This window comes from Carassius gibelio, chromosome A19 (assembly GCF_023724105.1).
Source record: "Carassius gibelio isolate Cgi1373 ecotype wild population from Czech Republic chromosome A19, carGib1.2-hapl.c, whole genome shotgun sequence".
Lineage (NCBI taxonomy): Eukaryota > Metazoa > Chordata > Actinopteri > Cypriniformes > Cyprinidae > Carassius > Carassius gibelio.
The window spans coordinates 5,080,462-5,152,550 of NC_068389.1; the positions used below are offsets into that span (position 1 = coordinate 5,080,462).

General features: G+C 39.9%; 1 protein-coding gene and 1 pseudogene across 1 annotated transcript; one reads left to right on the plus strand and one right to left on the minus strand.

Annotated features, from left to right (window-relative positions):
• Positions 1-26,642: 26,642 nt before the first annotated feature.
• LOC127935808 (gastrula zinc finger protein XlCGF7.1-like) lies at positions 26,643-46,792 on the plus strand. Its single transcript, XM_052533997.1, has 2 exons — positions 26,643-27,258; positions 45,295-46,792. The coding sequence occupies exons 1-2, from the start codon at positions 26,901-26,903 to the stop codon at positions 45,921-45,923; spliced, it is 987 nt and encodes a 328-aa protein (XP_052389957.1). The 5' UTR covers positions 26,643-26,900; the 3' UTR covers positions 45,924-46,792.
• Positions 46,793-52,062: 5,270 nt separating this feature from the next.
• LOC127935821 (uncharacterized) lies at positions 52,063-53,874 on the minus strand (annotated as a pseudogene).
• Between the last annotated feature and the right edge of the window lie 18,215 nt (positions 53,875-72,089).

Genomic DNA, 72,089 nt, shown 5'->3' on the forward strand with positions numbered 1-72,089 from the left:
TTGTGTCCAAACAACGCAAAACTGCAGCAAAGAGACCGCAAACATCAATATCCTTTGGTTTCCATAAAATCCAAACGCAGAGTGCTTCACAAAGTTAACATCCATGAAGGTGCTACAAAAATAGTTAATCTGTCTACATGCTCTGGAAAAGTTGCATTTACTCTCAATTTAGATATGGGAATAAATAGGAATATGGGAATAATGGGGAACAAAAATGGGGAATAATAATAAAATCTCCAGATTGGTGATGAAATGCCATCATGGTTAATTAAACAGAAGGGTTGATTGTCATGTATATTTCAGTGCTAATTAGAATCACATCTCTAAAGACAAAAGTGATTAGATTGCTAAAATGTCCCTGATGGAAACCGTTAAGTTGGTAAAGAACTGTTCAAGGGCTTTCCTTGATATTTTCAGCACCAGAAATACCAGACACATACTTTTCTTCTGAATGACATAGCATTTTTCAGAGCTTCACAACCAGATGCTTGAAAATCCCTTTGAAAGGAGGACTCTCTTACATTTATGACAGCTAATATTAAGCTAATAAGTATTTAAAGATCTATATAGAGTATTGCATGGATTGTATTGACTGAGATAAACCATATCAACATTTAATTCTAGAAAATTAAAATTCTGTCATCATTTACAAACCATCCTGTTTTTCCAAAGCCATATGACTTTATTTTGTTACCCTATAAAGCCAACTCTATCAACACAATCAGCACTTTGCTGAAAAAAAAACTTTACACAATCCACTAAATCCCTTCTGTCTTCTAAATGATTTTTATAAGTTTTTTTATTTTTTTTATTTTAACAAGTAAAAGGCATTTTAGCATAAATGTTAAAACGTCTTTTTGCTGTGAAACCTTAACTGATCTTTACTGAAGAAAATGTAAGTTTATTAGTTTAATCATTAAACTAATAAAAAAGTAAAATATTTCTAAATTAATAAAAATAAAATAAAACATTTCTAACATTTCTCTATAATTGGGAGATATAGAGTGACAACTGATATTTAAATGTAATGTATACACATATATGTTACATTATATGTAAGTAGCCTGCTGTACAATTATAGAGATCTCATAGACTTACTTTACAAGCTCTCAGAATGTCATCTTACTTTTTGTTCATATACTGTAAATATGAAAAACTCAATCAACCAGCCAATGAATGGCACCAGATTAAAATCACCACCCATTTTATGTGAATGGAAAACAGTCATTTGCACATACTTGGAAATGTCTTATTTAGAGTTCAATGAAAGACATTAACACAGGTTTGAATTTGCTGGCGAGTAAATTATTCCTCCAAACATCCAAACATGCCTGATGAACATCTTATGCTCTAAATACTGAAGATGTGAACATTGCAAATCCTTTTTACAGGTATCCACATGCAATTGTTATTAATATATTGTAAATGTATTTATTTATTTATTTATTTATTGAATCATTAAATCCTTTTAATTACTAGGTTAAGCTCACTGCAGCTGCGGTTAAGGCAAAGTCCATGGCAACCGTATCTCAGAGGGTCTGGGGAAGACAGAATAGCCTTTTGTGCTGGGTGCTCAAACAGACTGTATTGCACCGGCTCTTTATTCTTTATCTCTTTTGTAAATGATTTGGAGAAAAATGTAATAGTGCAACTAATAAGCTGAATTCAGAAGAGGTGCAGGGGGAAATATAGCCCGCAATCACTCAGAGGCTTAGTTAAACAACACTAATAATGTGTGTTTGTGACTGCCTTTGATTTGCACACGGTACACATCCAACTAAAGAGTCCATTTTGCATTAGTGTGTAAAATGTTTCTGCCAATACTCTGGACGTGCTGAGGGTTGTCAGGGGGACATGTTCACTGGTAAACACAAGTACAATGGTTTAAAATAGATCATTAGTGCAATAGAAAGGAAACCACACTAAAACAGTTCAGTATCCAAACAATCTTGAGAGTAAGATTCACACTTTTAAATGATTTGTCTGTAAACATAGTGTGGATATAATAAAATGATGCATGGAAATGAAACTGCCAGAGTCTCAATAAGTTTGATTCATACATTGAATCTTTTAAAATTAATTAATTAATTTATTTTTTATGATCAGTTGTTGTAATGAGTTAAGCAGTTATGCATTCACAGCTTCTGTATGCAATTTTCTGGCCTGTACTATGTTTAAGAAACAGCACATTACAGACATGGAATCCAGCAAATGAACTGGATCAGAGATTGCAGATTTTACCCAACCTAAAAAGCCTTGGCATCCATTTAAAAAGGGGCATATAAAAAAGAAAACATTACCTTCTGCTATCAGTTTAACACATTGCTAAAATCCTCGAGCTGGCAACCCGTATGTGCCTCGAGTCTGTGGAGGAGGAGGGGCAGGAGAAACAACTCTCACTATTTTTATTTCAACTGCTAGCTGTCAATATTTCATATTAAAGAGTGGGTAATATGGTCATATTTTAAAGTTTTCTAATATTGTGTTGGAGTCCTCTACAACTGGTTTAAATGCATCTAAAATCAGAAGACAGTGTAATTTTATCAGAATATACATATGTTAGATTCATTTGCCAATGATTTCCAAATGATTTATTCCATGCAAGTTCGGAGCAACCCCTCCCTTCCACAAGCCTACTCTGCTCTGATTGGTCAGCTGGCCAAGCCTGTTGTGCATATAGGTTTCATTTCTGTATATGTGCATATATCCTCATATAGGTTCTTTCCATGTCGGAAAATATGATGACGTTGACTCTCTCTTTTGAGAGACAAAATATTTATTTATCATGCACTATCAAGGATAGATACACCATAAACTGTAAAATAAATATCTTTTTTTTCAAAAACCCATATGACCTGCTCTTTAAAACAGTTTGCTCTGCATGATGTTTATTTGTGAGAAGTAACTTTCTGCAAACGCAGACTAGACAAATTATTATGATATCTTAGTTTTAATATCAATATAGCAAACACATTTTCTAATGATATGTTGAGATGAGCAGTCTACCAATTATATTAGGGTGGCAGCACCAGGAACACCAAGAGAGACTTGATGTTCACAAACAAGCAACATGCAGTGACAAAGTCGCTGGCGGTGTGAATGCAGCTTAAGGCAAAATCAAAACCAAAGTTGAAGCTCAAAAATCAATAATATGAAACACTGACTATAGGGATCAATCCTGCATGACACAAAACCCTGCTGACAGGTTAGTCTCCAAACCAGGCTAAGCTGATTAGGCTCCTCTGTTTATTGGGTTTAGAAGGGTTTTGGGCACACATCAGCCACAGACTGGGAGACCAGCTGAATCCAGTTAAACCAACTAAGATCAGCAAACCACCTGTCACAGTGTCTGGGTTGTTGTTCCCTGGGGTTCCACTAGATGTCCTCCTTTCTCACGGTGTCTGTCACCAGATCACTTCCTGTTCCCTTATTTGGTCAACTTCCTCCGTGTTGTGTAATTGATTGTCCCCCACCTGTCTCCTGTTCCCTCATTATCCTTCTGTCTATTTATACCCAGTCTTTCTTGCCTTGCCTTGCCTTGCCTTGCCTTGCCTTGCCTTGGAGGAGGAGGTCGAGAGGAGATTCAGCATTGATCTCAACCATGGCCTCCCTGTGACCCGGGGCTCCTGTGGAATGGGTCAGAGCCACCGTCTCACCATGGCGAGCGGAGAGGTGAGAGGAAGCGCACGCCCGCCATGGTGGCGCCACTGCCCATGATGGCCACTAGATCATCGCCAAGAGGCAGAATGGAAGCCAACCCAGCACCGCTGCGGTCCATGGCCACCAACCCAGCACCACGAAGCAAAATGGCCGCCAGCCCAGCGTCACAGCACAAGATGGCCGCCAGACCAGCGCCACAGCACCAAGTGGTCGCCAGCCCAGTACCACAACACAAGATGGCCGCCCGCCCCGTGCCGCAGCACAGGATGACCGCCAACCCAGCGCCGCTGCGGTGCATGGCCACCAACCCCGCACCACGGGGCAAGATGGAGGCCAGCCTCACACCTCAGTACCAGATGGCCACCAGCTCAGAGCCTACACCCAAGATGGCCGATGACTCATTCTTGGAGTATTTCTCCAGGCTGTCACAGATCCTGGAGGTTCCCAAACCGTGCACGTCAAAGCTGCTGAGCCAGCGCCACAACCCAAGATGGTCGCCAGCTTAGAGTCACAGCACAAGATGGCCGACTCAACGTCTGAGTCGCCAGTCAAGGTGCCACTGACTCGCCACCGTAGAGGGCGGAGGACGAGGAGACAGGCTTCTACCGTTCCTCAAAGCCTGGAGAACGTTGAGCCTGGGCCACTGCCGCTGCCGTCCAGGGGGAAGTTCCCGAGTGGGCCAATGCTGTGGCCGAGGTGGTGCCCGAGGTCGTTCCCGATGCGGTGCCCGAGGCTGTTCCGGAGGCCGAGGCGATGGCCGAGGCAGTGCCCGAGGCTGATCCAGAAGCCGAAGCGGTGCCCGAGGCCGTTCCCGATGCAGTGCCCGAGGCCGTTCCCGATGCAGTGCCCGAGGCCGGTCCAGAGGCAGTGTCCGAAGCCGAGGCGCCTCAGATTTCCACAGACAGTTCTGAGTCAAGTCATGTTCCCGTGAACTCTCCAGAGTCGAGTCAGATTCCCGTGGACTCTCCGGAGTCGAGTCAGATTCCCGTGGACTCTCCGGAGTCGAGTCAGGTTCCGGTGGACTCTCCGGAGTCGAGTCAGTAAAGACACCAGGGGATTACCGGAGTTTCGTAGTCCCGTTGGTCCGGCTGCACAGAGGTCAGCTCCACCTTGGGGGGCTCTCGTCCTGACCACATGGCTGTGGTAGTCTTCTGCTTTGATCTGGGGGGCCCTCGTCTTGACGACACAGTGTCTGGGTTGTTGTTCCCTGGGGTTCCACTAGATGTCCTCCTTTCTCACGGTGTCTGTCACCAGTTAACTTCCTGTTCCCTTATTTGGTCACCTTCCTCCTTGTTGTGTAATTGATTGTCCCCCACCTGTCTCCTGTTCCCTCATTATCCTTCTGTCTATTTATACCCAGTCTGTCTTAGTCTGTGTTACGGAGTCCTTGTTTAATGTTGAGTATTATTCATGTCCGTCAACTCTTGCCTTGCCTTGCCTTGCCTTGCCTTGTTTTGTAATCGTGTCATATTTATGTTGTTTGGATTATGTTTGGTTTTGACCTCTGCCTGGACTGTTTACCCCTTTGGATTATCCCTAAATAAACGACTTACCTGCAATTGGTTCTATCTCCGTGCCTCATTGGATCCTTGCCGTGACACCACCATGGGCTGATTTAACTACTACAAGACCAAATCAGAAGCTGACAGTTATTGCACTGAATGAGATTTTTCTGTTTTAGGTTATTTGCTATAAAGCAGCATAGCTCGACAATACAACTGTAAGCTTTTATATTTGAAGAATTGAATGTAATTACAAATCTGATGAAATGCTAAAACTTTCCTTCCGCAAAAATGTTTGAAATGTGAAAAGAAAGTGATTTGGTGGGACTTATAATCCAATCTCAAAGCACCTGGAAAGTTTTACTATAAACCGAGTCAGCAAACGGTTACCTGTCTACAGTTGTGGAGCTGTGGAAGCTGTGGAAGTCTACAGCTTTACTATAGATTATTACTGTGAATCATGACTCACTTATACTAAAAAAAAAAAAAAAAAACCACTAGCGAGGTAATGAAACACCTATTTCAGCTCTGACATATGATTTTTTACTCTGACATGCTTTTTACCAACTGTTATTTATATATTTATTTATTTTTAAGTGCTTTTGGTGTTTTACAGTTCAAATTAGATTACATCCACCAAACTCCAAAGTGGCATCTACCATGAGATATTCATGTGCATATGTCAACAGCATGATGAGCAGTGCTTTAGGGGATTGTGAAGATACTAGTCACTCGGTTTCCAGCTCTTATATATCATTTGTATTTTTGCTAATCACTTTCACTTACAGCAGCACTGTGTAAGGCTGTGCTTATCCATTTGGCTTCATTACAGCAACTGTAAACAGATTGACAAACCAAAGTGAGGGGTCTATTTTGTGTGACTAAAGATAAAAGCTTGTTTTTTTGCAGAGGAGCTGGGGGGTGTTGGATGTATCGTATGTATGTAGGATATGTTGACATTGTGATTGTTATGCTCATCATGATCTCATTTCTGACAGCACAACCTAGTAACCTTTTAATGCCTGGTGTCCACTTGCAGTGAACAGATCTTTAAAAGCTGTGTTTACCATTATGTATGTGGTGTTACATCAAAACCACCATGGGAAATAAGCTTTGACTCTTACCCTTAATTCTCTGTAACTTCCATTGACTGTCTATGACTTTGTTCAGCATCAAATACTAACACTGCTAGCTAACTGTCAGAACAAAAATGAGAGTCTTCCAGCAGGGTCTGAAATTTTCCAGACAGGCTGAAATGTATTATAAGTCATCAACCATTAGCCAAACTAGTGATATGAATCGGTAGTATTTTACTGACTTTGAGATACTGTTGTAGTATTTATAATGGTATGAATGAGTTTTTTTCCCTCTGTATATTTTACTTTTTAGTTTAGTATTTGTTATTTTTATTACTTTTAGATATGCTTTCATTAATTTTATTCAGGTTTAGTTTTCATTAATAAAATGCAGAGGGAGCTGTAGCATATCTGACCCGAACCAGACAAATTAAAGAGTCGATCAGGACTGTGTTTGAAACACGAGCTGAATTCCTCAGTAAGGCAACAGGAAGTCATAAATCAATCCGTGCCACAAGTCCCAAGCAAGATAACCAACCAACCAACTCTTTCACAGGACAGCTTTCAACATTAACACCATTAGAACAATTATTGACAATTTCAATTCGGAGAAGAGATTGTCAAATTTGGGGCAATTAATTGAGATGCAACACCGGACATCACATGTAAACCCATGAGAGTTATACACAATATCCTTAAACACTTCCCCCACCTACCAGAACCAGACTGAAATTCCTAAGGGGGGCATTTTAACCTCTGGTCTCCACAGAAGATCATGTCAGAGAATGGCAAAGAAACTTTTCTAGATATAAATGGACCAAAATGAACTCAAAATGACTTCTAAATGAATATCAGTCCATCGCTTCACTCCATATTCATTTATATGTAACCCACACATTTGACTCATGTTATAATCACTTATTGTGTTTGTCTTTTAATAACTATGGGATAGCATAAGGATACATATTCATGTTTCGTATGTATGTGTTTGAACCTGTTCGCTTGAAACAGTTCTGACCATCAGTTATTTGTCAAATGTATCATATTCTTGTTATAGGAATCATGTCCAAAATTAGACCAAAATTGCAAGAGCGGGAAAATATGGACCACATACTTGATAAGATATTGCTGTTACTGTATTTGGGTGCATTGTTGCAAAACTTAACTGTTAACTTTTCATGATTATGAATGATTATTATTATGTTTTTAACTGACTAAACATATGATTAATGACTTTATATATTTGAATGTTTGATAGAACACCCGCCCCTGCAGCTGAACTGGAAGTTTTGATTGGTTTTGAACCCGTGTCAGACCTGTCTGTTATTGGCCGTAGCTATATATATATATATATATATATATATATATATATATATATATATATATATATATATATATAATTAAAAAAGAAACAAAATGCTTAACAAAATTATTTGTAATTAGTTACTTTCCATATGTAATTGTAATAAATAAATTATGCATTACACTTACAGCTTATTCTATGCAGTTCTATTCTATCCATTTATTCCTAAATCCTAATCCCATTAATGCTTCAGATCATCTGTGACTTTTAGGGATTTAGAAGTACTCAGAAGGTTTATGAGCTTCTTTTATCGTTAAAATGCTTTGTGAATTACTCTTTCATAATTTTCATAATTTATATAATAAATTCATACATTTCATAATTTATATCATCATCATATATAAACATATTAATCAGCCCTAAAATCGTGCAATGTTATAAACATAACGGTAACATTTTACAATACGATTCCATTTGTTAACATTAATTAACAACATCAGCTAATATATATATATGTATATATATGTATATATATATATATATATATATATATATATATATATATATATATATATATAATTTAAGAATGTGTATTATATATAATATAATACATATTATATATAATTATAATACAAATTAATATTTGTATTATAATTTGTATTGCATATTATAATTGATATTATTTCATATTAATTGCAACTTGTAATAATACATTACTAAAATGCAATGTTTATATGCTAATATTAATTAATGGACCTGAGCTAACGAAGTATCAATGAACAATTGTAATTTTATTAATTAATATTAACAAATATTAATACATAAAAATGAATTACTCATTGTTAGTTAATATTAGATAATACATTAAACCAATTAACCTTATTGTAGAATGCTACTGAGATAACAGAATAGAATAGAATAAGCTGAATATTTTTAATTAATTTATAGTTCAGAATCAGAATCAGAATGAGCTTTATTGCCAGGTATGTTTACACATACGAGGAATTTGTTTTCGTGACAGAAGCTCCACAGTACAACAGAATGACAGCGACATAACATAAAACACATAATAAAAGAATAAAAAAAAACAAATAAGTAGATAGTGAATGACAATATACAAATTGACAATTGTAGGCAGGTATATTACAAAATGCAGTTATGTATGTACATGTGTATTATGTGCAAAATCTAAGTGTATACTAAGTATGTGTGTTAGATAAATAAGTGTATGTGTATATAAATATAGTGTGTTTGCCGTTATTATCAGCTGTTCATAAGATGGATTGCCTGAGGGAAGAAACTGGTCCTGTGTCTGGTCGTTCTAGTGCTCAGTGCTCTGTAGCGTCGACCAGATGGCAACAGTTCAAAGAGGGAGTGTGCTGGATGTGAGGGGTCCAGAGTGATTTTGACAGCCCTTTTTCTCACTCTGGATAAGTACAGTTCTTGAATAGATGGGAGAGTTGAACCGATGATTCGCTCAGCAGTCCGGACTACCTTCTGTAGTCTTCTGAGGTCAGATTTAGAAGCTGAGCTGAACCAGACAGTTACTGAAGTGCAGAGGATGTATTTTATATTAATATATTTTATCACAAGAGAGGCCATGTGTTGTACTTTAATGTGAAATGAGAGATGATTTGCATGGGAGTGTCAAACTGAGGTAAAAAACAAACAAAAAAAAACATCTTTGAAATTTGACTTTAGCTTTCAAAAGCCGTCAAAAACCATTAACAAACAACAATAAAAAAACACTAGAGAAGATTACATTGTAATCAGTTGCAAAAAAAAAAATTATAGTCTTATAACTCATCTATTGTTTTCCATCACTGAATAAAATGATCAAAATATATTAAAAAAGTCAATTCAGAATTTATTTTTCAGAATTGTATGATATAAAGTCACAACTGCATGTTATAAAATCTGATTTGCGAGATATAAACTTGCAATTCTTAGAGAAAAGTAGGTTTATATTTAACAAATCTGACTTTGCTGCAGCCTGGAATAGAACTGCTGGTTTCGTCTGGTCAGAGGAGAACTGGTCCCCCAACTGAGCCTGGTTTCTCCCAAGGTTTTTTTCTCCATTCTGTCACCGATGGATTTTCGGTTCCTTGCCGCTGTCGCCTCTGGCTTGCTTAGTTGGGATCACTTCATCTACAGCGATATCATTGACTTGATTACAAATAAATGCACAGACACTATTTAACTGAACAGAGATGACATCACTGAATTCAATGATGAACTGCCTTTACTATCATTTTGCATTGTTGAGACACTGTTTTCCAAATGAATGTTGTTCAGTGCTTTGACGCAATGTATTTTGTTTAAAGTGCTATATAAATAAAGGCGACTTGACTTGACTTGACAATTGTAAGAAAAAAGTCAGAATTCAGATAAATTTCAGAATTATACGTTTATAACCCGCAATTCTGACTTTATAATTCACAATTATAAATATAGTATAAATAAATAAATATTATAATATTTATTATAGATTTATGTGCTTTTTTACCTTGCAAAATGTAATTACTTTTTTATTTTTATTCTGTGGTGGAAACCGGCTTCCATATATACATATACATACATACACACACACACACACGCACACACTGGTCTAATATCACCTGTCATGATGAGAATCTTCTAGCACTTTATATCACATGAGAACGTGTTGACAGAGGTATAACAACCAAGCTGCACTGCATCCAAATGAAGGGCTTTTATATGGCTTGTTTTTCAGCACAGGTGATAAGGTCAGGTGATTGCAGAGCAAAAACTTTAAAGTACCCCTGATACTTGAGGGGGATCAATCACAGAAATATAAGTGCGGAGAGCTGTGATAATTTTTTGATGAAACCTTTATGAGTGAAAGATTAAAGTAGTACCCAGATATAAATGTCATAAACATAAACATAAACATAAATGTGAATATTTAGCATCAGACATTAGAATCAGTGTAGCTCTATTTTAAACTGAAATTCAATTTTTTTTTATATGACACCTTAAGAAACCAATTTAGTGGTTATGTCCATTAATGGTATAGATAGCATTGTTGAGTAGCACTAGATGGTCTCAACCTCAATAGTGATGCATCTGCTTCATTTAAAATTGTTGCCAGCACACTGTGACTCATAGACTGGTGTTTTGTGTATCAGGCTTGGCAGGTGGCTTATGTTTAATAAGCTTTTGCTATTCGAATACAAATGGGCAGATTTAAGGGGCCAGGGAAGTTGATCTTGGACTGTGACTGTGAAACTCTTGATGCATTTGGCCCATGATTTATTGATTCATTTTTATAGAGACCCTCCGTCACAATTTGCTGGTATGTGCGTGAACTTGAATGCAACAAAGTGAAAATGCATGACTTATTTCCCAAACTGTGTTCTGCTATTCATAAACATGTGTTTCCACTACACTTAGTTCCATATTTTCAGTTGGGTCTACACTGTTGAGCACAAATCAGAGGGTAATATTTATAATTAAATTTTTTGGTCTTTATTTACTCATCCACAAATCAGAGGGTAATGTTTATAATATAAATTTTTGGTCTTTATTTACTCATCCACACATTGTGGGTTCTCGCTTAGAGAGACCAATCCACTTTGAGTGTAAACTAAATGAGCCAATGCACATTGGTAACTGTTCTGCTTTGGACAGGAGCATTGCGGAAGCTTCATCCTTCCCGAAGGGGGTTTCGGATGCATTTACACATTTGAACATCCGTTTAGGTGCATATGGAAGATTGGAGGTGATTGTAAACCTCTTGGAAATGGCAGAAGTAACACGGGTTCTAAGGCTATACCATGGACTTTACGCATATTGGATCCACTTAGGTCTCTACATCTGGAACCCAGCCTTCTACCGGTTTCTAATAGATTCATCAGTTGAGGGCCTGGCGCCGGACACTCTGCCACGTCTAGCTGCCATGGGGATGGAGGAGCCCAACAGGTTCTACTGTAAGTTATAGCAAGCCAACCTGAAGCCGGGGCCCTTCAGTGCTTCTACCCGTTTAAGGTGACAAAACAGGTGGATACCGGCTCCACAAGAACGCTATAGAATCTAATGAGTGTGTTAGGGGTCGCCCAGCCCGCAGCTCTACAGATAACTGCCAGTGAGACACCATGAGCCAGTGCCCAGGAGAATGCAACAACTCTAGTAGAGTGGACTCTCAACCTGAGCGGGCAGGGCGGGTCAGGGTGATGGCATCCACTATCCAGTGGGTCATCCTCTGCTTGTAGACGGCATTCCCCTTCTGCAGGCATCTGTGAAAGACAAGGAGCTGGTCTGAGGTCCTGAAAAGCTTTGAAATGTTTGGGGCAACACAAGCACAGGGATACAAATCTGTCAGAGTTTACTAGTTACTTGAAAAGGTAATCTGATTATGTTACTTACATTACTTGAAATTTGTTACTGCTGGTAGCCATGGATTTCCATAGAAATACTAAAAAAAAAAAAAAAAAAAAATATAGAATTCAATGGCTACCTGGAACTGTTTATTAACCAACCCTCTTTCTTTAAGTATTACACTCCTCAAACTCTCCTGAGGAATATACACACACACACACACACACACACACACAGTCTGAAGAAAAAACTACCGTATTTTCTGCATTATAAGTCACACTTTTTTTCATAGTTTGGCTGGTCCTGCGACTTAAAATCAGGTGCGACTTATTTATCAAAATTAATTTGACATGAACCAAGTGTAATGATTCATCACCAGACGGAGAATCCATCTTGCAAGCTTTATTGAACAACTCGTGGTCATACAGGCAAGGATCAGTATCAGCAAACACTACAGTAGAGGTAATCTTTGACTTTGCTCTCATCCATGGCGACCCCCTCTGGACTGATGACGTACCCCAGAAAGGTGGTGGAGGTGGTATGGAACTCACACTTATCCGCCTTGGCATAGAGTTGGTGTTCAATAAGTAGCTGCAGCACGGCTCTCACATGTTGGATATGTTCCTCCAGGGTATCTGAATAGATCAAGATATCGTCAATGTATATGATAACAGTCTTATTTAGCATGTCTCTGAAGATGTCATTGACAAAGGATTGAAAAACCGAAGGACTATTGACCAGTCCGAACGGCATCACCCGGTATTCGTAGTGCCCATTGGTGGTTGAGAAAGCTGTTTTCCACTCGTCCCCCTCCCTAATGTGGATGAGGTTGTATGCGCAGCACAAATCCAATTTGGTGTAGTGTTGTGCAGTTCGTAGCTGTTCTAATGCAGAGGGCACCAGTGGAAGTGGATAGCGAAACTTCACTGTTATCTCGTTAAGTCCACGATAATCGATGCAAGGGCGCAAACCTCCATCCTTCTTACGGACAAAGAAGAAGCCAGCTGAAGCAGGAGAGGTGGACGGACGTATGAACCCCTTCTCCAACTCCTCCTCGATGTACTTGGCCATGGCTTCTGACTCGGGTAATGATAATGGAAATACTCGACCCCGGGGTGGTGATGAGCCTGAAATTAGATCAATGGCACAATCGTGACTGCAGTGTGGTGGTAATGTGTTTGCTTGTACCTTGCTGAAGGCGGTGGCGAGATCGTGATACTCCTTGGGCAGATTGGGAATGTTGGTGGACTCCGAGCCTAACGTGACTACTTGCACAGTCATGGGAGAGATGGTCGAAAGGCATGATTTCTGACACTGGGTGCTCCATCTAAGAATTTGTCCCTCTCTCCACGACACTTGAGGGTCATGCAGTCGGAGCCAGGGCAAGCCCAAAATAACAGAAGTGTTAGATACAGGGGGCACGTAGAATTGAATGGTTTCTAGATGTAGCAGACCAGTTAACATTTGCAGTTCTTGAGTGCGGTGAGTAATCAATCCAAACCCCAAAGGGCGTCCATCTATTGTGGCTACAGACAGAGAGTTCGTACATGGAATTAGATAAATGTTATTCCTTTTGGCAAATTCTTCAGAGATGAAATTCCCAGCTGCTCCGGAGTCAAGTAGAGCAGTGGTAGCTACACGAACGTTGCTAGTCTTGATTACCAGAGGAACTGAGACACAGTTAAAAGATGCACTCACCGACTTAGGAGTACAAGAAGAGCGGCGTGACGGGCAAGTAATTCTTTGATGTCCCGGAGCGCCACAGTAGAGACAGAGTCGATTAGACATGCGGCGGTGACGTTCCTCAGCCGTCAGATGATAGGAGTTGATCTGCATGGGCTCTGTAGTTTCTGCGGATCGTGTTGTCGTAACAGGGAAGAGGCGTTGAGCACTGACACGGCGAGAGCGTTGTAGGTTATCAATGGTGATGGTAAGCGAAATGAGATCACTCAGAGTTCTCCCCTCATCACGGCAAGCGAGTTCGGTTTGCAGTTCGTGATTAAGCCCCTTGCGGAACAATACTTTCAGCGTGTCACTCACCCATGATGTTTGAGCAGCCAGTGTATGAAAGTTCATAGCGTATTCCGCTGCTGTTAATCCTCCCTGCGATAATTCAAGTAGACGCTCACCCGCTCCTTTCTCCTCTCGGGGGTGATCAAACACCTCACGGAATCGCACCAGAAAGTCAGTGAAAGTGGTGAACGCTGTTCCATCCTCGCGCCATACAGCCGTTATCCATTCCAAAGCTCTTCCCGTTAATAATGAGCAAACGAAGGCGATCTTACCAGCATCAGTGGTGTAAAGGGTGGGTTGTTGCTCGACGAACAACGAGCATTGCAGTAGGAAGCCCTTACACTTGGTAGAGTCCCCGTCAAATTTCTCCGGGTAAGCCAGTCGTGGATTAACTTGCGCTGGCGTTCCTGCCGCGTGAGCAATGGCGGCCGCTGCCGGTGGTGGTGACGTCACGGCAGAGCTGTGGAGGTTTTGAACAGCCTTTACCAGTTCCTCAGTGATTCAAGTCAAACGATTCAATTGATGCTGGTTAGCAGCGATTTGACTTGCCTGGGCTGCCATTGTAGCACACAGATGATCGTAAGCCGCTGGATTCGGTTGTGGCGAAGTCTTCTGTAATGATTCATCACCAGACAGGGAATCCATCTTGCAAGCTTTATTGAACAACTCGTGGTCGTACAGGCAAGGATCAGTATCAGCAAACACTACAGTAGAGGTAATCAGAATCGTCGTCAAACACAGGCAATAGATCGGGGTAGCAAGCAATATTCAGAGTCCAATAAACAATCCAAGGTCAAGAGGCGGGCAGCAATGGTTCAAGAGACGGTAAACAAACAGAACTGGTAAACAGGAAAACAAACACGGGAAATAACGCTTGGAAATGTCAGCCGGAGCAAAACAAGACTTCGCGTTAGGCTGATGGAGTGGTACAGCTTATATAGCATATCAAATAAGCTGCACCTGTGTGATGATCAGAGTCCGAAGCACGGGATGATGGGTAATGTAGTGTGAATCAGTTTAAGTGATAGTGTGGATGCGTGAGAGTCAATATTCGGGAGACTGAGCCCTCTGCTGGTCAGTAGCGGGAATCACGGGGTTCGTCTACGTGACACCAAGAGAAATGAACAGAACAGAAAACATTACCATAGCGCGAGAGGGTGCTCTATACTGCTCAGTGCTCCTGTAGTCTACACTGAAAGCATAGAGCGCCCTCTCGTGGCTGTAGACGTTAATGTTTTCTCTTGGTTCTTGGTTCTAAATAAATGTGACTTATAGTCCGGTGCGACTTATTTATGTTTTTTTCCTGATCATGACGTGTTTTTGGACTGATGCGACTTATACACAGGTGCGACTTATAGTCCGAAAAAATACGGTACTTTCCCCTAGTTTCACAAGGATATCTCAAAAGATATCAAAGCCTGCAATCAAACCTAATAGCTTTCATTATAAACTCAAAATTCTCATCAAGCTCTTCCGTGAACAAATGATATGAGCTATGATTTCCAATTTATTTTTATAGCTCTTTAAAATATTAATTGAAGTCACATTCATTTGGTTGACATTCAAGTATGCTTGCAGATCATTTCTGAGGTTTAACTATGACAGATATTATATTTACTTGTGTTCTTAATAATAAATAATACTCTAGCAAAAACACAATCTAAACGCAATTAAGATAGCAAACCATCTTCTATTGACCATAGGGCTGTAGTACTCGAGTCCGGTCTTGGACTCGAGTCCGGACTCGAGACATTTTTCTGTCGTCTCGGACTTGTCTCGGACTCGTTGAATTTGCACTCGGACTTGTCTCGGACTTGGCCATTGGACTCGCCAAGTCTTCTAGTTGGTCTCGACCGAGTCCAGCAAAAAAATAAAATAAAAAATTTCTCCTTCAAAACAAAACCACCTTTGCATGATGTCGCGACTGAAAACGTGTGGAAAACGCTAGGAGCGCCGCTCTCCTTATTTCCAAAGCACTCTGTAATCTACGCTCGCGCTCCAGTGGCGTCTGCTGTTGCTGGGCAACCATGACCCGCTCTCCATGATGACGCAGAAGTTTCAGCAAAGAATAAATGGAATTCCAGCACTTAAAATCACTTGCAGTAGCTCTGCTAATAGATTCATTTAAAAAATGGCTATCCTTGTACAACTATGATAATCTGTTTCTCCATCTTGCCTTAGCTTTCAGTATTGTTCCGGGAAAGGATGTGCATAACCAGTGGTGCACTTACTGCAACCTGAAAAGTTTAGATGTTTCTAATTTAATTTTCTACCTGTTAGATTGTGTTTTATTTACGTCTACACCTAGATAGCCTTTTTTTTTAATCAATAAACGCGTATTAATGTATAGCCTTATGCAACAATTACATATGTAAATTTAAAAAACTTTATATATGACATTACATATTTACATTTTCATGTAACAGCCAGTATTTGTATCTGTAACAATCACAAAATTTTTCCTATCTGCATTCGGATACAACATCGTACAGTTACTTGATAAGACTGTTATGACTTTTTATAAATTTTTTCGTAGTTATCACTGAACAAGTATGTCGTGTTAAACTGAAATAATTATTAATTTCTAAAATAATATTTATCATGCAAGCAGAGAGATGTCATGACAAACGTTTAGTGATCATTTGAACACGACTGAATCCATTCAATGCACACATTCTCATTACGCAGAACACTTTGAGCGAGTCTTAATGTTAATGAACTTCACTAAACAGATGTGTGTGTTCCTCGCAAACCAGCAAAAGGTAAATATGCAAACATGTAGGACAAGTAGACAATGTATCCGTATCGAAGCTGATTATTAGCCTACTCTTGAGAGAGAACTGATTTGGTTTTTGAGAGACTGAGACGCGCAGCGTGGCTGTTTGATTGGTAAACGCGCTGTGCTTATTCCATTCATTCGTATCATATCGTAGCCTAAGCTTTCAATATTTGCCTTTTAAATATAAACAAATAATATAACGTGTAGCTATGATGTATTATTATAGGTAAAATTACTCTTGCAACGCTCTGATTTCTGAGAGATGCACAGAGATGTGACAACAATGCGGTGTTTGATTTGCTCTCTTTTCACTCATAAAGTTTACATTCATTCACTTCTGGCGCTGATGCCCTGGCTCACCTGTTATCTAGCAAACACCAGACTCTGTCAGCTTTAGCCGAGTATTCAGGCAGAATTATTCCTGGAGCGTTATTCGTTTTTTTAAGCCATTATCCGTGCCATTCCGAATAAGGCATTCGGCTTCAGGCACAACCCTAATTATTACATATTTTATTTTTACATGCAACATAGATGAGGTCATATAGTAACAGCTCCACGCAATATTGTAATTCTAAAATTCACGTCGTACTTGCAAACACTGTATGCATTATGGTTAATGCATGCTGGAGTAGTCGATTTTTTCCGAAAGCGCTCGACTAGTCTATGCAAGTCCTAGTACAGTATGACAAAAATTTCGCTGTTTTTATGTGCGCATGTCCAGTAGAGCCAAACGTATCCATTCTAGCCTTGCTGCGCGCATTTGTCATATCCCTAGCTTTGCGTGTGTCTGTGCACTGTGCCAATTAGGCATAGTCATATACATTTTTGACCACAGATATAATGTCAACAAAAAATAAAGTACATAAAAATTATTTGACCTTACAGTTCCAAACTTTGTTTGTTTATCCAAGTTTAGCTCCCAGGGTCGGACTGGGGGTAAAACCAGTACTGATTACCAGGGCCCCAAAGGAAGAGAGGGCCCTTGAAAAGTATGAATCTGAAATATATATTTTAACCTGGATATTTTCATGGGTGGGGGCCATGTGGGCCCATCAGGACTGCCTATGCATAGGGCCCGGGATCTTGTTTAACGCCCCTGTTAGCTTTAACCCTAATTTTACACACTTGAACCAGCTAATCAAGCTCTTACTAGACACACTAATCTTACAGGTGTTTTAAGGCCAGTTGGAGCTAAACTTTTCAGGACATTGGCCATCCAGGATGTAGTTTGGAGACCCATGTCCTACAGAGTTGTTACTTTGCACATGCTTTTTGATCATTACAAATAATAATGTAAAATGATTTTCTTAGAATAGGAGATATGCTTTCTCTCGCATCACAAACATTATCAGTAGTTAAGTATATGGTCTTGAAGAGGACCCTTTTTTCTTTCATTTGGACTCGGTCTTGGACTTGGACTCGAAACTTTTGGACTTGGACTTGACTTGGACTCGAACCTCTTTGGACTCGGTCTTGACTCGGTCTCGACTAGTCCTGGACTTGGACTTGGACTTGACTTGGACTCGACAAAGCCGGACTTTACTACAGCTCTAATTGACCAATTAATATACAATGGCAGAAAGTAACTTATAGATAGTAAAAACATGCTACATTGCTGTCTCTTCTCAGAACGCAGTTAAATGTTAACAAGTAATTTGCCTGTTAATGTCAGGTTTCATATAAATACTGCAGGTATCAGTTCATGCTGGACTTCATGTCAGAATCCATTTTTCCTAAAACTGTTTCAGTCAGTGTTTCATTTGCCTGAGAAATTGAAAACAAGAAAGAAAGAAATATGTATTTTTTAACTATTTTAAAAGCTTAATCTGATTATAAATATAACTGATTCAGAACAGAAAAAAAAGGTAACACAAGCATTGTCACAGTTTCTCTTAGTGTGGACTTTGTGTTTGCCCTGTTGTCACTGTCTTGTTAGTTGTCATGGTTTTTAATTTTATTTCGTCATTCTGTTCACCTGTGTCTCATTTATCATCTTCATTTGCCTGTGTATTTAGTTGCTGTCTGTTCAGTCTAAGTATATTGGTTATTAGGAACATCAATTTGTAGCCAGCCTTCCCTTCCTTGTGTGGATTACGAAAGACTGATAAACCTTCATGCATTTTCCTTCTACACAAGCATGATGGGGATTCTTACTATTACCGAGTTGCATGTATATTATTACCATATTGGCTGCTTATTACTTATAAAGCAGTGTGGCAGGTGGAGCAATCAACAGACACGGTTAGTTGTTAGCCTCAGAGAAGCTTTTAACAACAACAACAAAAAACGAAACAGGAAACAAAAATTGTCCAAGGGGGAAGAGTGCATGCATACAATGCATGCTCTACTACCTCTAGACCAGGACACGCTGATTCCGATCAGAAGCGCATTTACACCAGTCTTTTCAATGTGTATGTGGACATCATCCAGACACAGGTCGCATATTAATGACAAGTGTAAACAAGCCTCTGTTGTTAAATTCAGATATGGGGTGGATTAAGAGATCTATACGGTCATGCAGAATAAGGCATTATATGCTGATGCAATTGGATCCTCATCACTGCTGCTGTTTAAATGCAGAGCGTGCCTCTCCTCTGGAGACCAGTCTCTTTCCGGTGCATGCACGTTGGTGTCCTCGTGGGTCCAGGAAGGGTGCGTAGAGGGACTCCCATGCCGCCAGATACTTGAGCTGTTGGACATGCTGTCCAGACGTGAACTGCGCCCGTTACAATGCCTTCAGGCCGGAATGCCGTGCCGTGAGATTGATTCAGCCATTGGTAGAAGCCACCGGCCCTCGCACCCCGGACAGAAGAGGGGAGCGCGTGTGGCTGCCGGACTCCACCCCTTACCTGGACCCTTTCTACCTGAACACTGACCTATTTACACAAACCCCACAGCATGACGAGGACATCAGATTACCTGTATATTTTAGACACTCTTCCCCCTTGGACAATTTTTGTTTCCTGTTTCGTTTTTTGTTGTTGTTGTTAAAAGCTTCTCTGAGGCTAACAACTAACCGTGTCTGTTGATTGCTCCACCTGCCACACTGCTTTATAAGTAATAAGCAGCCAATATGGTAATAATATACATGCAACTCGGTAATAGTAAGAATCCCCATCATGCTTGTGTAGAAGGAAAATGCATGAAGGTTTATCAGTCTTTCGTAATCCACACAAGGAAGGGAAGGCTGGCTACAAATTGATGTTCCTAATAACCAATATACTTAGACTGAACAGACAGCAACTAAATACACAGGCAAATGAAGATGATAAATGAGACACAGGTGAACAGAATGACGAAATAAAATTAAAAACCATGACAACTAACAAGACAGTGACAACAGGGCAAACACAAAGTCCACACTAAGAGAAACTGTGACAATGCTTGTGTTACCTTTTTTTTCTGTTCTGAATCAGTTATATTTATAATCAGATTAAGCTTTTAAAATAGTTAAAAAATACATATTTCTTTCTTTCTTGTTTTCAATTTCTCAGGCAAATGAAACACTGACTGAAACAGTTTTAGGAAAAATGGATTCTGACATGAAGTCCAGCATGAACTGATACCTGCAGTATTTATATGAAACCTGACATTAACAGGCAAATTACTTGTTAACATTTAACTGCGTTCTGAGAAGAGACAGCAATGTAGCATGTTTTTACTATCTATAAGTTACTTTCTGCCATTGTATATTAATTGGTCAATTAGAGCTGTAGTAAAGTCCGGCTTTGTCGAGTCCAAGTCAAGTCCAAGTCCAAGTCCAGGACTAGTCGAGACCGAGTCAAGACCGAGTCCAAAGAGGTTCGAGTCCAAGTCAAGTCCAAGTCCAAAAGTTTCGAGTCCAAGTCCAAGACCGAGTCCAAATGAAAGAAAAAAGGGTCCTCTTCAAGACCATATACTTAACTACTGATAATGTTTGTGATGCGAGAGAAAGCATATCTCCTATTCTAAGAAAATCATTTTACATTATTATTTGTAATGATCAAAAAGCATGTGCAAAGTAACAACTCTGTAGGACATGGGTCTCCAAACTACATCCTGGATGGCCAATGTCCTGAAAAGTTTAGCTCCAACTGGCCTTAAAACACCTGTAAGATTAGTGTGTCTAGTAAGAGCTTGATTAGCTGGTTCAAGTGTGTAAAATTAGGGTTAAAGCTAACAGGGGCGTTAAACAAGATCCCGGGCCCTATGCATAGGCAGTCCTGATGGGCCCACATGGCCCCCACCCATGAAAATATCCAGGTTAAAATATATATTTCAGATTCATACTTTTCAAGGGCCCTCTCTTCCTTTGGGGCCCTGGTAATCAGTACTGGTTTTACCCCCAGTCCGACCCTGGGAGCTAAACTTGGATAAACAAACAAAGTTTGGAACTGTAAGGTCAAATAATTTTTATGTACTTTATTTTTTGTTGACATTATATCTGTGGTCAAAAATGTATATGACTATGCCTAATTGGCACAGTGCACAGACACACGCAAAGCTAGGGATATGACAAATGCGCGCAGCAAGGCTAGAATGGATACGTTTGGCTCTACTGGACATGCGCACATAAAAACAGCGAAATTTTTGTCATACTGTACTAGGACTTGCATAGACTAGTCGAGCGCTTTCGGAAAAAATCGACTACTCCAGCATGCATTAACCATAATGCATACAGTGTTTGCAAGTACGACGTGAATTTTAGAATTACAATATTGCGTGGAGCTGTTACTATATGACCTCATCTATGTTGCATGTAAAAATAAAATATGTAATAATTAGGGTTGTGCCTGAAGCCGAATGCCTTATTCGGAATGGCACGGATAATGGCTTAAAAAAACGAATAACGCTCCAGGAATAATTCTGCCTGAATACTCGGCTAAAGCTGACAGAGTCTGGTGTTTGCTAGATAACAGGTGAGCCAGGGCATCAGCGCCAGAAGTGAATGAATGTAAACTTTATGAGTGAAAAGAGAGCAAATCAAACACCGCATTGTTGTCACATCTCTGTGCATCTCTCAGAAATCAGAGCGTTGCAAGAGTAATTTTACCTATAATAATACATCATAGCTACACGTTATATTATTTGTTTATATTTAAAAGGCAAATATTGAAAGCTTAGGCTACGATATGATACGAATGAATGGAATAAGCACAGCGCGTTTACCAATCAAACAGCCACGCTGCGCGTCTCAGTCTCTCAAAAACCAAATCAGTTCTCTCTCAAGAGTAGGCTAATAATCAGCTTCGATACGGATACATTGTCTACTTGTCCTACATGTTTGCATATTTACCTTTTGCTGGTTTGCGAGGAACACACACATCTGTTTAGTGAAGTTCATTAACATTAAGACTCGCTCAAAGTGTTCTGCGTAATGAGAATGTGTGCATTGAATGGATTCAGTCGTGTTCAAATGATCACTAAACGTTTGTCATGACATCTCTCTGCTTGCATGATAAATATTATTTTAGAAATTAATAATTATTTCAGTTTAACACGACATACTTGTTCAGTGATAACTACGAAAAAATTTATAAAAAGTCATAACAGTCTTATCAAGTAACTGTACGATGTTGTATCCGAATGCAGATAGGAAAAATTTTGTGATTGTTACAGATACAAATACTGGCTGTTACATGAAAATGTAAATATGTAATGTCATATATAAAGTTTTTTAAATTTACATATGTAATTGTTGCATAAGGCTATACATTAATACGCGTTTATTGATTAAAAAAAAAGGCTATCTAGGTGTAGACGTAAATAAAACACAATCTAACAGGTAGAAAATTAAATTAGAAACATCTAAACTTTTCAGGTTGCAGTAAGTGCACCACTGGTTATGCACATCCTTTCCCGGAACAATACTGAAAGCTAAGGCAAGATGGAGAAACAGATTATCATAGTTGTACAAGGATAGCCATTTTTTAAATGAATCTATTAGCAGAGCTACTGCAAGTGATTTTAAGTGCTGGAATTCCATTTATTCTTTGCTGAAACTTCTGCGTCATCATGGAGAGCGGGTCATGGTTGCCCAGCAACAGCAGACGCCACTGGAGCGCGAGCGTAGATTACAGAGTGCTTTGGAAATAAGGAGAGCGGCGCTCCTAGCGTTTTCCACACGTTTTCAGTCGCGACATCATGCAAAGGTGGTTTTGTTTTGAAGGAGAAATTTTTTATTTTATTTTTTTGCTGGACTCGGTCGAGACCAACTAGAAGACTTGGCGAGTCCAATGGCCAAGTCCGAGACAAGTCCGAGTGCAAATTCAACGAGTCCGAGACAAGTCCGAGACGACAGAAAAATGTCTCGAGTCCGGACTCGAGTCCAAGACCGGACTCGAGTACTACAGCCCTATGGTCAATAGAAGATGGTTTGCTATCTTAATTGCGTTTAGATTGTGTTTTTGCTAGAGTATTATTTATTATTAAGAACACAAGTAAATATAATATCTGTCATAGTTAAACCTCAGAAATGATCTGCAAGCATACTTGAATGTCAACCAAATGAATGTGACTTCAATTAATATTTTAAAGAGCTATAAAAATAAATTGGAAATCATAGCTCATATCATTTGTTCACGGAAGAGCTTGATGAGAATTTTGAGTTTATAATGAAAGCTATTAGGTTTGATTGCAGGCTTTGATATCTTTTGAGATATCCTTGTGAAACTAGGGGAAAGTACCGTATTTTTTCGGACTATAAGTCGCACCTGTGTATAAGTCGCATCAGTCCAAAAACACGTCATGATCAGGAAAAAAACATAAATAAGTCGCACCGGACTATAAGTCACATTTATTTAGAACCAAGAACCAAGAGAAAACATTAACGTCTACAGCCACGAGAGGGCGCTCTATGCTTTCAGTGTAGACTACAGGAGCACTGAGCAGTATAGAGCACCCTCTCGCGCTATGGTAATGTTTTCTGTTCTGTTCATTTCTCTTGGTGTCACGTAGACGAACCCCGTGATTCCCGCTACTGACCAGCAGAGGGCTCAGTCTCCCGAATATTGACTCTCACGCATCCACACTATCACTTAAACTGATTCACACTACATTACCCATCATCCCGTGCTTCGGACTCTGATCATCACACAGGTGCAGCTTATTTGATATGCTATATAAGCTGTACCACTCCATCAGCCTAACGCGAAGTCTTGTTTTGCTCCGGCTGACATTTCCAAGCGTTATTTCCCGTGTTTGTTTTCCTGTTTACCAGTTCTGTTTGTTTACCGTCTCTTGAACCATTGATTGGATCTCAGTGTAACGCAAACGCAGTCCAGCCATCGTCTCTGCATTCGCAGGTGGATGTCATGCTTCATCTGAAAAGAGATGAAGAACACCAGTGTGGAGTGTTTGTTACACTCCTACACTTATCTTAATTTGACTGAAAATGCTTTTCAACAATTCAGGTCTTCAGTTTTATTTAAACATGCTGACATCTTCTTGCGATCGCGATTCTTGAGATCGCGGTGATCGCATGTTAATACCAAGTGTTAACGCAGCCTAACTTACTAAAGTCATAGGTAAAAGTGAGAATTGGACCTCAAAATAAAGTAGAACAATTGCTAATCAATAGTTTTTAGCTTTACCAACTGTCACGTGTTTGAGCTTTCCTGTGTTTTTGTTGTGGTTTTTTTAGTTCTGCCCTCAGTGACCTAGTTTCCCCAGTGTTGATTAGTTAATTATATTCACCTGTTTTTCTTAATTATCTCATTTGCACCCTCAATTAGTTTCTGTATAAGTACTCCCTGTTCTCTACAGTCATTTGCCGGTTATTGACTGATTGTTAGATGTTGGCTGGAGTTTCTTCTGTGGAATTAGTAAAAACCGTAATTTGGAATTCTCCATTGCCTTGTGCTCCTTACAGCACCAACATGTGACAGCAACACAGAATTTTATTGAAATGAGTTGAGTCAGTTGGATTAGTATTATGAGAAATAACAATATTTTTCAGTATGGCTTGATACATCATGCTGACATTTTCATTTAGGATAAATTATTTAAAGGGCTATTATAATCGCACATTTATAGTTTATTTATTAAGTTAACTTAAACTAAACTATAATAAACAAGTGCAAAGATGAAGATGACTGATGAACGACTTTATTCTCAATATTTAATAATTTTTATTCTCAATATTTTGTTTCTACATTTTTCTGGATATTTAATGAGTTTAATCTCATATTATAGGCTAATTACTTTGTATTGTTTGGCCCTATAATCTTTATCAATAAATTAAATTACATTATAATCTATTGTATTTCTGCGGGCAGAGGAGAATAGCCAAACCAAAAAGAAACAAAGAAAACACGATGTAACATTCATAAACTGTACACAATGGAATGCGCACGTGAGTGGGGCTGTAGTGCCATCTAGTGGTCGCTGTTTTTCTTTGGCTCAGCTGCGCGTGGATTTCGAGCTGTGTGTGTGTGTGTGTGTGTGTGTGTTCACTGCTGTGTGTGTGCACTTTGGATGGGTTAAATCTGGTTAAATGCAGAGCACAAATTCTGAGTATGTAATGGGTCACCATACTTACGCCCGTTTCACACATACTCCGTCTGCGGTGCGTATGCCTTGCGTAATTTTTTTACGCACACATGTTAACGCCGCCTTCACACTGGCAGTTGAAATCAGCTCCGATACGGCTACGAAACGACCATAAGTCATTCATTTCCTATGGAGATTTGCAGACTGCATGCGAATGACTACAAACCGGGTCCGAACGAGTGCCGTGCGAAAAAAATCGTGTCTGTTGGTCATCCGGATGCATTCAAAAAATTTAACTCTTGCGAAAGGCTATTTAATTAAATTCATAATTAAAATGAATAATTAAATATTGTGGCCCCCGCTCTCGGACACACTCGGTCTCTCTCGCTCAAGTGCAGGGTTGTTGCGGCCCTATATACCACTATATCACATTTAGCTGACCTGACATGCACATTCAGATAAGGACAATATCAATCGTTCTAATATCTCCGCCATTTTTGTTCTACTCGCTTCCGAAGCCTTTCAGCGGTGTAGTACGACGTCCACTGGGGGAGTATTGCGTATTACGGAGCTGATTTCAACTGCCAGTGTGAAGGAGGCGTAACGGATTCCAGCGTTCACACTGCACGCGCTTGCGGTCCGTCGGTGCGTTCCAGGAGCAGTGCGTCTGCAGCAGTGCAGCGATCGTTTGTGTGTGCTGCATGCGCTGAATTAAAGTGACAGCGCATTGTTCGCGGTAAAAATTAACATGGATTGACACGGAAATGCAGTCATTTCACAATAAATGTATACTAATTAAAGCCTACTGTTTTTCACACGCAACACATGAGTTTTGGCTTGATTTAAAACAAGAAAAAGAGCAACTTTAGAGAAACAAGGCAACATTATATATGCACTTTTATAGAGGCAGAAAAACAAAGTTATTTAAGACCCGTATGCGCGTGTAATAAAGATTTAAATGCAAAAGGCACGAGAGTCTATTGTTTCTGTCAGTGGTTAGTTTTAATTTTGAATGTTTATGATATCCTAACAAGAAAAGTAGGCTAAGGTTGTGTTTAAATGTGTTGCAGCTTGTTTCAGCAACTTATTATAAAAACCTAGCAGTCAAATCCATGAGTAGTAGCCTAATACGTTGTTTATATTTGAATTTAAATATGTCTATGAAAGATTGCTACTATAGCCTACTTGTGATAAAAGAGTATCATAACGCTGAAAAAGCTTTTTGATATGATTTTTATTTATTTATTTTTTTACATGATTTGATAATGGACAAAGCTTGTGTTTTGTGGTTTAAACTGCCGCGGATCAGTAGCGGACTGCAAACGCGTCCTGTGTGAAAGCACAATGAGTCCGTGCTGCTTCAGCACAACATACGTAACGCACACGGACTGCATACGCAGTGGAGACGGATTATATGTGAAACAGGCGTGAGTCCGTGCTACTGCAGACGCACTGTAGACGCCGCTTCACTCTCCAGTCCAGCGGGTGGCGCTAAAACACATTCGTTTGTTTGACAAACACCATTAGACCTCAGAGGAAGAAGATTAGTTTCACCGCGCTCTCTGTTGTTGTTGTTTTTTTCGTTATGTTAGTTTAATACAAACTCTTAGAAAAGTCGTTTCTGTAAATAAAGAAATACAGTTTTGAATCAGGTCAATAAATACCTGTAATATTCTCATCCTCAAAGTAGTGACTAAGTTTTAAAGCAAGCAGGAATATCTGGAGGAATATCATCTTAACTTAGATCTGCTGCTGTGAAGATGGAGTTTGTTAAAGAGGAGAGTGAAGAGAACACGAGAGAACCAGAAACCTGGAGAATAAAACAAGAGGAGCCAGAAACCTGGGGAATAAAACACGAGGAGCCAGACACCTGGGGAATAAAACACGAGGAGCCAGAAACTTGGGGAATAAAACACGAGGAGCCAGAAACCCGGGGAATAAAACACGAGGAGCCAGAAACCCGGGGAATAAAACACGACGAGGCAGAAACTGGGAGAAAAACCAGAAACCGAGAGAATAAAACACGAAGAGCCAGAAACCAGGAGAATAAAACACGATCCAGAAACTTGGAGAATAAAACACGAGGAGCCAGGAGAATAAAACACGAGGAACAAGGAGGTTGGTGTTTATTCTGCATTCATATTTAAATAACATCTGTGGTACATACCATGTCAACCCTCAAGTTTTTTTTCCGAGTTTTTCCACGTATTTTAGCTCTTTTCCCGTTGTCTTCCCGTTTTAGTATTTTCCTGTAAAATATCCTGTATTTTTACACTCTGATTGTGTTAAAGGGACAGTTCACCCAAAAATCTAAATTATGTCATTAATAACTCACCCTCATGTCTTTCCAAACCAGTAAGACCTCCGTTTATCTTTGGAACACAGTTTAAGATATTAGTCTAAAGGTCTACTGTCCATGTCCAGAAAGGTAAGAAAACATCATCAAAGTAGTCCATGTGACATCAGAGGGTCAGTTAGAATATTTTGAAGCATCGAAAATACATTTTGGTCCAAAAATAACAGAAACTCTGACTTTATTCAGCATTAATTGTCTTCTCTTCCGGTCTGCTGTGAGAGAGTTCAAAACAAAGCAGTTTGTGATATCCGGTTTGCGAACGAATCATTTGATGTAACCGGATCTTTTAGAACCAGTTCACCAAATCGAACTGAATCTAATGAACTAATAGCTAATCATTTTATGGTATCTAATGGGCAAAAAATATATATAAAATAATAATATTAATACTAATATTTTTCTTATTTTACAAATGTTCTGCCAATAGAGTAAGAAAAATATGGCAGTGGCTATTTACACTAAGTGGAATTAACATACTTTCTTAGCGATAGATCCTATTTACAGTAGGCTAAGTGCAAGTAGCATTTATTTTATAATTTTTTTAAATATTTTCTTAAACGGGGGGTGGGGGAAGGGTAGGGGGGTTTGGGGGTGGACACTAGTAAGAAGAGCATTTTTCCAGCGTGCATCAATGAAGTGTTTAAAAAGGGGGAGGAGATCGAAAGAAACTCTCAGTTTATCGAAGAAAACCTGCTCCTGACCAGGTTAGGTTCATTGAGTAAGTTACCATGGTATAAGTAAGCTCTCTTTCAGAAACAGTTTTGACTTACCCTGCTTTCTCGGATTTGACAAACCTCCCATTGTGAAACAGAAAATTTGAAACAGAAAATCCCTCATTTGAGGGTTAACATACTCAGAGTTTTCACTTAACCTCCTCTGTGAAACAGGCCCCAGTACACTGACTGAACTGCTGTGAAGAGAGAACTAAAGAAGAAGAACACAGAGCCGAGCCAGATAACGAACGAAACATTGACTCTTCACGAGAACTGGTTGCATCGGTTTTCGGATCACCAGTAGTCCTTCCGGACAGTTCGATTCAATAAACCGGATGAAGAAAACGGTTCACCGGTTCTTTTGCGCTCTAGGTAATGGCGTCATTGGTGATGATTGCCCTTGATTCAAGCCTTCGGTTTACCCGCGCTCATAACATTAGCACAGAATCAGTTCAGAATCAATCACCAAAAGAATCAGTTCAGTTCAGAAGCTCTGTGTGTCGGTCTGCTTCACGCTGAATCACACATGCGCAGTATCATCAGCTCCTCGGTTCTCGAATCGGACGCGTCTGACAGAAACGGTTCTTGACTCGTGAACGAGTCAATGTTTCGTTCATTATCTGGCTCGGCTCTGTGTTCATCTTCAGTTCTCTCTTCACAGCAGTTCAGTCAGTGTACTGTTTGAGTAAATGAATTACTCCGGGATATTGGTTTGTTTTAACTCAGAGGGAGTGTCAGCCACATTAAAAAAGTTAACAGCTTAAGTCATTTGTGGATTAATGTGTATTGGAGACGCGAACCGTTTAAAACGATTCAGTTGGATTTGGTGAACTGGTTCAAGAAGATCCGGTTACATCGAATGATTCGTTCTCGTACCAGATATCACAAACTGCTTTGTTTTGAACTCTCTCTCACAACAGACACGGAAGAGAAGACAATGCTGTATAAAGTCGTAGTTTTTGCTATTTTTGTACCAAAATGTATTTTCAATGCTTCAAAAAGTTCTAACTGACCCTCTGATGTCACGTGGACTACTTTGAAGATGTTTTCTTACCTTTCTGGACATGGACAGTAGACCGTACACACAGCTTCAATGGAGGGACTGAGAGCTTTCGGACCAAAATATCTAAAATATCTTAAACTGTGTTCCGAAGATAAACTGAGGTCTCACGGGTTTGGAACGACATGAGGGTGAGTTATTAATGACATAATTTAGATTTTTGGGTGAACTATCCCTTTAACTCAGAATGCGCAAATATCTGTGTCTGTGAACTGGCTTGCATTTGGGTTGCTAGAACTCCAGTAAAGCAGGTGGCAGTATACACTAGCTTAGGCTACTATCAAAGAAGAAGACAGTTGCAGGGGTGCCAGCAGGCGGGAGGAAGAGGGGAAAGTAGCGCGAAGCGAACTTCTAGAATAGATGAGTGTGTTGTGCGATGATGTATCAGGATGCCGATGGCCAAAATCACCAAATTAATCACCAACCAAAACCGAGGACATTATGCCAATATAAATGGGAGACCACCTTCCACTACCTGACAAGCAGCCATGTAGGTCCAAATTATGCCTACTGTAAAATATGTCGTTGATGGGAAAAACGACATTTCGCAGCACAAAATTATTATTATTATTAATATTACCATTTTCATAAATAAATCACTTTTAACATATCCATTGGTCTGTCAATATTGTATAGTTATAAATAGGGATGTCAACGATTAATCGATGATCGATTAATTGTCGATAAGAGATGCAATCGATTAAGGCTATCGATGGTCGGTTAACCGATTCAATGTTGGGCTGCGTGCGGCTCATGCGCACTCAACACGTGCGAGCGGCTGTGAGTGACGGTGACGATATATAAAAGCATCATCATTCACTCACAATGTACAAATTAAGCTTTTAATGTGATTTAAACTTTAAAGTACATTAAAATAGAAACAACATAAAAGTTCTTCAACATTAAATGCAATAGAAATGTAGTTACTAATCATTTCATCAGATAACTGTTTTATATCGTGCGCTTTGCAGGGCTGCGGGACACAGTGACAGGACAGGTAGTCTATTCATTCCTACAACTTGTTAATTCATTCCTACGAATTATTAATGTGGCAATTGTCCATGTTTCATTAATTTTGTTCCCTAAATAACCCATGATTTAAGTGAAATAAGGGAACAAATTAATAAATCGAACGAATTCTTAATTCATGAAATCTTTAATTTCCCTTCCCATTTTTACCACTGTAAGAGATGCGAAAACAGTTATTAAAAGCGAAAGATAATAAAATAAACCTGGGAAATTAGAGGGTTAGACTATGAAGATTTAGGAAAAGAAACAATGCCTAAATATACTGAATTTGTGGAAATTCGTGACCAACCGGCAAACCAGAACAAAGCCGCGTAAATGAAGACTATGGGGTCCAAAAGCATGGTCGCGATGTAACATTTTCCAGTTAACCTATTATTCCTCTAATAAACAAAGCTTTTATACCACACTTGTCATAATCAGATCTTATCATTTCTAAATAAATAATTGCTGGATTCAAAACAGCGATTCATAGGCGCTGTGACCGACACATTCCTGGAGCATTCAGTTTAAATAGACCGTAGTATACCGGTCCACTCTGCTGTTATGCCAAGGACGTTTTTGCTCATATGAAGAGGATCATCTTTTCCGTCTATATGCGAATGCGTGTTAAGTACAAGCCTAGTTTACATTATAAATAATAGTTTAACATTCAAATACATTGCGAATATGGAAACATTTCGATTTGTGCCGAATGAGACATGAGCAATAACCTCCAAATAAATCTAGCCAAATCCGCGCTCGCTCATCCTCGACTGCACGCATGCACTGTCACGATCTAATGCGCTGTATGCCGGATTTTAAAAAATCTGACATTTTCTAGGACAGAATCCAGCAGGATCAAATTAATGTGAGCAACAGTGTGTTTTGGTGCAGCAGCGCCGATGTAGTTCACTTAATGTGCAGCGCAGTCACACGCGCTCCACATTTCGGATAATTTTATACAATAATGTCAGTTGAAAACATCGCAATTGTGCTTTAAAATACAACAACGAGCACCACAAAACCATTTAAAGAGGCGCGTTCAGCGTTCTCCGTGCGGGATTGGAAACTGTCAACAAAGTAAAATGACCTCAAAAGTATGGCGCGCTCTCTTCATTTTATCAAATGATCATAATCGCATCTATTCATTTTATAATCCTGCTACTAGCATTTTATTCAGACTAAAACCTCTTTAATTCAAGTGAGAAAGCGTTTTGTGTGTGTGTGTGGCTTTTGCACATCCTGTCATACCGCTGACTGTGTGCCTGCAATAGACGCATTTTGCAGTATTATGGTTAACGATTAATCGATTAATTGATCGTTAATTTTGATCATGGAAATAATCGAAATTTGACATCCCTAGTTATAAACTCTTTAGACCGTTAATGATTAGTGCTTTTTTAAAGTTTGTGGGTAAGAGTCGTATTTAAAAAATCCCTTATTTTGGGGATGGATTCCGGAAAGTCTCTCTTATTTTCAATTTTGACAGCGGTACATATATCCTTTATGTAAAAATAAGATGTTAACTATCATTAAATTGTCTTAAATCAATGTTTTAAAATACTTATGGAAATGCAGCTGCACTGACACTGAAGAGATTTAATTATAAATTTTAATTAGACTTTATTTTTGCTTTTTGAAAATCAAGAAACTGTATTGAACTTACAGCCTGGGAGACTGAATAAGTTTTTACACTAGTTGTAGAAACCAGCGTGGTAAAGTTATGTTCGGGAGATTCGAGAAGGGTTTGTCTTGGGAGATTCGCTTTCGTGTGCCACTACTTGACAGTCCTACAGAAATACCACAACCACGATTAGTTTTTTACAATATGCAACAACTTTATATCAACATTAAAATATTATTTAAAAACCGCCTAAGTGTATTATAGCAGCATATTTAAATCAAGGAAAGCTTGGACGTTCTATAGCGGCACTTCTGACAATTCAACCGATTGTGTTAAAAACGTCCAATGCATTTTAACTAAAGTGACTTCTAACATTTCTAACATTTAAAATAAAACATTGCCAAACTGTAAGGCATGTATAACTAGAGACAATTTATAAGAGACATGCCACTTCCTCAATCCTCCATACAACTGTATAAGGAAAACCTGTAACGGCAAAGATGGCGGTTGTATGCACATGTCCGCCCCTCCCGCTGGAAAGCCAATCATCTGCTTTTAACAGTCAAGCCGGAAAACATTTAAAGGGTGGGTGAAATGCTATTTCATGCATACTGAGTTTTTTACACTGTTAAAGAGTTGGATTCCCATGCTAAACATGGACAAAGTTTCAAAAATTAAGTTGTACGTTTGAAGGAGTATTTCTGTTCCAAAAATACTCCTTCCGGTTTGTCACAAGTTTCGGAAAGTTTTTTTCGAGTATGGCTCTGTGTGACGTTAGATGGAGGGGAATTTCCTTATATGGGTCCTGAGGGCACGTTTGTCGGAAGAGCGCGCGCTCCCGTTTAGCAGAGCAGAGAGAGGCTGTGCACAGACAATCACTGATCAGAGCTAGAGCGTCGCGAAATGTCACAAAAGGAGTGTGTTTTTGGTTGCCAGGGCAAGACAACCCTGCACAGATTACCAAAAGAGAAACAGCATTAAGGGACCAGTGGATGGAGTTTATTTTTACAGACCATCAACGGAGTTGTGCAAGTGTTTGTGTTTGTTCCCTGCATTTCTAAAATGCTTGTTTTACAAACAAAGCCCAGTTTGACGACGGATTTGCGTATCGTTTATTTCTTAAGGATGATGCAATCCCAACGAAAAAGGGTCACGATTGTGTGTTGGAACCGCAGGCGGTGAGTAAAACTGCTTAAAATATCTCTGCCTCCTTGTTAGTGCGTCCGCCTCCCATCGGAGACCCGGGTTCGAGACCCGCTCGGAGCGAGTCCTTGCTGCTGCTGCTCTCATTCAGTTTCAGCCTTCACAGCTGTCACAGCTTTCAAACGCTCTCAACGCAACTGGCGCTCGTGATTCTTTAGCTCCGCCCACACGTCACGCCTCCAGGCGCTCGTGTTTTTCCGGGAAAAATCGGTACAGACTATCTTTCTCTTATGAATATAATAAAACTAAATACTTTTTGGAGTTATGAAGGATGCAGTACTACTCTATAGGTACTCAAGATTAACATGATATTGAGTGAAAACGAGCATTTCACCCCCCCTTTAAGCCTATCGTCTGCTTCTGACGCATGCGCAAAGTTGAGGTATTACGACAGCGGAGACGGTTTGGTGACAGCGAGATGTGGTGTGTGCAAGATCTGGTGGAATCCGCATATAAAGAGGCTGATAACCACGTGAAGGCACCAGACTACCAGTTAAAGCATTTTATATCGACCACAAATATGTTACCTTACATTCTAAGTAAAAGACACCATCATTCTGGATAGAGACGTAAATTAAGTTGGTGTCGTGAATAGGGCTGTAGCTATCGAATAATTTAGTAATCGAGTATTCTACCGAAAAATCCATCGATTAATTGAGTAATCGGATAAAATGTTTTTTTGCTTAATTAAAGTGCAATATTAAATATGCAAGAGAAAATAAGACTCTTGGGTCTCTTAAAATGAACAACCAAGTTCCCTTTTTTAGAAAAAAAAAATATATATTTTTTAAATTACTAGAATGCATTACGGTGGGAGACATATAAGCCTGAAAAAGTTTTTATTTTTTTACTTCAAATATTAGGCATAAAAAATATTGAGTTGTGTTGTACTGACTCTTGCATTTCCCAAAGTATATGTGGTCTTTTAGATTTTGTATTTGAAATTGGATTTATACACCAATTTGTTGAATTCGTGCCTAAAATTGTCATATGGTGTGACATAAAAGTTATTCTATAGAAAATGAAAATGGAATATACTCTGCCTAAGTAACTAATTTCAACATAAATCGTTATCATTACTATCTTAAGATTAAACATTTATTTTGTGCATATTCAATAGATTTTGTATTGTTTTTCTAAATCATCATGCAAAGTAAGTCATCTCTTCTCAGCCTTTCCAGATATTTTAGATTAATTATGTTAAACCCAGTTATAAATCTATGAATGCTTGTGACTCTTGCTGATACTATTTCTCTTGTGTTCCACTGACTTTTTTATGATTATTAAGAAAGTATTTTTACTGGCACAATTCTGAATGTCACACCAAATGATATAGTGTCACGCTATATGATGAACTGCGCCACTCCACAATTTGTCAACGCAAAAAACTGTATTTTATTTGCATTCAATTAATTCAATTCAGTTAACATTAATAAGACAAAAAAAAACATACTAACATTGTCTTAAAACTTTTTCAATTATAAGAAACTCAGAAATATGAGTAAATCAAACACCATCTCATTTCAATAACATTAAACATGAACAATTAAAAATTAGAGGAGTGTGTTGTAACAGCAATTCTAATTGTTTAACAATAAAAAACTAATCAATTTCCAATTAGTTGAAAGTTTTAAATTGAAAATTCATAAATATTAGTAAAACCAGATACAGTATAAAACATACAATGTATCATTTGCCTATGAATTATACAATGAGTCTTGAGACCTCCTCTCTCCTTGCATGGTCAGCATTGCGTCTTGCCCTGTATTTTTTTTTTTTTTGTCCTCTCTTTACCTGAGATTTCTGCCTGACAGACAAAACATTGCATCTTTTAATAGACAAAGCATTGCAAATATGGTAAAACATGGTTAAATTAAGTATAAAATTGAAAATAAATACATTAATTGTATAGGTAATTTAATGTTCACTATTACATTCATTGAATATGTTTTGAATAGTTATTTATTTATCATTAAAAAAGGTGTATGTAATATTGTGTGACAAATATATCATATGGTGTGACTTAGAAAATCAGTCACACAATATGATACAGTGTCACACCATTTGACGTTTTGTTCAGTTAAGCTAATCTCTTGGTTAACTAAAAACAGCTAGCTTATACTTAGCATGTAAATTGCCACATGGCAGGGATGATTTTTAAGAATTAATAAGTAAAATTTGTATAAAAGTGTTTAATTTATATGTAAAAAAATGTCACACTATAAGACACAAAACATTGACCACTAGTGAGCATTAGGGATGGGCATTCGATTAAATTTTCTTAGTCGATCGTCGGGAGAATTAACGATCGACTATCGATTAATCATTAATATTTTTTATAATATAATTATTTAATTTTTATAATTAAAAAATGCAATGAATACAAAAATACAGCGTGTTTTTCCTCGGTGAGACCTTTATTACAAGATCAACTTGTGGCAGACAGTTAAACTACGTTCAGGCAAACCGAACATATATCCGCGTGCATATGCAGTGCTCTAGCAGCGGAACCTGCAGCTGCTAGCAGGCGTTCTTAAACAGAGACCTCATTTGTTCCAAAACAATAATAATGATAAAAGAATCATGTTAAACAATGACATAAAAAAACATTATAATACTTAGATCTGACAGATTTTGTCAAAATGTAACTCAAAACTATCCAAGCCAGAAGAAAAGGCCAGATATTAGCCTTCCTAACAATTACACTAACGTAACAAATTATGCTACTTAAAGCCTCATGAAAAAGAACTAACTTTAGTAATTAGCATACAACGTCTGCACGAGTCTACGGATTTTTGTTGAGAAATACCGTATAAGCATGTTGATATGATCTGGTGTCAGACGCGACCGCAACCATGGTGACCGTCAGTCCAGCCGCCGAAAACACCCACTCTGAGGGAACTGACGTTGCCGAGATGCACAGGTACATCATTTGAGTCGTGGCCGAGTTGTACTTAAACACCCCATCACAATGTTTGCAGTTAACTAGTTCGCTTTTTAAATCAAAATGGTCCCACGCCACACTTAGCCGTGACATCTTCATGATTACTCTTTGAAATCAAAACGGAAGATCACAGATAACCGAGTAGGGTGTCAAATATTGCACCCTGGTGGTAAAATATTTAATTGCTGCCACACAGTGAAATTCATGTAATTGCTTCAAGACTCGCACTACGCAACGCAACCTGCATTAGATAAAAAAATGCTTTAGATTAATCAATAACAAATTAACACGATCAAGGAAAATCTTAACGATCAATTATCGATCGTCGATTAATCATGCCCATCCCTAGTGAGCATATCAGATAAAGAGCTTTTCAATAAAAAATGTAAAAGCCAGAACTCACTTCTTGATATTTTAAACCCCTCCAGAGATGACACTGCAACTTCCTGGTTGAGTGTTGACTTCTTCACCATAATGATGTCCAAATTATTGCCCGTTCAAAATATCAATTGCAGTGTCACACCATATGATGCCCATTTTACGGACAAAATGTATTTGGCCATAACTTGCTTTAAAATCATACACATACATCAACACTTTATGTGTCTGTTGAAATAGCCTAATTTTGTTACTTAAACTGTAAATCCATCAATTATTTATACTTTGCTGATATATAATGTCATATTAGTAAGGTCACACATACCCTGGACAGTCACACCACATGACAAATTTGATGTTTAGATAAAAATTTTAAGTAGAGGTCTTTAAACACCAACTACAGCTATGGTATGCTGTAATCAGGAACTTGGTTTAAAAGTCCATGCATGGTTTCACACCGAGTGCTTTAAGCCAATATATTCATGAGAATATAATTGTCTCTTTCTCAATGTGTGTGCAAGCCTTTTGCTGGAATGGATGTGGCCGGAATACACAGCATGGTCTTTGCCAGCTTTGCCAGTGGACAGGGGATGTTCTCCGAAATACATCAAGATCTGTGGAATAAATGTGTTTTGTTTTGGTTATTTATCTTTGCAAAAAGTTTCTGTTTTAAAAGTGGTCTATCATGTGAACTGCCTTATTGTGGAAATTGTTAAATAAGAGAAAAAAAAAAAAGATTCTTGCCTACATCCTTCTGCACAGCTTGGTTTAACTGCTGCTCTTCATCTTCCTCATCACTGGAGTTGGAGTCTGATCACAGTATGTCGAGGAACGATTTGACCTTCTTGACATGCGCTTCTGGAGAGTTGTGTGCTGTGCTGGATGCTCCATTTTCTCTTGCAGTGGGCTGCTTCATTTGCTTTTTGTCAGCAACAGCTAGTGCCATGATTTGTACTGTGCTTTGGACCTTGAATACTTGGTCAGCAGTCAAGAACTTTAGTTTTTGAAACCTGGGATCTATAGCAGTAGCAAGTATGGTAATGTTTGGAGATTCAGGTGTAAACTCTGTCAGTCCTTGCCATCTTGCTGTGATCTGTTCTGTCGCATGAGCCTGGAATGACCTCACTGGTGCAGTCTCAGGATCTGGACTCTGTACGGTGATCTTAAGATTGTGCACTAGCTGTGGAAGTGCAGAAAGTGTAACATTGCTGTCCGCTCAGAAACAATGTTGCTGCTTCAAAAGGCTCAAGAACCTCGCACAGCTCTTCAATCAGGCTCCACTGTTCAGGCTTGAGACCAAGGTAGTGTTATGCTCTCTAAGTCACTGCTGGGTCAGAGAGTGTAGCAGTCACTGGCCATCTTTGTTCTAGCAGCCTGGACAACATCTGATAGGAGCTGTTCCACCGTGTGCATACATCTTGCACTAGCATGTTTGTCTCTGTGCCCATTTGCTCCTGCTTCTCCTTCAACTTGGTGCATGCTAATTCACTCTTTTTAAAATGTTCATCAAGGCATCTTAAAGAAGCCACACACTTGGAGATAGCTTGGTGGATCTTTGTACAACCAAGTTGAGGGTGTGCCCTGCACATCGCCATGATGCCCATCCATGCCTTTCTTGCAAAATCTTTGCTGCTGCTACGACATTAGCACTTGTCGTGAACAACAGCCTTGATTTTCTCTGGTGAAATGTTGAATTTGGCAATTACATCCTCAATACTCATGGCTGTGCATAAATCCTATTCATGGCAATCAAACTAAAATGAACAAAGACTCAAATTGGAGCACATTAGGCTTAGGGACGTGATTTATAACATGTATTCAACATTCAGTATTCAAACAAAAGTATCAACTGAGTATTCAGAGACATGGTGTAAAGAAAGTTTCAAAAAAAAGTTGTGAATAATTGAATAATTTGTAGTATGGCTGCACAATATTGAAGAGAAATGTGATATGCGATAACTTGCAAGATACTATGTTTGATAATTAATTCATAATCTCATTAATGCGGTATTGCGGTGATGCGGTTATCGTCACACCCCTAGCTTACACACAATAAGCTTGAACCTTACACATCGTGTTTTGTAGCTGAAAACCTTTAACAATGCATGCAAACAAACAAAAGTGCAGATTAAAAGCAAAAAAAAAAAAAAAAAGTGAACCAAGAAAAAAACGTAAAGCAGCCTGCATGCATTTAGGCTATTGTAGAACGTAGCCTACACTTAACTTTTAAACTTTTAAACTGTCAGCAAATCTTTTTTCCTTTTTTTTGTTTTTGTTTTACATGTTCTTGTTAAGAAATACGGGCATGTAAACATGATCGGGGGGGAAAGTCGGCTCCTTAGTCTGTTAACAATAAGGCAGACTGCGGAGGAAACGCACTCTGACGGCACAGACATTGGCATGACTCACACATAACTGTGTGCTAAGCGAATAAGCTTTGTGGAGCGCTTTGTGTTTTCGTTTCACCACTGAATGGGATCCTCATCTGGTTGAATACATGGCTCCAGCAAGAACTGTTCCCACTCGTCTCGGCTGGACTCTCTGTAATCACCGCTGAAGAACTGGCTCAGCCTTTACCGACGAGTGATGTTCAAAAAAGTTTTTTTTCTTACTTCTCTCGTGTTTTCATCGAGAAACCTGAGATGTTTGTGCCGAGTGTCTAGGGCAGACGCGATAAGAGTTTTCACTGCATTCTCCAAGTTAGCGGTGTTCATTCGTTGCTTGAGAGATGCCGCAACAATGTTCTTGAATTCGGTCACTTTCTGTGATTCTCCAGGGCATATTTGAAGTACTGTAGAAGACTGCAGTTCTCAGGGGCCATTCACATATTGCATCTTTTGCACGCTCAAGTTCGTTATTTCCAATGTAGGCGTGTGGTAAGCACCCGTTTTTTTCCAGGCTCGTCCGCACTGCATCGAGTTAAAAACATCTCAACATTTGAGAATGCTGCAAGCGCACAGCAGGTCATGTGACAAGAACTAACCATTCAGCTTCATCCTTTCCCGTAACAACGTTGAAAGCTCAGCCGGGATGAAGGAACAGCTGATCATAGCTGTATATGGATTGCCATTTTGAAATAAATTTAATAGCAGAGCTACTGAAAGCGATTTTTAGTGCTGCAAATCCATTTATCCTTTGCTGAAATTTCTGCGTCTTCATGGAGAGAGTGCCTCATTGGCAAACGCCTCAGGAACACTTCTGCCCGTGCGCTTTGGAAAGAAGGTAAAAGCGGCGCGCCTAGCGTTTTCCACACGTTTTTAGGCGCAATATGTGGACGGCCCCTTATTCATTCATTAATAATTTTTTGCTTGCATATATCTTCAAATATGCCGTGGAGAATCACAGAAAGTGACCAAATTAGGTTTTACTGTGAACCTTTTTTAAAAATAATTATTATTTACTTTTTTTGCGAAATTCGAATATCATTTTTATTTATCGAATAATTAGAGCAGAACGAATATTCGAATGTTCGACTATCCGTGCACACCCCTAGTATAAGTAAGGGCGATATTGGCAAACTTTCACCTGTAGTAAGTTAGTCTTGAAACTAAAAGTGTACCACAAACCTAAAGCTTGTAGATTTTGAATTCAGGCATATAAACCCAACTCTCTCTAAACTAAATACCTGGCCTGGTGCCAGCCTGGCTGGATTTAAATTATTTACGACACTAGATGAGAAATTCCAGAGTCACGTGAGCAGCCTCAAAGGAGAAACGAAACGCCCACATTCCTAAACACACACACAAACTTTTCTTTATGCTCTTTATGTAAGCCCTTAATGATATGTATTTTTATTAGGTTGGTGCTTTGCATAAAATGGTTAATCCTTGTTATGCGAAGATTATAAGTTGCTGACTTGTAAATTGGAAATGCTTCTCCTAATTTAATGTTCTCAAATAAGAGTCATGAAATAAATGTATTAAGTATTGCGTTTTGGTGCATTAGATGTTTTCCATAATCAAAAATTGGAGCATCTACAATTTTATCATGTGTCAATCTTTAAATGTGTGTAATTCTGCATATGAATCTAACGTCGTGTTTCTATCAGTTATATATGTCATCTTTGGTATCTTTGGAATTGTCATGTTGTGACCCAACTATCCACCTATGTGAAAGGTGTGTAAAATGTATTAATCTGGAATTACGAACTTGCTTTAATATCACTGCTGAAATCTTATTAGCCAGAACATTTACATTTACATTTAATAATTTAGCAGACGCTTTTATCCAAAGCGACTTACAAATGAGAACAATAGAAGCAGTCAGGTCAACAAGAGAACAACAACAGTATACAAGTGCCATGACAAGTCTCAGTTAGTCTAGTATAGAACGCATAGCCAGGTTTTTTTTTCTTTCTTTTTTTAAATGAAAAGACAAGAAAAGGAAAAGTGCTGGTGTTAGTTGGTTAAGTGCAGGCGAAAAAGAGTCTTTAGATGTTTCTTGAAAATGAGTAAAGACTCGGCTGTACAAATTGAGATTGGGAGGTCATTACACCAGCTGGACACAGTCCAGGAAAAGGTCCGTGAGAGTGATTTTGAACTTCTTTGGGATGGCACCACAAGGCTTCGTTCACTTGCAGGGCGCAAACTTCTGGAGGGCACATAAGATTTAACCAGTGAGTTTAGGTAAGTTGGTGCCGTGCCAGTGGTCGTCTTGTAGGCAAGCATCAGTACCTTGAATTTGATGCGAGCAGCTACTGGTAGCCAGTGTAACCTGATGAGGAGAGGAGTAACGTGAGCTTTTTTGGCTCATTGAAGACAACCCTCGCTGCTGCATTCTGGATCATTTGCAGAGGCTTGACAGTACATGCAGGAAGGCCCGCCAGGACAGGTCTGCTTTGTTAACTGCAGACTGGCAGTTCCAGAGACCAACTGGAATAGAGAGCATAGTAGTAGAGGTCAGAGGGACATGGCGTAGGTTTGTCAGACAGGCCTTCCTGCGACGTACATAGCGTGCTCTCCGAGTGTTAGTAGTGATAGTAGAGATCTGAAAGCACATAGTGACTACAAGTGTAAGATATTTGAGAAGCTATCCAAAAAGTAAAGAAAGAGAAAAGCAATACTCAAGTGCCCTGTCGGTGTCCTTGCTCGGTGGAGTCGCGCAGGTAGAGTTGATTGTCTTTACACTCGTCGGTCTTCACACGAGGGCTGCCGCGACCGCTGCCGCGGTGAAACGTGCAGCTTTTGTATTTGCCTGATTACCTGTGATTGAAGTCAGCTGGCCACGCCTCACTATTTAGCAGATTGAAACTGGGGAGTCCCACGATAGGCAAACGCAAAACCAAGTGCCACTTTCAGCACGTATTTACCAGGGTAAGACACACACAATTTAAAACAAAAACTTTCCTAGCAATGACTATCACACTTTAGTCTAATGAGAAAACGACACTAAACACTCACAAGCTGCTGTCCTTCTCTGTCACTCGACCGTTTCTTCTGACAAGTGCTTGCAAAACAGCTAATTAAGTACTTTCACTGGCTTTGGCCACGCCTCACTATTTAGCAGATCGAAACTGGGCAGTCCCGCGATAGGCAAACGCAAAACCAAGTGCCACTTTCAGCACGTATTTACCAGGGTAAGACACACAATCGCGCAGAACTTATTAGAGTGGGTGTTTCCCTAGAGACAAAGGAACTTTTTCCTGCTTCAGATCGCGGACTTTCATTGGTTGTTCATGCGAACAGAGGCGTGAACCAGTCGAGCCATAAGGACTGACCCAGGAAGTTCCTTCCGCTCTTCTATTCTCCTCTTGCGCTCTGACCCCGCTCGTCCTTCTTCGCGGCCTTTGTCCGCTCTCCTATCACCGTTGATCTCAGCACGGCAGCTGAGAGAAATGCCTGTTCTCATTGCTCCTTCAAGAGCTTTCATCTCCGTTGTTTTCATTTCTTTTCCTTACTAAGTTTATTCACCTATTCACCTCTCCACACGAGGAAGACGAATTCTGAAACATTGCTTTGTTAAACTTTTCAAATATCGTGCGATTCCGCAGCAGCCCCCGGAAGACACGAAAAAAACAAAGGACCACGCTCACACGCACGCTGGTCTGGCGAGTCACAAAAGACCACGCTCACACGCACGCTGGTCACATGCAAGTATCATGCTCTATGGAGATCTAAAGTTTGTCTATTACTTTTCCAAGGTGATTTGATTCGTTGTTGTCTTTCAAGGGTTACTGTCTGTGAGTTTGCATAACTGAGCGCGTAATTCTGTGATCGCGCCTGATTCTCTTACCTCTCTCTCTCTCTCTCTCTCTCTCTCTCTCTCTCTCTCACTCATTTGGATTCCGTTATGTCTTGTACAAAGTTTACTGTCTGTATTGTCGTACGTGTATTTACTCTGTGTGATTTGTAGTTTGATGTATTATTAGTTCAATTATTAAAAAACCAATATATATTCATGATTGCCTTTGTCTTACACGCTCATATCGCGAGTCAATGAAATGTCTGATCTTTAGCTACAAGCTCTTTACTTTTTAGTAAACAAAATTTCATAAATATAGGATAATGTTTTCATGGCCAGAGAATATTTTTCCTTGAATTATAAGAAGTAATAACTTTATTGAAAGTTGATCAATTAATCTTACGGCCGTTTGCTGGACAAACCACTGTTTCATTTGCGGTAATTTACAGTGAGATATCACTATAATTGATATGATGAATGGAGTATTGACATATTAATGAGTAAATTACAGTGCCTATATAAGTTATTGATACACAATTGACCTATTTTTAGATTATAAGTTGCTGACTCGTAAATTGGAAATGCTTCTCCTAATTTAATGTTCTCAAATAAGAGTCATGATTCTGTAACCCCACTCCTGACCAGCTCATAAAACTTTATGATCCCACTGGGAAACAGGACAGGAAAAAGCCAGCTCACTGGCACCTTCTCTCAATGTATTCTAAACTGGTACCTTTTCTCAATATATTCTACATGTATTAAGTATTGCGTTTCGGTGCATTAGATGTTTTCCATAATCAAAAATTGGAGTATCTACAATTTTATCATGTGTTAATCTTTAAATGTGTGTAATTCTGCATATGAATGTAACGTAAATTAATCTTACGGCCGTTTGCTGGACAAACCACGGTTTCATTTGCGGTAATTTACAGTGAGATATCACTATAATTGATATGATGAATGGAATATTGACATATTAATGAGTAAATTGTAATAAGTTATTGATACACAATTGACCTATTTTTCATCTTCAATAATATTAATGTAACTGTATATGAGATATATGTGTTAATCATATTCCTGATTAATTATTAAAATTCCCTATATATCATTTGAGTTAATTATTATGTACAACCCAGTGCGGCTACATTGGCAAACTTTCACCTGTTTGAAGTCAATCTTGCCACTAGGAATGTACAAAGCCGATTCCAAAAGAGTTGGGACACTGTATAAATTGTGAATAAAAACAGAATGCAATGATGTGGGAGTTTAAAATTTTAATATTTTATTCAGAATACATCAGATTACATATCAAATGTTTAAACTGAGAAAATGTATCATTTTAAGGAAAAAAAAAAAAGGTGATTTTAAATTTCATGACATCAACACATCTCAAAAAAGTTGGGACAAGGCCATGTTTACCACTGTGTGACATCCCCTCTTCTTTATATAACAGTCTGCAAACGTCTGGGGACTGAGGACACAAGTTGCTCAAGTTTAGGAATAGGAATGTTGTCCCATTCTTGTCTAAAACAGGCTTCTAGTTGCTCAACTGTCTTAGGTCTTCTTTGTCGCATCTTCCTCTTTATGATGCACCAAATGTTTTCTATGGGTAAAAGATCTGGACTGCAGCCTGGCCATTTCAGTACCAGGATCCTTCTTCTAGGTAGCCATGATGTTGTAATTACAACATAAGTTCAGACACAGCTGGATGCATTGCGGTAATACGAATTTCAGCAGAAAATGCAATAAAATGCATATAGAAGTCATTCCTATGTTGAAATTACTCTTTGTGTAAGGTAGAGAACAGTATTGTCTTATGATGTTTTTATATATTACTAAATTGCATGTTTAATATTTAAACAGGTTCATCATGAGAATATTCAACAGGTTCGTGACAATGACCCAATCAGTGATCTGTGATGTGTAATTAATAGGGCTGAAACGATTCCTCGAGTAACTCGATTACAAAAAATGATCGAGGCAAATTCTTTTAATTTATTTTAAATCTCACGTCAGGTTCTTTCGCAATAATTTTTTTTTATATGACAACGCGTTTACGTCACCCACAAAGCGGAATGAGACACGAGCGCTGCGTCCGAAATCGCATACTGCAAGGAGTCAGCAGTGTTTTGTTTTGAGGGCTCGGGCAAACGTCAAGAGAACGTCGTGGCGTTTGTCCATTGCAAGATAGAGCTGGCATACCACAACTAGGGTCCTATAATTTCTGCGAAAAAAAAAAAAAAAAGCGGATGGAATTGCGGAATCCAGTCATAAAAACGGAATTTACTGTTTAACGCGGAATGGCACGGAATTTGACAATTTTTGAATGAATTAATCAAAAAGAGGTCATTGCACTTAGATCAAATCATGGTAGCCCTAGTAATTATTCGAGTTCAGTCATATTGTATTTGTCTCAATGTTGTGTGTGTGTGAAAATCAGTGACCAAACTAAACCTTGTTTCTCCCAATGATATGAATGTAATATGTTATTTCAATTGTTAAATCAAAGATCAAAGAACAAACCTTGTTTGCTGGTGCTGTCAGTGTGTAGTGTTTATTTTACAAACTGATATCACCATCTATTGACCTGTCAGTATAATGCAGTGTTTTTAATTATTTTCTTTGTACTGTGTTAAAATAGGTGTTATTTTAAATTTACCATTTTATTTTCTTTCTTTTTTATAGGCTTGATGAAAATGAAAGAAGAAAGGCAAGATCTGAATGAGGTGGAGGGGAAATATCAGGATCAGAAAGGTCATGATGTCAATGGAGAAAAATCTGTGAGTTGCAGCTTTAAAAAAAGAGAAGTCAAAAGGCCTTTCAGCTGCTCTCAGTGTGGAAACACTTTCACATGTAACAAAACTCTTAAGAATCACATGTTAATTCATACTGGAATAAAGCCTTTCAGCTGCTCTCAGTGTGGAAAGAGTTTCACATATAACCGTAATCGTATTAGGCACATGTTAATTCATACGGGAAGTAAGCCTTTCAGCTGCTCTCAGTGTGGAAAGAGTTTTATACGGAAAGCACACCTTAAGAGTCATTTGTTAACTCACACTTCAGAAAAGCCTTTCAGTTGCTCTCAGTGTGGAAACACTTTTACACGCAAAGAAAGCCTTGGGAATCACATGTTAATTCATACTGGAAAAAAGTCTGTCTTCTGCTCTCAGTGTGGAAAGGGTTTTATATATAAAGTAAGCCTTAGGAACCACATGATAATTCATACTGGAAAAAAGCCTTTCAGCTGTTCTGAGTGTGGAAAGAGTTTCACATGTAACCGTAATCTTATTAGGCACATGTTAATTCATACTTGAATAAAGCCTTTCAGCTGTTCTGAGTGTGGAAAGAGTTTTACAGTGAAACCAAGCTTAAATAATCACGTTAATTCATACTAGGAAAAAGCCTTTCACCTGCCCTCATATTGAAATACTTTTACACAGAAAGGACAATTTAATACTCATTTTGTAACTCACAGTTTATAAAATCCTTTCTGCTTCTCTCAGTGTGGAAAGTTTTTTATGTGGTGTCATGCTTTCTTGAAACATACTGTAAAGGCACAATATGTAATTTTCACCGCTGGAGGGCATGTATTAAAAATAAGCCGTCTAAATGAAACAAGGCCAACGAACAAGCATGACACACATATAGCTTGAAAGCTTTTATTATGCCACAGTTAATCACTTCTTCTGCTTCCAGTTGTGCGTACGACAGGTAAAGCAGTACTGTTTTATCATACTAGATACGTTTTAAAGTCCTTTTATAATGCTACACGGTGTGGTCGTCACCGGTCTATTAAAACGCATAACATATTAAAGCGTCTTTGGTGTTTCCATGTTTTCTACAAAACCGGAAATTGAACATTTTTTTTTTCTCCCAATACTGAGGTTTTGTGTAAGAGGGGGCAGCAAAGATTGTACTGCTTGCGGAAACTAAGGTTATTTAATGTCAACAAAACATTGATGTGCATGTTCTACAGATCCTATATTGAGTTACTGTTATCTTTTTCACTGTTGTGCTGGTTTAATTCTCTAAAAGTGAAAAACATGAATTGTCTTGATGATTGTAAACCAGGGAAGTAAAATAACTTTCATTTATCCCCTCAGTTTTAAAGTTTGTTATGTGAAATGTTTGATTGCTGCAACCAAATTACCTCTGGGGAATAAATAAAATGATCTGAACTGAACCTGCTCTGTGTAGAAAGTGTTTTTTGCTCTTTAAAGACATTTTAAAGATGCCCATTTTGATATGTTGATATGACTCTTTAGGGTCTTAATAAAAAGTCTATAACATACTTGAGATAAAATGTCTTAATTGTAGTTTAAAACAACACAGTTTTTATCAGTATCTGTTGAATTTTTTCTCAATTAAGAGATTTCAGAAGAAAAAAAAACACTTATAGTAAGAAGAGCATTTTTCCAGCATGCATCAATGAAGTGTTTAAAAAGGGGGAGGAGATCGAAAGAAACTCTGGGTTTATCGAAGAAAACCTGCTCCTGACCAGGTTAGGTTCATAGAGTAAGTTACCATGGTATAAGTAAGCTCTCTTTCAGAAACAGGTTTGACTTACCCTGCTTTCTCGGATTTGACAAACCTCCCATTGTGAAACAGAAAATTTGAAACAGAAAATCCCTCATTTGAGGGTTAACATACTCAGAGTTTTCACTTAACCTCCTCTGTGAAACAGGCCCCAGTACACTGACTGAACTGCTGTGAAGAGAGAACTAAAGAAGAAGAACACCGAACCGAGACAGATAACGAACGAAACATTGACTCTTCACGAGAACTGGTTGCATCAGTTTTCGGATCACCAGTAGTCCTTCCGGACAGTTCAATTCAATAAACTGCTTGACGAAAACGGTTCACCGGTTCTTTTGCGCTCTATGTAATGGCGTCATTGGCGATGATTGCCCTTGATTCAAGCCTTCGGTTTACCTGGGCTCATAACACTAGCACAGAATCAGTTCAGAATCAATCACCAAAAGAATCAGTTCAGTTCAGACCCTCTGTGTGTCGGTCTGCTTCACGCTGAATCACACATGTGCAGTATCATCAGCTCCTTGGTTCTCGAATCGGACACGTCTGACAGAAACGGTTCTTGACTCGTGAACGAGTCAATGTTTCGTTCATTATCTGGCTCGGCTCTGTGTTCATCTTCAGTTCTCTCTTCACAGCAGTTCAGTCAGTGTACTGTTTGAGTACATGAATTACTCCGGGATATTGGTTTGTTTTAACTCAGAGGGAGTGTCAGCCACATTAAAAAAGTTAACAGCTTAAGTCATTTGTGGATTAATGCTTATTGGGCTTTGATGATGTTTTTCTTATCTTTCTGGACATGGACAGAATACGTTACACACACTTTCAATGAAGGGACTGAGAGCTCTCGGACTAAATCTAAAATATCTTAAACTGTGTCCCGAAGATGAACGGAGGTCTTACTGGTTTGGAAAGACATGAGGGTGAGTTATTAATGACATAATTTAGATTTTTGGGTGAACTATTTTTGCCTACAGCAAAATTTGTCGTTGACGGGAAAAAACGACGTACATATCGTACACAGCAGTACACATATCCTTTATATAAAAATAAGACATTAACTATCATTAAATTGTCTTAAATCCATGTTTTCAAATACTTATGGAAATGCAGCTGCACTGACACTGAGGAGATTTAATTATTAATTTTAATTAGACTTTATTTTTGCTTTTTGAAAATCAAGAAACTGTATTGAAATCAGAACTTGGGAGACTGAATAAGTTTTTACACTAGTTGTAGAAACCAGCGTGGTAAAGTTATGTTCGTCAGAGATTCGAGAAGGATGGGTCTTGGGAGATTCACTTTTGTGTGCCACTACTTGACAGTCCTACAGAAATACCACAACCACGATTAATTTTAACAATATGCAACAACTTTATATCAATGTTAAAATATTATTTAAAAATCGCCTAAGTGTATTATAGCAGCATATTTAAACCAAGGAAAGCTTGGACGTGCTATAGCGGCGCTTCTGACAATTCAACCGATTGTGTTAAAAACGTCCAATGTATTTTAACTAAAGCGACTTCTAACATTTCTTACATTTAAAATAAAACATTGCCAAACTGTAAGGCGTGTATAACCAGAGACAATTTATAAGAGACATGCCACTTCCTCAATCCTCCATACACCTGTATAAGGAAAACCTGTAACGGCAAAGATGGCGGTTGTATGCACATGTCCGCCCCTCCCGCTGGAAAGCCAATCATCTGCTTTTAACAGTCAAGATGGAAAACATTTAAGCCTATCGTCTGCTTCGGACGCATGCGCAAAGTTGAGGTAGTACGACAGTGGAGACTGTTTGGTGACAGCGAGATGTGGTGTGTGCAAGATCTGGTGGAATCCACATAGAAGAGGTTGATAACCACGTGAAGGCACCAGACTACCAGTTAAAGCATTTTATATCGACCACAAATATGTTACCTTACATTATAAGTAAAAGACACCATCATTCTGGATAGAGACGTAAATTAAGTTGGTGTCGTGATTAGGGCTGTAGCTATCGAATAATTTAGTAATCGAGTATTCTACCAAAAATTCCATCGTTTAATCGAGTAATCGGATAAAATGTGTTTTTGCTTAATTAAAGTGCAATATTAAATATGCAAGAGAAAAAAAGACTCTTGGGTCTCTTAAAATGAACAACCAAGTTCCCTTTTTTAGAAAAAAAAAAAAAAAAATATATATATATATATATATTTTTTTTTTTTTTTTTAAATGAATAGAATACAATGCACACATAAAATAAACATTTAATTATTACCCATTGTTTCTCTGTCTGTACTTGTACTGTGAAAAATGACAAAGTTGACAGATGAATTAAGTCCATTTAAGTACTATTCATTTGGGGTTTTAAATAAAGCATTTTCTGAGATGCAAAAACAAATGAATTATTTGTAAAAAATAGAATTTTTTAAGTAGCAAAACTAAGGCATACATTAAATACTAATACAAAAACACTGCCTTTTAGTCATGCAACTGAACTTTCAGAACTAAAAGTTAACTAAAAGTTCTGAACATAAGCCTTTACTGTCTTGGAATGCTTTGTAGCATTTAGGAGGCAAAAACACATGGACAGGAACTTGATATAAAAGTTCATGCATGCTTTCACACCGAGTGCTTTAAGCCAATATATTCATGAGAATATAATTGTCTCTCTCTCAATGTGTGTGCAAGCCTTTAAAGGAGCATGTGATTGCAATGTAGAAAGGTAAGCATGTCAACTTGCTCAGAACTAAGGCTTTCCCTGCACTTTGAAGCAATGTTTCCTGTTGCTGAAAACAGATGCTCTGCTGGAATGGATGTGGCAGGAATACACAGCATGGTATTTGCCAGCTTTGCCAGTGTTGGATAGCCCACTTCATTCATTTTCCACCAAGACAGTAGATTCTCCTTCTTGGACAGGGGATCTTCTCTGAAATACATCAATATCTGTGGAATAAATGTGTTTTGTTTTGGTTATTTATCTTTGCAAAAAGTTTCTGTTTTAAAAATGTTCTATCATGTGAACTGCCTTATTGTGGAAATTGTTAAAAAAGAGAAAAATAAAAAAAAAGATTCTTGCCTACATCCTTCTGCACAGCTTGGTTTAACTGCTGCTCCTCATCTTCCTCATCACTGGAGTTGGAGTCTGATCACAGTATGTCGAGGAACGATGTGACCTTCTTGACATGCGCTTCTGGAGAGTTGTGTGCTGTGCTGGATGCTCCATTTTCTCTTGCAGTGGGCTGCTTCATTTGCTTTTTGTCAGCAACAGCTAGTGCCATGATTTGTACTGTGCTTTGGACCTTGAATACTTGGTCAGCAGTCAAGAACTTTAGTTTTTGAAACCTGGGATCTATAGCAGTAGCAAGTATGGTAATGTTTGGAGATTCAGGTGTAAACTCTGTCAGTCCTTGCCATCTTGCTGTGATCTGTTCTGTCGCATGAGCCTGGAATGACCTCACTGGTGCAGTCTCAGGATCTGGACTCTGTACGGTGATCTTAAGATTGTGCACTAGCTGTGGAAGTGCAGAAAGTGTAACATTGCTGTCCGCTCAGAAACAATGTTGCTGCTTCAAAAGGCTCAAGAACCTCGCACAGCTCTTCAATCAGGCTCCACTGTTCAGGCTTGAGACCAAGGTAGTGTTATGCTCTCTAAGTCACTGCTGGGTCAGAGAGTGTAGCAGTCACTGGCCATCTTTGTTCTAGCAGCCTGGACAACATCTGATAGGAGCTGTTCCACCGTGTGCATACATCTTGCACTAGCATGTTTGTCTCTGTGCCCATTTGCTCCTGCTTCTCCTTCAACTTGGTGCATGCTAATTCACTCTTTTTAAAATGTTCATCAAGGCATCTTAAAGAAGCCACACACTTTGGAGATAGCTTGGTGGATCTTTAGCAAGCTTTGTACAACCAAGTTGGGGGTGTGCCCTGCACATCGCCATGATGCCCATCCATGCCTTTCTTGCAAAATCTTTGCTGCTGCTACGACATTAGCACTTGTCGTGAACAACAGCCTTGATTTTCTCTGTTGGAATGTCGAATTTGGCAATTACATTCTCAATCCACTTTGCAATATTAGCAGCCGTGTGTCTCTCTTCAAGGGGCATCATTGTCAGGCAGTGGGACAACATTTCCTAATCCTCCCCAAGATAGTGACACGTCACCCCAAGATAAGCCTCTGTTGCAACGCTCGATACACTGAATTTACAGTGTCCAGGGTGAGGGTCCTCCGGTCTCTGAGTAGAGTGGATGTTTTCTGTTGAGATGCTGCAGCATGGATGATGTGCTGTTGTGGTATGCCAGCTCTATTTGGCAATGGACACAGGCCACGATGTTCTCTCTAGGTTCCAATATGAAATGATCCCAAACCTTGGACATTTGAGTCGTTTTCTTCTATTTGTTTCTTCTCTTTGCTCATCGCCATTTTTATCGCTCCCTTCCATTTTGCAGCCCGCACACTCAAATCAAAACACTGGCGACTGGTGGGTGACATAAATGCGTTGTCATTATTAAAAAAATTATTGCGAAAGAACCTGACGTGAGCTTTAAAATAAATTAAAAGAGGCTTCGAGGCAGAGGAATTTGCATTTATTTGTGCATTTATTTGCAATCAAGTCAATGATACCACTGTAGATGAAGTGACCCCAACTAAACAAGCCAGAGGCGACAGCGGCAAGGAACCAAAACTCCATCGGTCACAGAATGGAGAAAAAAAACCTTGGGAGAATAGGAAAAGGATCTGTCGCCCACAGTTGATTTTGATATTCTAGGTATTATCAAATTGCCTGAGTTTTGAGAACGTAGCAGACGTAGAGGATTATAATGTAAAAGGAGATCATTCAAATACAGAGGTGCTAAACCATTCAGGGCTTTATAAGTAATAAGCAATATTTTAAAATCTATATGATGTTTGATAGGGAGCCAGTGCAGTCAATCAATCAATCAATCACCTTTATTTATATAGTGCTTTAAACAAAATACATTGCGCCAAAGCACTGAACAACATTCATTTGGAAAACAGTGTCTCAATAATGCAAAATGATAGTTAAAGGCAGTTCATCATTGAATTCAGTTATGTAATCTCTGTTCAGTTGAAATAGTGTCTGTTTTAAATTGCAATCAAGTCAATGATATCGCTGTAGATGAAGTGACCCCAACTAAGCAAGCCAGAGGCGACAGCGGCAAGGAACCGAAACTCCATCGGTGACAGAATGGAGAAAAAAAACCTTGGGAGAAACCAGGCTCAGTTGGGGGGCCAGTTCTCCTCTGACCAGACGAAACCAGTAGTTCAATTCCAGGCTGCAGCAAAGTCAGATTGTGCAGAAGAATCATCTGTTTCCTGTGGTCTTGTCCTGGTGCTCCTCTGAGACAAGGTCTTTACAGGGGATCTGTATCTGGGGCTCTAGTTGTCCTGGTCTCCGCTGTCTTTCAGGGCAGTAGAGGTCCTTTCTAGGTGCTGATCCACCATCTGGTCTGGATACGTACTGGATCCGGGTGACTGCAGTGACCCTCTGATCTGGACACAGACTGGATCTGGTGGCCACGGTGACCTCGGAACAAGAGAGAAACAGACAAATATTAGCGTAGATGCCATTCTTCTAATGATGTAGAAAGTACGGTGTTATGTGAAGTGTTCCGGTTCCAGTTTACCTAATTAATGCAGCCTAAAAATCCTTTAACGGATTTGGATATTAAAAGCATATTAGTATGTTATGTGTATGCCAGGTTAAAGAGATGGGTCTTTAATCTAGATTTAAACTGCAAGAGTGTGTCTGCCTCCCGAACAATGTTAGGTAGGTTATTCCAGAGTTTAGGCGCCAAATAGGAAAAGGATCTGCCGCCCGCAGTTGATTTTGATATTCTAGGTATTATCAAATTGCCTGAGTTTTGAGAACGTAGCGGACGTAGAGGAGTATAATGTAAAAGGAGCTCTTTCAAATACTGAGGTGCTAAACCATTCAGGGCTTTATAAGTAATAAGCAATATTTTAAAATCTATACGATGATTGATAGGGAGCCAGTGCAGTGTGGACAGGACCGGGCTAATATGGTCATACTTCCTGGTTCTAGTAAGAACTCTTGCTGCTGCATTTTGGACTAGCTGTAGTTTGTTTACCAAGCGTGCAGAACAACCACCCAATAAAGCATTACAATAGTCTAACCAGTGTTGACAAGACCGGGCTAATATGGTCATACTTCCTGGTTCTAGTAAGAACTCTTGCTGCTGCATTTTGGACTATCTGTATTTTGTTTACTAAGCGTGCAGAACAACCACCCAATAAAGCATTCAAATAATCTAACCTTGACGTAATAAATGCATGGATTAGCATTTCTGCATTTGACATTGAGAGCATAGGCCGTAATTTAGATATATTTTTGAGATGGAAATATGCAGTTTTATAAATGCTAGAAATGTGGCTTTCTAAGGAAAGCTTGCGATCAAATAGCACACCTAGATTCCTAACTGATGACGAAGAATTGACAGAGCAGCCATCAAGTCTTAGACCGTGTTCTAGGTTATTACAAGAGTTTTTACAGTACGTCCTATAATTAACACCTCTGTTTTTTCAGAATTTAGCAGTAAGAAATTACTCATCATCCAGTTTTTTATATCGACTATGCATTCCATTAGTTTTACAAATAGGTGTGTTTCACCAGGCCGCGAAGAAATATAGAGCTGAGTATCATCAGCATAACAGTGAAAGCTAACACCATGTTTCCTGATGATATCTCCCAAGGGTAACAAATAAAGCGTGAAGAGTAGCGGCCCTAGTACTGAGCCTTGAGGTACTCCATATTGCACTTGTGATCTATATGATACATCTTCATTCACTGCTACGAACTGATGGTGGTCATATAAGTACGATTTAAACCATGCTAATGCACTTCCATTAATGCCAATTAATTTTTATATTGCTGTACAAGCAATAAAGGTGTTATTGTGAAAATGTAACCTTTAGTATGTCAGTCTGGTCACTAAGAATGTACAGCTACCTTTGAAAAAAAGGAAATCACTTCTGGTGAATTTCAGTACTTTTGTCTTAAGAATAATTATGCACTGTTTGTACAGTATTGGAGATATTGACAAAGTTTCACATGTAGTAAGTCAGTTTTGTAACTAGGAATAAACTACAGCCTTTGGAACATGAAAAAAACCCTTTGGGTTATTTACAGTAATTGTTTTTTTAAGAATAATTATGTACAGTGGTGGACGAAGTACACAAATCAAGTACTTGAGTAAAAGTACAGATACGTATAATAAAATATTACTCCAGTAAAAGTAAAAGTACTCCTTTTTCAATCTTACTCAAGTGAAAGTACAAAAGTACTATTTTTTTTATGTACTTAAGTAAAAAAGTACTGAAAAATAGATGTTTGCAATTTTATATAAGCTAATTTAATTTTATATTAGCACATTTTTTTTTATAATCCTACTGCTCAAAATACCTGGGATTTTTTCCAAAATAACCACTATATGGAGTCAAGATATATTTTTGTTGTGTATATGGACTTTTGTTTTAAAGTGTTTTAAAGTTTGTGGTTTTACAGAACATCACAGTTATATATGACATGATAATAAGGCCTGAAGTTAGGAAGAACATTTTAAGGAAAATATAAGTATAATTTCATAATGATTTCTTTCCTTCTCAAACCTTGTCTGTGGTGTAAAAACACCCCTGGCCAAAAGGGGTGCATCTCTTCCCCTCTTTGATAATTACTGTAGTTACCATGTTCTGTACATCACATCCTTTCTTTTGTCCCTAGATATAATCTATATACACACACATATATATATATATATATATATATATATATATATAGGTGGTTGAATAAAAATATTTGGACATTATTCATGAGTCAAGATATATTTTTGTTGTGTATATGGACTTTTGTTTTAAAGTGTTTTAAAGTTTGTGGTTTTACAGAACATCACAGTTATATATGACATGATAATAAGGCCTGAAGTTAGGAAGAACATTTTAAGGAAAATATAAGTATAATTTCATAATGATTTCTTTCCTTCTCAAACCTTGTCTGTGGTGTAAAAACACCCCTGGCCAAAAGGGGTGCATCTCTTCCCCTCTTTGATAATTACTGTAGTTACCATGTTCTGTACATCACATCCTTTCTTTTGTCCCTAGATATAATCTATATACATATATATATATATATATATATATATATATATATATATATATATATATATATATATATATATATATATAGGTGGTTGAATAAAAATATTTGGACATTATTTATAAAAATTACCTCAAGTTAGCACCAGCAAGCTTGTTAGCTAGACATTTAGCATCAGCTACAATATTTACGTATTTTCAGTATGGTTATGAATAAACATTCATTTCTGTCTAACGTTACTCGTCTAGTTAATCCAAACAATATACATATTTATAACGTTACTGTTGATACACAATATAAAAACAGACGTCATGGTAGCATTTTAATAAAACTGTTAATATTACGGTAGCGGGGAATTTGGACATGCATGAGTTATTTCATTTAATCTGTGTTAGTTTAAGGTTATTTCATATTATTTTTTAACCTAAAACACAGAGACGCTGATTGATGTGTCTGCATCATTTGCACTGGAGCATTTCAGTGGGCTTAAACAGATCACTCTTTACAGCGGATTTAGTTCCCAAACAACTGACAATTTTGACCTAAATATGATTTTCAGTTACAATAATTAATCCTAAATTTCTACATTAATAACTTACTTTTAGCAACATCAGACGCATGCACGCTCACAAGATCTGCCGGTTCTTACTTCTGGAGACTCACACTAAACGGTTCATTTGAATCAGTGAGTGGTCGACTACAGAACAGCTGCAATCGGATCATTCTAATTCGTAAACAGATCGTTTGGTGCGATTCGCGATCCGATTAAAGTTTATTTTGAAAAGACTCAGTTCGTTCATGATGAATCAGACACCGCTTCTGCGTGTCGGAGCACGTGATATATAGGGCTTGGGCACCGAGTTGCATTCTGGGACATGGCGGCCATGTGCCAGCTTCGCGTATGTAAACATACAGCAAGTTGAACCAGAAGAGCAGAGTTGGGAGAAAGAAAAAAAGATGTCAAAATGGCGAAAAGGTTGTGGGATTTATAGGGATACGCTAAATATAATAATTGCACTGGCCCTTTTTCATTGGTAGTTGTGTGTGTGTGGGACATGAAATGCTGAAAACTGCGAAAATGATGTCTCAAAATCCAAATGAACTGTACAAGATCGACTCAAACTAGACGTCAATTAATGCACGCGTGTCACCCGATCCACATATGCATGGATTCCTTTTTGCATGAGCAATTTATGATATATTAATGCAGAACAGAACATCTTTTATTCGCAAACATGTCTGTATATTACGGTGCCCGTAAGGTGACTTGTTCAGTATACTTAGTTTTGTCGTTGCCACGAGATATTAATTTGTGGGAACGTCATATTAACTCGTGGGAACGTCATATTATGTCGTGTCCACGAGATCATTTTGTTGAGGTAACGACATCCTTATGTCCTTATTCTCGTAGCCACAAGTTTAATGCTAAAACAAACCTGCTTGACCATAGCAACCCAGCATTATCAGAGATTGATTCATTAATATTTTATCTTGAATTAAGTAATTATTATATTAACCATATGCTTTGGGTACCGGGCTGTATTACATACGGTTGTCAGCATTCAAATGAAGTTTATCATAAATAAATATTACATAAAGTGCATAATAAAATATAAAAACTTTTTTTATCCATCCTACAGTCTTGTAAGTCCATTAAATGATAGTCTTTCCCACGTAATATGTGTACATTATTATTATTATCATTAGCCTATTATTATTATTTTTTTTTTTTCAAACTTCATTTATATTCTTTTTTTTTTTTTTTTTTTTTTTTTGCTTCAATTTCGAAACACCGCTCTTCTGTTCCAATCAAAACAATAAACAGGTTCTCCCCACTCAGTGATGCACCCACTGAGAAACCTGATGAAAGTGCTCTAGTTATTGGTGATTTTTATTGTACGGAACGTGAATATAGAGACACCAGCCACCATAGTCAAATGTTTACCGGGAGCCAGAGTGCATGACATCTTGGCAAATTTAAAAGTGCTGGTTAATGCTAAACGTAATACAGTAAGACCGTTATTCATGCAGGCGCTAATGATGTTCGACTTCACCAGTCAGAGATCACTAAAAATGACATTAAAGAGGTGTGTGAACTTGCAAGCACGATGTCAGACACTGTAATATGCTCTGGTCCCCTCCCTGCTTACCGTGGTGACGAGTTGCATAGCAGATTGTCATCACTCAATGGCTGGATGTCTAAGTGGTGCCCACAGAATAACATAGGTTTCATAGACAATTGGATGAGCTTTTGGGGCAGACCTGACCTGTTGAAAAGAGATGGTCTTCATCCCTCCTGGGGTGGCGCCACTCTTCTCTCTAGAAATATGGCAAATAGTCTTAGTGTTTATACTTGACTAACTGGGGCCCAGGTCAGGAAGCAGACAGACTGGCTAAACTGACCGTCTGCTAGCTGCCTCCCGTCACAGAGGTCAGCTAATTCTCAGCACATAGAGACTCTTTCACCTAGATATCACACTACAGAGACTGTGTCTGTTCCCCGAACTAGAAAATACAAAAAACGTCCAAACTAAGTTAAGATTAACAATTTAATTGAGGTTCAACAAATAAAAAACAGATGCAATATGGATAAACAAATGATAAAGCTTGGCTTATGGAATATCAGATACCTTTCTACTATAATACTTTTTGTAAATAATATGATCACTGATCATAATATAGATGTGCTCTGTTTGACAGAAACCTAGCTAAAACCTGATGATTACATTATTTTAAATGAGTCCACCCCCCAAGATTACTGTTATAAACATGAGCCGCGTCTAAAAGGCAAATGGGGAGGTGTTGCTTCAATTTATAACAACGTTTTCAGGATTTCTCAGAGGGCAGGCTTCAAGTATAACTCGTTTGAAGTAATGGTGCTTCATAAAACATTATCCAGAGAAACAAATGTTAATGATAAATGCTCTGTTATGTTTGAACTGGCTACTGTATACAGGCCACCAGGGCACCATACAGACTTTATTAAAGAGTTTGGTGATTTTACATCCGAGTTAGTTCTGGCTGCAGATAAAGTTTTAATAGTTGGTGATTTTAATATCCATGTTGATAATGAAAAAGATGCATTGGGATCAGCATTTATAGACATTCTGAACTCTATTGGGGTTAGACAACACGTTTCAGGACCTACTCTTTGTCGAAATCATACTCTAGATTTAATATTGTCACATGGAATTGATGTTGATAGTGTTGAAATTATGCAGCCAAGTGATGAGATCTCAGATCATTATTTAATTTTGTGCAAACTTTATATAGCCAAAATTGTAAATTCTACTTCTTGTTACAAGTATGGAAGAACCATCACTTCTACCACAAAAGACTGCGTTTTAAGTTATCTTCCTGATGTATCCAAATTCCTTAGCATATCCAAAACCCCAGTTACACAACTTGATGTAACAGAAACTATGGACTCTCTCTTTTCTAGCTCTTTAAATACAGTTGCTCCTTTACGCTTGAGGAAGGTTAAGGAAAACAGTTTGACACCATGGTATAATGAGCATACTCGCACCCTAAAGAGAGCAGCCCGAAAAATGAAGCGCAGCTGGAGGAAAACAAAACTAGAAGTATTTCGTATTGCTTGGCGGGAAAGTAACCTATCCTACAGAAAAGCATTAAAAACTGCTAGATCCGATTACTTTTCTTCTCTTTTAGAAGAAAACAAACATAACCCCAGGTATTTATTCAATACAGTGCCTAAATTAATGAAAAATAAAGCCTCAACAAATGTTGACATTTCCCAACACCACAGCAGTAATGCCTTTATGAACTATTTTACGTCTAAAATCGATACTATTAGAGATAAAATTGCAACCATTCAGCCGTCAGCTACAGTATCGCATCAGACAGTGCACTATAGACCCCCTGAGGAACAGTTCCACTCATTCTCTACTAAAGGAGAGGAAGAATTGTATTTTGTAACTTGTTAAATCATCTAAACCAACAACATGTATGTTAGACCCTATACCATCTAAGCTCCTAAAAGAGGGGCTTCCAGAAGTCATAGATCCTCTTCTGACTATTATTAATTCCTCATTGTCATTAGGATATGTCCCCAAAACCTTTTAAATGGCTGTTATTAAGCCTCTCATCAAAAAACCACAACTTGACCCCAAAGAACTAGTTAATTATAGACAAATCTCGAATCTCCCTTTTCTGTCCAAGATACTAGAAAGATTATTAGGTGGTATCCTAATAATTATATTCTTTCTTAGAGAAAAATGGTATAGGTGAGGATTTTCAGTCAGGATTTAGACTATATCATAGTACTGAGACTGCTCTCCTTAGAGTTACAAATGATCTGCTCTTATCATCTGATCGTGGGTGTATCTCTCTATTAGTGTTATTGGATCTTAGTGCTGCGTTTGACACAATTGACCACAACATTCTTTTGCATAGACTTGAACACTTTGTTGGCATTAATGGAAGTGCATTAGCATGGTTTAAATCGTACTTATATGACCACCATGTAACACCAATGAGCGGATGGTATTCAACCATCTGTTCCATGTTAATGAATCCTGACCCTTTTGACACATTCTACACTCAAAGACCAGAACGTGAGTTAAAGAAAAAAACAAGGACTTTCGTTTTACAACCCTCTTACAACATAACTCACCACCCTGGGCGCCGCCATGACGGCAATGTCCTGGCGAGGATGAGAGTTATAACACCTTGGAGACTATCCAGAGATGCGATATCGAACTTCAAAAGGGAAGACAAACACCCCCCCTTCTTGATCGCACATTCCAGTGAAACAGACGCACACACAGTCATGAGACGCACACACACTCAAAAACAGGCACAAGCATTTTTGCTGGCCCATGGACCTTCTTTTACTAAAACTACCTCTAAATGTATTTTAATGTCTCCCTTTTTGTGCTCAAATGTATGTATGCGGCATAGTGGAATATATGAAGGTTACTGTGTGTTTAATGCAAACTTTATATGCAGTTCATTAAGAATAACTCTGTACCTTTGGATACGGGACTGGTAAAAGCATAGTTCTTGGTGTCTGGATAATCGTAAAAACACGACTTTAACGAATCTTGATAGCAAATTACAAAAAGATGCATTGTTTCAGAGGAACGATCTTGCTTAAGGAAAATGTGTAACTTGGACATCGCCATAAATTAGACCAGTGGGCGGAGATCAGCAAACAAAGAAGATTTTTCCCGCCTTAGTTTGTTTACACTTCATTGGCTCAGACAAAAAATAGGTGTAAACCTAGATTTGCGTAAAAGCTCAGGGAAACCTGTATTCGGGGCATTGCAACCGGACTTCAAGAAGTTCTCCGTTATTCTTCTTTACTTTTCGTTTCATTCTAGTTTTTCTTTATTGTCTGCTGATATTTGACTTCGTTCAATTGCCTTCACGAGCCAAACGAACTTAAGTCTAGTCATCTTTTGGCAAAGTTTACCTTCGCGTTAACCATCGAGCTCGCGTATCATCTGCTCTGGAAAGAACCACGCTGAGGCCGCACAGACCGGACAATTTGAGCGCAGCTACGCACAAGAGCCAGATCAAAGCAAGTACTTTCTTATATCGCAACTAAAATTGCTGTTTAAGGTTGTCTAGGCTATTCCATGTTTGTGAAATCATTCAATGACTTGGGGTCTCTTGCAAAGTTAACTGTTTGAAATTGCCACGCTGAGATTGCTTTTCACTTTCACTTTCTCTCCCTCTCTCTCTCTCTCTCTCTTTATCTCTCTCTCTCATTTATCTCATTATTATTCTTGTTCATTTACCTTGTTTAAATTGTATTTTCGTTTTGCTATATACTCATATTTACTCCGTGTGAATTGTAGTTATGTACTCTTTAGTCTGTTTTATTAAATCCTATAATTTGCTTGAATTGAATTGTTTTATTGCTCATTGAGATCGAAGTCCCTGAATCGTGTGATCTACGCTACGAGCTTTGTTTTATATTAATTAATTTTCAGTAATCTTAGTAGTACAGACACAGAAAATATTGTTTTTTCCTGATCAGAAGATTAATATTTCTTGGAGTTTGTAAGAAGGGTATTTTTATTGGATTTTGATAAGGAAGTCTAGCTTCCAGTTCGCTGGACGAACAGATTGTCTAGAGTAACTTAAATTCATTCAAAGGTTACCTTTAAATGATTAAATATTCCCTCTTTGGGTAATTTAATATTTGTAAGCAATAAGCACGTTATATTCATAGACTCATGAATATTCACTTCATTTGAGTTAATTATTCCCCAGAAAGTGATTGTTGCTACATTAAATGGTGGAGAATGCGGGCAGCGTTCAAACTTTGTTTTTGTGAGCAATATTCATTTTCATTTTCATGAGCATTTTTGGATGTTAATATTATGTATGCGCATTTTTGAATTGTGAGTTAAGTCGCGCTTCGAGCAAACTCATTTGGCACAAAGGCAACTGTTCAGCACAGCAGCCTAACAGTTTCTAAAAATACCTATAGGCACTGTTATTTTAATAAAAGTAAACTGCAGTAAATGTTAAAAGTCTCCTGTCAAGAGAAGACCAACATTTTCATATGAATAATTAAAAGATGAAGAAATCTTTTATTAATTGTAATATGTAAATCTGAACCTGAGCGATGTTCCTCTGATTCAGTTAAAAAGGCCTTGCATATTAAGTATCGTTATTGAATTTCGTGGTGAGCCACAGTGATATTCAAAATTTAAACGATAAAAACTCCTGGTCTAAATTGGCTTAGCTACCCGATTTTAAACCTAAAACATTTAAATCATAAGTGCTATTTTGTTAAATGTTTATGGGAGGTCAACAGATGGACAAAACCTGTTATTAACAGTCGTGTGTTGGTTAGAGAAAAGCTCCGGCCTCACGCGCTGTTTAATTTAGCACCTCAAGGGTCATAAAACCTTTGTCTGTTTGTGAGTTGCGATTTTGATGCAGAGAATCAGCGCTGATGAGCGCACAGAGATTAGATCATAGTGTAACTGACTGTCATTCCGCTATCTAAACACCAGAGGGAATTTTAGACGTTTCAAGTTGCCCTGTCTTCTGATTCCAGCTTGCATGAGTGCCATCTCGTGGCCGTTTCAGATAAGGCTCTCGAATTACTAACCTCTATTTCTCTCTGTGATTTATTGAATTAGCTGTCTAAATTCTCAATAATTATTTGCATTAACAGCTTTGCTCGTGCGAATATTATTTCAGCATTAGACAATTTTTGCCTGTTTTTGTTCACATTTACTTTGAATTTGGTTCAAACATGATTTGAATTAGAATTTAATTGTTTAATAGTGCAAATTAAGTGTCTCAGCCCAACCACTGATTAACCCATTTAGAAGGAAGTAAGCCATCTAGTGGCAGTAACCTGTTAAGTCAGTTCACAGCTTGCATCTCTCTGATCTCTTTCTGTTCGGTTCTGTTTTGAATTGCTTCATCTACTTTTACCCTTTCTGATTAATTTCATAATTATTAATGATACATTACTGTTATCGTTGGGTATTATAGGGCATTTATTCCGATTTTTCCGATTAATTCTTCTCACCTGCTTATTTTAAATTTAGATTTAAACCAGTTTTGAATTTTTAATTTGAATTGAGTTTTCTGCCCACCAGGTTAAGCCACAGAGAGTGAATACGCCCCTTTGTGGTGAAAACCAGCTTCTTCTTCTCCCGTGCTCATTCCTGTCTTTTGTTATTTATTTTATTATTATTATTATTATTTTTTTTTTTTATTATTATTATTATTTTTTTTTTTCTTCTCCTCTTTAATTTTTTTTATTATTAATTTTTATTATTATTATTATTATTTTTTTTTTTTTAGTTTTATTCAACTTTTTATTTTATTTTATTCTATATAGCCCTTTTTGTTGTTTATCTTTCCTCTCTCTTTTTGCTTAGACTATTTTGATAATTACCATCATTATCATAAGCTTTTGTTTTTGTTTTATCATCATTAGGTAAAGCTGTTTACCTCTCATTTCTACATATATATTTACTCAGTTGATGATTAAACAAAGCAAACCTTAATTCACTTTAAGTTTCCTTTGTTCATCCTTTGTGTATTTGATTGTAGAACTCCTTTGGTGATAGGACAGTCATCTCAGGTTTCCAGTGAGCAAGGGGGCCAACCGGCGTTGCCAACACTGGCCGTGAGTGAAACTCGGTCCCTCTTATCTCTGTTCGTTTGCGCCACGCAGTGGAAGACATCAGCAATTTGGCACTCCAACGGTGATCAATCAGTCCAGCTGACACACGACGCAATCTCTGGGACCAGTACCTAAACCGGGGGCTAAATCGGGGCCCACTTTCTTTTCTAAAGAGAGGGTTCTGGGGAACAGCCCAATTTTGTAGTGCTGTCTGGCGGTTGACATCTTGGTGTTGCCGGTTGTGTTAAAAGTCACAAGCTGTTTGAGAGGGCGCAACGTCAGAGTAACGGAGGGCCAGGGACACTGCGGTTGAGTGTTTGGGAGCGCCAGGGAGGCTGACCGTGCCGCTGGATTCCACCAGGTGAACCAAAAGTGATAAAACCTATCCACTTATTATAAGGCGCAGAATATTAGATATTCCCCCTGATATTTATGTTAAGTGTTTGGTCCATTTTCCTCTGTAAGCCACACCCTTTTCCTAGGTCTCTTACTCCCCTAGCCGCACGTGCTGTAGGCCCCTAGCAGAAACTCTTGTGAAAAGCAGCAGGCTTAATTTTTTTTTTTTTTTATTCTCTACCTAACACTTCTAGCGTTCTTATTCAGTCCATTTCATTGCAGACCAATTTATTTGGTGTTTTGTTTTCACGGTGCTCTTTCCTATCTTCACCTTTTTGCATGCTGTTGTGATTCTGTTTCTTGCAGTTCACCGAGAGACCCCAAGGAGAGCTAAGTAGTAGAGCGACAACCGAGCAGTCGGTGTCACCAGGTGACCCACGAGGCTATCCCCTGTCAAGTCTCTATTTTGGGCCGACCCTAATTGGACCCGCCTCCCTGTCTAACTGTCTGCACCAGTTAGCCAAAATTCTTATAGACGGCATAGCCGTATGATAGCTTGTTAACCAGAGAACGAACTTGCATTGGCCTCTTTGTGTGTGTGTTGTGCTTCTCTTGTCCGCAGTGAGCCAAGATGTCGCGTGCATCCAGTCCCGCAGTCCCTTGGGATCAGCTAGCGACATGGCTGGAGACGATGACGACCTCCTTCCTGCCAAAGGACACCAGTGACCTGCAGCACTTGAGCCAGGGACAACTGGATACTGAGATGGACCAGCTGATGGCGAACGATCCAACGCAGAGTTACACCCACAAAGAACTTGCCAGGATCACAGGGACCCTAGCTCACCTCCTCATCGCCCAGGCAAGGATCAGCGAAAGGAGCAACCACGACTTGGAGCAGGAAGCCGCGGCTCTGAGACTTCGAGTGGAGGAAGCCCTACAGCATCAGGCCCACACCCAGAGTCGTCTAGATAAGCTACTTCTCGAGACCCAAGACCAGCACGAGAAAGAGAACGCTACAAATCCAGAACTACAGAAAGAAGTGGAAAGACTTCAAAATTCCCTGGAGAACCTTCGTCTGGACACAGACCAAAGAGAACATTTGGAGAAAGAAACCCGAGAGAGACTCGAGGCAAAGCTCCGACAAGGTGACGCTCTCCTTGAAAGGGCTGAAATCGGACTGAAAGAAAGAGATGCTAAAGTGAAGGCCTATGAAAATCACCTGGAAATGGCCCGAGCTGAAATCCACGACCTTACACAGCGTAAAGACTCTCTAATAGATGAACTTGACATGGTTCACAGAGAACTGAAACATTCTTATAGCCTGCAACGTGAACAGAAAGAGGAAACACACTCCACAGAGTTTCCCCTGGCCAGTGAACCCCAGCGTGTCAGCCAAGAACTTCGAGCTGGAAAAGGGGGTGAAAGCCTGCTTTTCAAAATGTCACCAGCCAGCCTCCACGAACCCCTGTCAGAAGGAAAACCCTTCCAGAAAGTCCGGGTCATCAGCCACGGACACATAACTCCAAAAGAACTGGACAAGCTGGCTAGAAACATCCCTACGTTCAACCCAGATCCTGCAGGAGGCCACGACATTCACGCTTATTTACAAGATATAGACTTTCACTTGCAAACTGTCACCAACGTAACCACTTGGGACAAATTGTACCTGCTCAGAATTACGTCCAGTCGTGAGGTACGCAGTTTCTTAGACCGTCAACCAGAGACTGTCAAAATGGACTACCAGCAACTGCGAAAAGCTTTGGTGCGTGAATTCTCTGATCCAGAATCAGACCAAGGGCTAGTAACCGCAATGGACCTCAAGCAAGGTCGACTTGAAACCCCACCAAATTTCTACAACCAACTGTGACGTGCCTACTTCGGAGCAAGGAATGAACCAGGCATGGAGGAAGACGTCAACTTCCGAACTTTGTTTCTGCGAAACCTCCATCCTACTGTCAGCCACCATTTGGGAGTGTTAGCGTGCCCGCGTAGCATGTCAACGCAACAATTACGTGATTTAGCACATAAGGCCTACACCAAACAAAAGACTGTGTCAGAAAAGACTGTAAAGCACCCAACTATTTGCTCTGTCTCTGAGTCCCATTCAGAGTTGACCCTAGAGGGCGCCCAACAGCACCCCAGTTATACATCCATCAACCGAGAGTCAAGACCGTTCCAAGCCAGCAGAGGGCAGCGCGGTCGCGGTGGTGGTGCCCGTCCGAAGCACCAGAACGACCGCTCTGGAATATCCTGGGACCGGCCTCGCCCCTCCCATAACCAAAAGGGGGGGGCCACCTGGGAAGCTGGCCGGCGACCCAGAACTAGCCAACCTCCAGCTTCCAGAACACCAAGCCCAGGGAGGCGGGAGGGGGAACACTCTCGACGTGATACTTGGAAACTCAAGGCTGAGCCCACATCTAAAAAGGAAAGTGCAGCCACATCCGAAGCTGCAGAACTTCTGAGAATACTGAGAGAGTTCCTTCAACAGAAACCTCACAAGGAGGACAAGAAGGATAAACCAGACACCGCATGACTAAACCTTATGCCTGAAACCAGCACCACTCCCAACGTCTCCACAACTGAACCAAGCACACAGAACACTGTTTGTCAACCACGAACTATTGAACTAGCTGTTGCCTCATTAAACAATAGCAACACCCACTCAGTCCAGCTGACGTCTGCACCTCCTGACCAAGAAAGCATCATCCCACACACTGAGGTGCCAGAAAGGGCTGTTTTGGTTATCTGTACCCACAACGAAACACACAAAACTTACCCTAACTGCTTATCGATCAACACACAAGCCCCAACACCAAAACTCCTGGGGAACCTGATCGAGAAGGGAGTGGCTCGGAAACTCTACCTAACCATCACTTTAGAAAAGGAAATGAGACTCGAAGCCCTTGTGGACACAGGCTCAGACCTCACGTTGATTTCGGCTCAACTATTTGATAAGCTCAAATTTGAAGCTCAGAGACAGAATCGAACTCTAAATTTTCACACTTGCAAGCTGAATGTGCAGTCATACAGCCAAAATGACATCCAGCTCAGAAATGTAGCTCCCATCCACCTGACGATCGGACCTATGAGCCTAGTACATCCTATTTATGTCTCACCAATGAACAATTATTCATTTCTCATCGGGAAAGACCTGCTTGATCGCTTTGAGCCTTTACTAGATTTCAAACAGCTGAAAGTCTGGGCTCAAGTGCGAGAACCTCTTCCCCTCCAACCACACAGGTCGCCGGTGCCAGACGGTCAGGTCACAGAGGTCACGAGAATTCCCACGGTGCCAGACGGTCAGGTCACAGAGGTCACGAGAATTCCCACAGAGCCAGACTGTCGGGTCACAGAGGTCACGGGAACCCCAGCAGCCAGCCATAGGTATCCAGCCTCAACAACAAACCAAGGCTCAAGTTCGATCCTCTGTACCTTCAAGGCCACTAAAGACTCTGATACCTACTGCCCCAAGGTCAAAACCGAACTGCAGCTGCATGATATAACAACAACGGACAGTATTCTGGCCATATGGGCAGACAACTCAGCCATTAGTCTGTCACTATACAATGCAATCACTGAGAAGACACCTGACCTCCCTTATGCCAGCAAGCGCACTCGTTTTCCTTTGAACTCACACCCATCCTCAATGGTGTCTGCTAGAGGAATCTGCGCTTTGCATGTGAAATGGAATTATCGGTGCCTGACTCATTATTTCCTGGTCCTTCCGGACCTGCCACACAATGTTTACATTGGAGCAGACCTCTTGATTCGCCTCAAGGCTCATGTGGACACTTTTAATGAAGTTGTATGGGCCCCATTGACTTTGCAGCCACACGTTTCCATCAACCATGACAACCTCATATCAGGGCAGACCATCCCAGAAGTCTGCACTTTAGTCAACGAACAGGAAACGGTGGTACCAGCTTACACCAAAGGGGTCGCTATTCGGCTCAACATGCAATGGGGTCAAACCTTAAACCACACGCTGGGTTTCTTCCAACCCTCACCTGAATGTGTGGAACTCGGACTCACACTGGAAGCCATACCCCTCACTGAAGTGTCATCTCGTGTAGTCTACATCCTGTTCAACAACTGCACGGCAACTGACATCAACATTCCCAAGAACCTACCGGCTGGGATGGCTAGTAAGCCAGGACTTTCATGATTTTGAACTTGTACTACCTGTCATTGGTCCCATTCCACCCGCACTGATACCCGAAGGGAGTACAGACAGTACATTGTTCACTGCACCCTTCAAACTCATTGCCATCACATCTGTTATGTCGGTGCCTAAAGACCAAGTGTGCAGAACGGAGCTGACCGAGGACGAACACCTCACAATATACACAGTCTCCCACAAGAACGTCGGTGAGGCTCATGAACCTACTACACCTCTCAATACCAACCCGACTGATGACACACCGATGGAGGAGCCTTACCCAGGTTTTGAATCTCAAGTGCAGCAAATTCTACAAGACGCTAATGCACTTCAAAGCGATACAGATCGTCAAGGACTCAGACAAGTTCTGTATAAGTTCAAAGAATCCTTTGCCAAAGACTCTCTAGACTGTGGTCTCACCAACCTCCACACGGTGCGCATCCCTACGCACCCTGATGCTCCTCCCACTTTTGTTAGACAGTACAAGATTCCCATCGCCTCACACGAACCAGTGCAGGAGATCATTGAATCTATGCTTGAAAAGGGGGTCATCCGTCCATGCAACAGCACCTACTCAGCCCCCATCTGGCCCGTCCTCAAACCTAACGGCAAATGGCGACCCACCATTGACTACAGGAAACTGAATCAACAGGTGCCGCTGTCACGATGGCCCATGACCCAGCTAGAACAAGAACTACCCCGAATCAGAGGAGCCACAATCTTCTCTACACTTGATGTGGCCTCTGGATTCTGGACCATTCCGGTGCACCCGGAAGACCAACACAAGTTGGCATTCACATTTGGCAACAGACAGTTCACCTTCAACAGGTGTCCGTTCGGCTACGCCAACTCACCAGCTGAATTCAACATCTTTCTGAACAAAGCCTGCCCAGACGCTAGAATGAGAGGCAACCTGATCTATGTAGACGATGTTCTCATGAAGAGCACAACGGTGGCCGACCACCTGAAAGAAATAGACTATGTTTTGAACCAACTATCCACCGCCGGAGCCAAGATCGCCCTCCACAAAGGACAGTGGTGCCGAACTAAGGTCAACTACGTGGGCCTGCTCATCGGATCCAAAGGCATTGAACCTCAGTCAAACCGCATTCATGCCATTCAAAACATCAAGCCTCCCACCAACGTCTCTGAGCTGCGGAGTTTTCTAGGGGTATGCAATTACTCTCGACAGTTCATCGAAAATTACTCGGACATTGCCAGACCTCTGACAGCTCTGCTAAAAAAGGACTGCCCTTTCGTCTGGTCAGAGGCTCAAGAACACGCCATGAAAGAACTAAAAAGACATTTATGCACAGCTCCGTGTCTTGCTTACCCCGATCCACAAAAGGAATTCTACCTGGAAGCAGGGTTCTCCAACCAATGTCTCAGTGCTGGCCTGTACCAACGGCATGATCAAGACAAGAAAGTAGTTGCCTATGCCAGCAAGACACTGCTTCCACCAGAGTGTAAGTTCTCAGACTGTGAAAAAGCTCTGCTCTGCACTGTATGGGCCATTCAGCGATTCTCCAATTACATTGGGGCACAGAAAGTTATCATAGAGACTTGCCACCAGCCAGTAATGTTCCTCAACAGCCAGCGAATCCGAGATGGCGTGGTCACCAATTCACGCATAGCCACATGGCTAATGGCTCTCCAAGGACGCAATGTTGAGGCACGGTATGCACAGAATCACAAGTCTGCACTGGGCAATGGCCTGGCCGCATGCCAAAACTGTTCTGATAACATATCTGCAGAAGAAATGGGCGTGCAAGAACCCCAACAGCAACAACCGACCTGTCACAGGTACTTTGAAGAGAATGCGTGTCAGGGCATGCTTACAGCCTACGTCGATGGATGCTCCTACAACCACGATGGCATCCTCAAGGCAGGTGCAGGAGTGCTGTGGGTCAACGACCAGCCGTGTTCCCCACAACACTTCAAGTTAGGTCCCCAGTCATCACAATATGCAGAAATAGCAGCCATTCTCATAACTCTGCAGATCGCATCAGCCCATGACATCAGAGAAATCCTCATCTGCACAGACTCTAACTATGCCAGACTCAGTTTTGTGTGCCACCTTACCGGCTGGAAACAGGATGGTTTCAAAACGGCAAACAACAAGCCAGTCAAACACCAACACCTGTTCCAAGAATGTGATAACATCACCGAAATGCACAATATGACTGTGTACTGGAAGAAGGTAAAAGGACACTCTAAGCTACCAGGGCTGGACAAAGACTTAAATGATAAAACCGACGCCTTCGCCAAAACAGGCGCACTACACGGGGAGGTGTGGTCACCCCCAGAACCCACACCCAGCCCCGATGTTGCAGTATTAACCCGCAGCAAACGACCTTCACCTGTGGCAGTGCCCGCCTCACAGTCGCTATCGCTAACTCCGCAGATCTCCAACAACGACATTGCGGATATGCAAGCCTCTGACACTGCCATAAAGACAATTCTTAACCACCTCTCTGACCCCTCCAACCACCCTATCACTGAAGCTGAGCTCAATGATGACTCGTGCCTCCGACACCTGTATAACACCAGACACATGCTACGTGTACAAGACGACATTCTGTGGTTTGCACCTGATGACAGCACATCGCCACGGCTCGTGGTGCCACGATGCCAAAAGGGGGTAATGCTAATGTACGCCCACGACACACCATGTGCTGGACACCACGGTGCCAGAGCCACGTATGACACACTGAGACAGGTGGCATTCTGGCCCGGCATGCAACAAGATGTGGCAGAGTACGTCAGAGAATGTCTTGTGTGCTGCCAGTTCACACCAGCAAACCCAAACCACAGAGCCCCACTGCAACGCAGAGGGATCACGTTCCCGTGGTCAGACCTCCAAATCGACTGGGTAGGGCCCCTGCCCAGATCAACAAGAGGCAACAAGTACTTCCTCACGGTGGTGTGCCAGTTTACCAAGTGGGTAGAGTGTCTGCCAGCACCCAATGACACTGCCCAAACCACTGCATACCTCCTGATGAACCATATCTTCTCCCGGTTCGGATTGCCACTGAGAGTCAACTCAGACAGAGGTACCCACTTCACGGCCGAGATCATGCAACAGATCTGGAAATGCCTAGGGGTACAAGCTAAACTACACATCAGCCACCATCCAATGGCATCCGGCCAGGTAAAGAGATCGAACCGAGCGGTGGTCGCCATGCTGAAAAAGTATGTGTCTGCTAATCAGAAAGACTGGGATGTGAAACTACCCCTTGTGTTGATGGCCATCAGAGCCACCCCACAGGAATCAACACGGGTGTCCCCTTTTGAACTCATGACTGGGCGGCAGATGACCCTGCCACTACACTTGCTGTATCAACCAGGAGACTCCAACCTTGTCACTGCTTACACCACATTCCAGTACCTTGACGAGCTCCATAGACACTTGAAAACAACGTTTGCTTTTGCCCAGCAACACCTGCAAAAAAGCGCTGAAGGCCAGAAAGCATACTATGATCGGAAAGCGTCACACCAGGAACTGAATGTGGGCGACAGGGTCTTGTATTACCGCTTCACCCCGCCAACTCAGACAGGCCCCCAGCGGCTGTCAAAGAAATTCCTGCCACACTGGACGGGACCTCATGAGATTATGAACAAACTCTCCCCAGTTGCGTACCAAATCCAGCTAAGTCGGGGATCGAGAGAACCAGTTCTCAAATGGGTCCACCGTAACCAGATTAAGAGACATGTGGCCACTAGCAGAGAAAGACAGGGAGGGGCCAATGCAAGCTAAACACCAACCGCCGCCATCGAAGCGAAAAGACTGTCCCATCCAACCCGGGACAAACCTCACTGACCTGTTCCCTCTCTCTCTTTTCCCTTTTCCTCCCCATCTCTCTCTCTCTCTCTGGCCTGTAACAGGATGCTGCTGTGGATTCTCATCCTGTGCTTCCAGTCAACCAGAGGCCAGCCGTCATCAGACATTATCACACCGGGTCCTGCCTCGGGCATTGTATTGAGAGAGCAACCGGGACTCCTGATCACGAATTGTCGGACGTACACCCAGAAAGTATACGTTCGACTCGACCCCCGCAACGTCTACAGAGCACACTACCCCCGCGCAGTAGCCCAGTACAGCTGGGCCGGTGCCCGTTGGACAGAGGATTCCCTCCAGCACGCCGAGGCCGATGTCAAGCACATGCTCAACCAACTTGAGAAGATGACTGTTACCCAGGCGGAACTAGGT

Coding starts and splice junctions, on each gene's coding strand:
- LOC127935808 (XM_052533997.1), top strand. CDS start 26,901: ATGGAGTTTGTTAAAGAGGAGAGTGAAGAGAACACGAGAGAACCAGAA. Junction 27,259..45,294: donor AAAACACGAGGAACAAGGAG/GTTGGTGTTTAT, acceptor TCTTTTTTATAG/GCTTGATGAAAATGAAAGAA.